The sequence below is a fragment of the Brachycentrus maculatus genome, unplaced genomic scaffold (genome assembly GCF_059751285.1).
Source record: "Brachycentrus maculatus isolate JH-2025_06_01 unplaced genomic scaffold, ASM5975128v1 h1tg000270l, whole genome shotgun sequence".
NCBI lineage: Eukaryota > Metazoa > Arthropoda > Insecta > Trichoptera > Brachycentridae > Brachycentrus > Brachycentrus maculatus.
In genome coordinates, this window is record NW_028281021.1 from 1,257,802 (window position 1) to 1,326,199 (window position 68,398).

The 68,398-nt window shown below is 33.0% G+C and overlaps 2 protein-coding genes across 4 annotated transcripts; one reads left to right on the forward strand and one right to left on the reverse strand.

The window, feature by feature from the left end:
- Positions 1–287: 287 nt before the first annotated feature.
- On the forward strand, positions 288–23,654 carry zfh1 (Zn finger homeodomain 1). Of its 3 annotated transcripts, none has more exons than XM_088266544.1 (4): positions 288–489; positions 16,486–16,724; positions 18,219–20,319; positions 20,432–23,654. In XM_088266544.1, exons 1-4 carry the CDS (start codon positions 396–398, stop codon positions 20,623–20,625), a joined length of 2,628 nt encoding a protein of 875 aa, XP_088122670.1. In that variant the 5' UTR covers positions 288–395; the 3' UTR covers positions 20,626–23,654. The 3 variants fall into 3 exon arrangements, with proteins under 3 accessions (XP_088122670.1, XP_088122671.1, XP_088122672.1); XM_088266545.1 differs by having other exon boundaries at positions 16,486–16,709; XM_088266546.1 differs by lacking the exon at positions 288–489 and adding an exon at positions 512–1,281.
- Positions 23,655–36,585: 12,931 nt separating this feature from the next.
- mamo (maternal gene required for meiosis) lies at positions 36,586–59,496 on the reverse strand. Its single transcript, XM_088266539.1, has 6 exons — positions 59,339–59,496; positions 57,113–57,304; positions 55,809–56,340; positions 54,948–55,096; positions 53,784–53,873; positions 36,586–41,070 (listed from the first exon to the last, which is right to left on the reverse strand). Exons 1-6 carry the CDS (start codon positions 59,477–59,479, stop codon positions 39,805–39,807), a joined length of 2,370 nt encoding a protein of 789 aa, XP_088122665.1. The 5' UTR covers positions 59,480–59,496; the 3' UTR covers positions 36,586–39,804.
- Positions 59,497–68,398: the final 8,902 nt, after the last annotated feature.

The following is a 68,398-nucleotide window of genomic DNA, read 5'->3' on the forward strand; positions in this document are numbered from 1 at the left end:
CTCCCGAAACAGTCGCGACATCCCATCGGCGCCACCGTACGGTATCCCTGTTCCTTTCTCCCTCTTCTGTCCGTCCTTTGCGCGCGCGCCGGGCGCCAGAGAAAGGAGATAAGTAATTGTAACGGAAGTTTTAGTTATGAAGGTATGAGAGGGACGTTTTGACGCCGTGGCTTCTAAAGGAGGTGGGTTGGAGTGAGCGGTGCAGAGGAGTCTCCGTCCCTCTCGCATCTACGGGATCTGGCAGTAGTGGGGATGCGCGGCGCGGACGCTCCCCGGAGTCGGCAGGAGCAGTCTAGTTAGTCGGTCGGCGGACGCCCGTCGAGTTTGCGAGCTTTTCCGATCGCAGGTCCACATTCGTTCTCTCGCCGCTACGGGGGACGCAGCGTCGGCTAGTGATGGTTGCACGCGGCGAAAGCATGTACGGGGGCTATGGTGACAGTTATTCGTATCGCCTGTGGAGTTTGGCCCGCGTTTGGAGCTCCTGCCAATGTGAGTAGTAGAAAGATTGCGAAAAAAATAGTGCTGTAAAATATTTGTGTTTTTAATTTTCATACTTTTTTTTTATAATTTACACTTTTCAAACTTTTACAAGTTTCGTAAAAAAATAATGTTTTCTTCACACTTAGAATATTTATTTTACGAAGTGTTATAATGCGACTATTGTGATGTGGCAAATTCCCATGCTTAACAAAACTTTCAAACTTTTATCAACTTCTGAATATTTAAAAAAAATTAATTAAAATAAAGATATGTATTTTTTTTAATCCAATAATTTAAGAAAATTATAAATTAAATATAAAATTTATTTCAATAAAAGCTCTGGGAGTAATTGATCAAACGGCACATCTGTAACGAATCAATTGAAACACTTGAAAGGTGAAGCGACACGATTGATCTCCGGTAGTAAAAAATCAAGAGTGTACAAAATACAGAATTGTTTGAAAAGTAAAGTCCAGTCATGTAAAAGCGCGACGCATCCATTCGATGCGACAGAGATGAGCTCGAGTGAATCACTGGAAGAGATTGCGGCTCCATACCTCGGCACGTAATAACCTAAAGTTGCAAACAATCTCATATCGCGCTAACAGCGGGTCCACTCCGCTACCCGTTACCTCATTAGTCGCCCGATCTCCGCTGGTGTGGTATGTCGCGAGCAACTGCTTCTCTTGCCTCTGTGAAATAAACTGACTTTTGTGACAATTCGATGTTGTACTATTAATTCGTGCAATATGAGGTGCAAACGAATGCCAACGTCCACGGCCGCTAAACTCGCTGCATTCCGTAAGCTTTTTATTTTATTTTTTTTTGGTTTTGAAATCCTCTCCTCTTACCTACGATCACTCTCCATTCATTCATTTAGTTTTTTACTTTCTTACATTGTGACCTTTTATAAATTAAATAATGATATTCCGCAAAATTCACCGAGCTGATAAACAATAAATATCTTCCTTTACTGATGAATTTAAAAGAAATCTTACGATTTTTACCGTGTGTCTTATTTGTCCAATTTCTGATATTTTATAGTGTAAATTATTTTCCCGATACCAGATTAGTTTTATTTTAATAGTACCTATTTCTACAGCAATTAAATAAATAACGCATTTCACGTTACCTTTTCGTTGTATTTAGTGACTGATCAGAATAAGAAAAAAATACTCGCGTCATTTTGCCAAAAGTCCAACACTAATGAAAATAAGCAATTGTTTAAATGCGTAAATTTTTACTATTCAGTTTATCCTTGAAGTTACTTGTTTTCAATTCAATAATTAATTCATCGTGTATTTTTTGGCAATAACTACGTACTTATATTCAATATCAGCCGATAATTATTACACATTTAACAATAACATAAAACTCTTACGAACTTAAACAAAAACCTTTGTTGTAGTAAATACTTAATACCATTTGTGTTTATTATATAAATAAACTAAATATATTGCCTTTGTAAGTACAATTCATTCGTAATTATGATTTTAAAAGCCGTAAACATAAATATTACCTGCTCGTCGGTCTAAATAGCTGTAATCCTGAATAACTATTCAATACAATCGTAATCCCCTGACTTCACGACGTCTCAATTACTATTTAACTACCTGTCACAACACCTTTGTATGTATTATACAAACACTTGTTAGAATTCTACCGCATACCCTACAAATTATATAGCGCACCTTTAAATCTGCCCCTAAAAGATTTGTAAAGAAAGAACCCTAAACACTCACATAAGATATTTGCCTCGTTGCTTTTATACCTGCTTGTATTATTTACCGTGGGCTCGGCTACCAGTTTGCTTTGTGTTCGCTGAGATGGTATTTAGTTTTCATTAATGGAGTCAAGTGTTCTTTAGAAGTATTCTTTGTGTTCATCCCCCCTCGTTTTCGAGTCGTGTGTCTACCTTCTAGCCTCGTTTTTTTGTCTCTCTTATAAAGTCTGACGTGTTGTTAGTTCTTAGACCGGTTCTGTGGCCCCCTTCCACCTTCGCGAGTAATCTATAAACTCTCAGGTAGGGATGGTAGAACCGCCTCTTTCTGATGCATTCCATCATGGCTTCTACCGACAGGATGCCCCGTGTTTACGGTTCGTTATATCGACCATTTTGATTGTTTTTTCAACACATACGGCAGGTGCGACCGACTGCTCGGCAAGACAAGGAACTTGCATTAAATAATGCTTCGGAAAGGGCACCGGAATGTTTCTAAAATTAACATTTTAAAAGTCCCTTTGTAACTGAAGGTATTAGTGGATAAATATAACTCGCACAATACGTGCTCGGATTAGTCTTTAGCCATCTAAATACAGGCACTTCACCCCCATTTTTAAGATAACGGTGTAATATGTACATTGTCATGATTGGATACTATAAAATGAACAATAATTTCACTATGCTACATTGCGCAATTTGTGCAAAAAACTTTATAAAAGTTTATAAAATCGTTTCTATTAACGTTAAAACGGAGATAAAAATAACTTCCATGAATCGTTAAATACTATTGAAGTTTTCAGAAGTACATATTTTAAATTTATGGAATCTATCTATTTTAAATCATAGATAGTCTTACGAGAAATGTATTTAACTTTTAAAAATTATTTGTAACCGTATCTATGATTTAGTCCCGCTTAAAAAAAACCTTTTTGTAGATCTTAAAAATATAATAAATATCAAACTTACTTTTAAGATATTCCTACAATTATCTTTTGTTTTTAATTAATGTTTTACTTATTACATACAATTTTCGTACTGATTGAATATGTAATTAACATGTAATATTTCGAGTAAAAATATTATTTGATCAGAAACGTATTTGCAAGCATTCTATGGATGTATTTGTATCCATGGTTGTGTGCTTTATTTATTAACGACTTATGTACACTTATTTATTTTATTATCTTTTTTATATAACACTCGAATATTGAAAAAATGGAATGATATTTCGCTCACTCCTTTCAAGAACGTCATAAATCAAAAATCGTCAATTTTCAGTTGTGCACGTTTTCGGAATGCCCAGAAAATGTACTATATCCCACAAAAGCGGCATATTTTTAACTTAATATTTACCTGCTACAGGGCAGAAAGTGTTGTTTTTGCATTTTGAAGAAAAGGTATTGATTAATTATTTTTTTAAACATACTGAATATCATTCAAATGGAGAAAAAACCTTCAGGTTTTACTTAAAAAGATCTGTTGCACAATAAAAAGTTCAATAAGTGGCTTGATATTTATTTTTAATATATTGTGTTATATTTTTAAACTTTAAAAACGTTCTCCCGAAAAATCAAGTTTTTTTATTTATGACGTTCTTGAAAGGAGTGAGCGATTTATGCAAAAATTTTAAAGTTAGTTGAAATTTTATTTAAAATTATTCATTAATTTCAAACTTAATATTAAAGTAAAATAAAAACCTTGAAAAAAAATTAAAGCATGGATAATTATTACCAGATTGAAATAAGATGATGCTTCTGCCATCTATCGACGAGTAGCAGAAACAGAATAGTTCTCGGTAAAGCCGCGACGGCACCACCTAACGGGTCTACTTCGTACCTGTTTTGTTTTTTGTTACAAATCTCAATGTTATGTCCTCATTTTGCCACAAATGTATTTTGCATTTTAATTGCATGTCACCTCCATGCCAAGAATTAAATAAAAGACAACTATTATACCGTGAATTGCGCAATATAATTAGTTAACAAACTTTTGACTCTTGTAACGTGTCTTGTACACGGATTTGTGCGCTCGTAAACATGTAAATGATAAAAAAAACTCATCGTCAAATTACTGAAGAAAAAAAATAATCCTATCCCCACCACAATGGTGCATAGAGTACCGCATCAAATCAACAAAGTGTTAACTTGATAATTTATTATAAAAAGGCAAGGCGATGATGATCATTCCCGCGCTCGACATTATTTTTATATATTAATGAATGAAAGGATGATGTTAGTGAAGGAGCTCTAGATTATAAGGACATAACTGCTATATGACCAAAGAAATGCAGTAAAAGGAAGCAGCATTGGTTAAGGCAAATTTTTGAGTTTTTTGGAACTAGCATAAATATTTTACCTACACATTATCAGTACTTTACGACGTTTATATTATAAATAATAAATGAGCCCTTGTTACTGTGCTGATGCGTAGGGCACTTCCTGCCTTAGTTCAAATAATCCAACTGGATAAACTAGTGTTATTCGTATTAAATTGACTTCGGTGAGAATATAACCGTACAACTCGGATCCCATAAAGAAACCGTTGATATTAAATAAATATATTATGTTTCTACAACAAATTATACTGACATGTAATAACCGTATATACATGTATATCGTGAGTGTACTGGCTAAAAACGTTAACTCGAAAATATGCTATTTTTACTTAATGATGCATATTATAAAGTTTTCAACGTTCTATAAACTGGAAAAATACGCTAAGTAGTTTAAAATATCATATTTATGTGGTTTTACAAGTAAATTTAACTTTAAGTTTAATAGCTTTGAATAACGGATTTTTCAAATAGGGATTATAGACAACGTTTTGAGTGTGTCCAAATACTTGTTCACTTGTTATTTGGACACACTCAAAACGTTGTAAATAAATTATCTGGTCAAATTATAAGCTTAATAATAAAAATGAAAATGGTATTTTCTGGCGTTTCTCATGTGTGTGATTATAATCCAGGATTCGGATCTCACATACTAATATAAGAGTTTCTGCTTAGTAAAAAGCTTCTTTACATCTCACCAATAGATGTCTCTAGTAAAGTTCTAATGATTCAAGAACAAGGTTTCTAAATTAATTCATATATATAGAACTTCCAAGAATTTGAGTAGTGTGGTTGTCAATAATGGGTAGAATTGGTGAATGTTACACGTGTGTAAAGTGATCACTTAAACCAGCCTATGACGGTCGTCAGCCCCGTAAATGCCCAGGCTTCCATATTCTTCTTCATCTTTGATGAGATGTTAAAAATAAGGGATTTTAGAGTTAACGTTTTTTGCCAGTATACTCGCGATATGTTCATTAAATATTTATTTTTATAATAGCTTAAATTAAAATTGAATTTTCGAGTGATTATTTCATTACGATCAGTATTTCGCGGAATTGTCATGATAAACGGATTGTTTATCTAAATTTGTATAAAAATCTTTGTTATTTTGATGTGACGTCACGACCTCGTATTTTTCGCTCAAAATATGAGCGTTTTGCTACGTTATGTTATGGAAATACCTATTGAATTTCAGATAAATAATCGTTTTTATAATTCTGATGATGGAAGTTGAGTTTCGACAAATAATTGTAGGTAGATATCGTACGTATATAATTCGCTCACTCCTTTCAAGAACGTCATAAATAAAAAAAACTTGATTTTTCGGGAGAACGTTTTTAAAGTTTAAAAATATAATACAATGTTTAAAAAAATAAATAAACAGCCAGTTATTGAACTTTTAACTACGCAACAAATCTTTCTAGGTAAAACCTGAAGGTTTTTTCTCCATTAGAAAAATATTTAGTATATTTAAAAAAATAATTAAACAATACTTTTTCTTCAAAATTCAAAAACAACACTTTCTGCCCTGTAGCGGGTAAATATTAAATTAAAAATATGCCTCTCTTACTGGGATATAGTACATTTTTTGGGCATTCCGAAAACATACACAACTGAGAATCGACGTTTTTTGATTTATGACGTTCTTGAAATGAGTGAGCGAATTGATTATTTTTTACGTAATATTTACTTGGTTAAATACGTAAATAGACAATATCAGATTGCATTGTTTAATATTATTTGCTGACGATTCTAACTAAAGTAGACATTAAGTTTCTGCACTCTATCGTGTGACGTCAAACAATCGTTAGGTAGATTACGGGTAAGTCCAGTGGTCCTCAAAGTGGGGTGCCCACATCCCAAAGGGACCACAGATTTTTTCAAAGGTACCTACGCCACATTCCTCTTCAAAATACTACAAGTATGTCCTATTTTTTAAGACATCTAAACATAGATGAAGAAGAATATGAAAGTCTGGGCATTTACGGGGCTTGTTTGAGTGATCACTTTACACACGTGTAACATTCGCCAATTCTACCCGTGATTGACAACCACACTGTTCAAATTCTTGGAACTTCTTGATATATAGATTAATCTACATACACAATTCTTGAACTCGATAGACTTCACGAGAGACAACTGTGGTGGGACTAGGCAAGCTTTGTTAAACCAGTCTATGACGGTCGTAAGGCCTGTAAATGCCCAGACTTCCATATTCTTCTTCATCTATGTTGAGATGTCAAAAATAATATGAAAAATAACTCCTAATTGGAGATAATCCGGATTTGAGAACAAGTATTTAGACACACTCAAAACTTTGTAAACTAACATATGTCCTCTCGCGCGCACAAAATTATAAAAGAAAAACAAAATGCAAAAATAGCGCCTGCTGCAAGAAGTGGATTTACGATTACTTCCGATTATATACGTTTTATATAGTGTTTCGTAATTATTAGGGGGTACAATTTGTGATACGATTATTTTCGTCATGAAGGTGTGCGGTAAAAAACTTTTGAACATCACTGGATTAGTGGACAAACAAAAATACCATTGGTATTTGCTAGTTTCTCTTCTGATAAGGGCGTTGCCTTTAAATGTTAGCGCGTTATTTTCCATTCGCAATATTAACAATAGAGATACAATCTTATACAGCATCACCGACGGACCAAATTTTTTTCAACATAATTATAAATATAATTTCCGTATTGCCTTACATATCCATATGATTATTCATATAAGCAGATAACTTATATGCTAGTAATCTTATATGATTATATTATTTTGTCCGCTTCCGTGGTGTAATAGTTAGCGTGTTTATCTATCGTGCTGGAGGTCCGCTTTGGGATTTGATTCCCTGGGAGAGTGAAAATAAATATCAGTGATTTTACACTCCAATATATATTTAATATTACCCTGCACTGATCCCTGAAGCGCAAGAGCGATCACCTTACCTTTGTGTAAGTAACGATCGAGATAACACTGCGTTGAAATGCGATGCAGTGCCCTATGCACTATCTGGTGCGGATAAGGGAAAAAAAGAAATACGATAAGATTTTTAACATTAAAATACTCTTATTTTAGTCGAAACGTCATACGTTGCTTCGTTCTTATGTTGAAACTTCACTTTCTAAGACGTTTCTAAGAACACTCAATAAAGATAAATAATTCGATGTAATTTTTTAAAATCGGCATATCGGTCTGTTGATTTCCTGTTTTCCGGATAAATCCGGAGTAATTTTTGCCTCTTTTTGTCTTTATTTGGTGAATCTGGCACTGAAATTGTATTTTAAATACATACAAGTGTTGGAGTAGTCGCCGATGATCATAGTTTGTTCTGCGTGAGCAACTAATCATGTATTTTGGGAGCAAATGCGCAATGTTGATAAAGAAATCTCCATTTTAAACGTTATGACGACACAAACGTGAAAACGCGATAATATGGCGCACTAGGTATTTGTGATACGATAAATGTGTTACAAAAAATAAAATAAGCGATAATAAATTAAAATAAAGCATTCCTATACTCATAATATCTCTTTGTAAAATAATTATGTACGTGTGTCGTTTTAAATTTTAAATGTTAAAATTACTGTAAATTGTTAAGCGCGCTTGGGTTATTTTTTCACGAAAACGGTACCATATAAATTGTCCCTTGCATTTGTTCCTATTACAATATTATTGCCGAGGGTCGTCTTTATTTTACAGGAAGAACAATCAATGTAAGTAATTAACGCTGATGACACCTTTTGCTGTTAAGGAAATCGATGAGTTTCAAGTTATAATCGTTTAAAGATTTTTAATTTCAGTTTCTCTTGGTAAATACCACTATTTCTTTAAATTCGTAAAGGCGCATTCAGACGTGAATTTCTAAGATCTTATAAGATCATGCCTTTAAAAAGAAAGCGAGTGTTTTTGCCTAGAATATTCACTCACGAATTATATGAAATTATTGTAACTTAAAACATAAAGAGTAAATCCACTCACAAGTAGGTATAGGCTATAAAACTTAAGCTTAAGCCTCAGTATTGCCAAGATTAGCGGCGTTGCATAAGCCGAAGCTAGATTTAAGAGTCACTTGGATGTTAGGTAATTCAAACAGTGAAATCTTTTTTTTACCACTTCAATTCTGAAGATTGAGTGTTCGTCAGTCCAGCATGGTAAAATCACAAAAATATGAACAGTAATATTTTTTCTCCTTGCCTTTCATCTCCCATTCGAAGGTGAATTGCAAACGTGCAGATGTCGGAACGCCATCGCCGGCCCAATTTCGGAGGAGATGATTTAATATGCAAATGCCCGACAGGCCTACTAGATACGGGGCGTCCGCTTTTTCGTCGGTTTCCTAATCAAAATTTCAAATTCGCCACATATCAAAGCTGACGATATTGGGGTCAGAGTCACCGTTTTACGCCGATTGTGCGGCCCTGATGCTAATGAACTGATAGCTAATTCGCGGGATAAATTAAAAACATGTTACATATCGACGTTCTTGAAAGGCAAGAACGTCATATGTAAATCAAAAATCGTCAATTTTCAGTTGTGCGTGTTTTCGGAATGTCCAGAAAATGTACTACATCCCAGCAAAAGTGGCATATTTTTAACTTAATATTTACCCGCTACAGGGCAGAAAGTGTTGTTTTTGCATTTCAAAGAAAAGGTACTGTTTAATTATTTTCTTACATATAGTAAATATTTTTCAAATGGAGAAAAAACCTTCAGGTTTTACCTTAAAAGATTTGTTGCACAGTAAAAAGTTCAATAAGTTGGCTTGATAATTATTTGTAATACATTGTATTATATTTTTAAACTTTAAAAACGTTCTCCTGAAAAATCAAGTTTTTATTTTATTTCTGACGTTGTTGAAAGGAGTGCGCGATTTATACAAATACTTATGTAGAGGATGCTTATCGCACTTCTGTATAACGTTTGCAAGATGCTGTGTGACGCGACATTTGCGTTGTAGTTTTAAACAAAATGGAGTCGACACGAAATCGACGTTTACACCGTGGACGTTGATCTTTTACGCATTAGAGCATAGTGTTATTATTATTATTTATCTATAAAATTATCATTCCACAAACGTCATATGGTGTCGCGGAAATGTGCCCACAAAGAAAATGGTCAAAGTTTTCTCTGTGTAGCGCAAGTCATCTTGTCGTCTTCGTTTTTACCTTATCCACACCCAATGGTTCAAACGGCATTAAATTGCATCGTATTTAAGCAATGTTATCTTGATCATCACTTAGATGTAGGCTAGGTGATCAATCTTACGATTCAGGTACCAATCCAAGGTAATAATATTAAATAAATACTAGAGTGAAAAATTACGTCGAAAATATTTTGATCTCCCCTGAGAATCGAACCTGGGGTTTCTAGCATGGTAGCTAAACGAAATAACCATTACACTTCAGAGTCAGATCTTTTTACTGTCGTATATGGTACAAATAAAACACGATTTAATATTTATTCTAATATTTATTCAATATTACCCTGGACTGGTACCTAAAGTGGAGGGCTGATCACCTTTCCTTCGTGTGTCAACGATTAACATAACACTGCGTTTATATGATGCAATGCCCTATGCACCATCGGGTGCGGATAAGGGTTTGAACGAAGTTGAATGAATGAAAAAACGATTCATATCGCAGTGATATGGTGTTGAATGAATGAAAAAACGATTTGTATCGCAGTGATATGATTTAATTGATCGTTCATTTTTTTCTTATTTTGTATCTAAATAAAAAATAGACTTGATACTAGCAGAAACATCCTTACACTGGGTGACTCCCAAAAAAAACGATAAAAAAAGTAAATGAAGAGTTAAGTATTAGAACTTAACCCAAACTTCTATATTATAATAATTATATGTAAATATAGAAGTTCGGTTAAAAGTATACAGAGTATACAACTTTTTCAATCTTTTTTCAATAACCTGTCCATCTAAATATCTGATGTGAAATGGAAGAGAGGCACAAGTCTCTAACATATCGCTCACTCCTTTTAACAACGTCATATATCAAAAATCGTCAATTCTCAGTTGTGCATGTTTTCGGAATGCCCAGAAAATGTACTATATCCCAGCAAAAGCGGCATATTTTTAACTTAATATTTACCCGCTACAGGGCAGAAAGTATTGTTTTTGCATTTTGAAGAAAAGCTATTGTTTTATTATTTTTTTAAATTTACTCAATATTTTTCAAATGGTAAAAAAAAAACATTCAGGTTTTACCTAAAAAGATCTGTTGCACAGTAAAAAGTTCAATAAGTGGCTTGATATTTATTTTTAATACATTTGATTATATTTTTAAACTTAAAAAACGATCTCCTGAAAAATTAAGTTTTTTGATTTATGACGTTGAAAGGAGTGAGCGATATACTATAGGACTTGTGCCCCTCTAATATATATACAGATGTTATAACTATTTTATGACTTGTCAATCTAAACAAATTGTGGATACATAATGACCACTTTGTTGCTGAAATGCAATAAGAGTTGAGAAATATCTCGGTACAAAGTCTTTGAGTACAATAGGTGCTATCGCAAATACAATACCTCACTGCTGCGAACCTATGGATAAATATACTTACATTTATTGAAAGTAAATAATATTGCAGTTATTAGTGTGAGTTATGACAACTAGGTAAAGATAAAAGATTCAATTAGAATGCCAATACATCTGCCTGGTATCTTAGTAAGTAAATATGTCAATAAGTCTATGCAAAGATAAGGGTTTTGTGGTTTGAGAAGTATGCTTGTGGGAGTAGGTACTAGAGCTGCTTGTATGTTGCCGTATACCGGTTAAAAATAATAAAAACATATTCTGTGACTGTCAATTTTATATTATTTGACATGGTAACAATCTTTAGTCAGTTTTAGGCTGTTTGAGCTGAGACAGCTGCCATTTTAACGTAAAAGAATTATAATTTATATTTTAAGCACTAAATTTATGATTTTCAATAATTAAAATGTCTCCTCCTCCCCTGACCCCTCCTCTCTTTCTTAAACTTGCTACCGAATTCTACCTATTTATCATTAGAATCCTAGAATACTTTTTTGTCTAATTGTTAATTAATTGTTTTTTAGTTTTTTGATAAAATCTATTACATCAGACAATAATATGTATTAACTTTTAAAAACGTCTGAGACATTACTATCTGTCATTAGAATCCTAACTGTCGATCAAACCTCCTCCCTCTACCTCCTTCCCTAAATTCCTTCTTCCTTTGCCCTCCTTATTATCGTCTTTTGTTAATTTATGTTTCTTTTTAAATGTCAATTTGTAATTTATGTTTTTTTTTAATTATTCAAGTACTATCTGCCCACTGATTGCAAACGGCTATATATGGTATCAAACGTTTTGATCAATATCACTAGTCCGTCTTTGGTCGGTTGGAAGATATTGCTTTTTAGCAATAAGCCCGCCAATGTACTTTTTATTTTCTGTACATGAAGTTTAAATAAATAAATAAATAAATAAATAAATAAATAAAATGTAACTTTGTTTTAAAATCACTATAAATAGTCAGTCTTGATAAAGAAACGGTTAGCTTCGAAACCGGTAGATATTTATAAAGTTATAATAAAATATTTATAGTGATTATAAAACAAAGTTACATTTTAATTGTAAAAGGATTGTGTCATTGATTGACACGACGCAAAAAATGGACACATCAAAAGTTGACTACAATTAATGATAACTTACTTTAACACTCTCCTTATTCATCGTTCACTTTGTGTAATACCACTTTAAATTTAAATTTAAAGTGGTATTACACAAAGTGAACGATGAATGATAAGGAGAGTGTTTTATTACCATACCACATAGTTAACAATGCTTTTAATATACCAAATAAATATTTCTTTAGTCAGTCGATAGATACAATTTTCTGGATACCTATATGAAAAGTATAGGTAAGTACCTATTTGATACTCACGTGGTTAGTTTCAAAAAGTATAGACTAATTAATAAAAAAAATTATCAAAAATAAATATTCGAAAAGATTTCTGTAAAATTTCAATGATTTTGAGGACGCGGCAAAATTATTTAATTACTCGGCTGTATGCTAGCTATTTCTTACGACATGCCAAAACGTTTTAAATAGCCACTCGTTTAACTGACGTTTCAATATTATCTCAAGATGCACCTGAGTCGATAAGGTGCCTACCTAATGACACGTGTTATCTTGCATCTTACCTGGCCACGTGGGCGGAAAAGTTATTTCCCGCCAACACACGTTAAATGGCGCCCGGAAGTTGTACATTAGCGCCAAGCGCCGTCAACGGTACAACCGACAGTTTCATTTTCAAATGCAGTGCGCTAATTCAACAAAAAGCGAAGCCGAATCGGGAACACAAAAATGTACGCAGATGACAGCTGCTCATAGATATTTCTTTCTCTCTCTAGCACAGGGATGGTGAACCCTTTTGACCCTGAGTGCCAAAAAAAAAACTTTTTTTTTTCAAAATAATATTATGTCGCGTGCCACGTGCTATGGAAATAAAAATGCGTCAAATGTTTCTGTAACTTCAGATTTTTATGTAAACAATGCATTAAAACGTCGAAGTGCTTATTAATAGCAAAATAAAAGAAAATAATAAAAAATACGCGTATTCAAAAAAATGTAGAATCCTTAAAACTTCATTATTTGTGAGATTTTTGCTTTGTTTTTCTTTGTAAATTTTCATATCGGATTCATAGCTGGTAGCTTTTTATAGAATACAAGCAGAAGTACTTTCGTTTGTAAATCTACTTCTTTTGTCTGATTTCATAAAGTTCATTGGAGAAAATAATCATTGATGAAACTATTGACGAACGAAGAAAATTCACGTGGCTATTCAATTTTTTTTTTAAATTTTTATAGCATTTCTAAACCTTTTTTTGAACATTTTTATAATCGCTCTTATTTTATCCCCTTCATTCGCGTGCCATAGATTCGCCATCCCTGCTCTAGCACATGTTTGCGAATTTTCGCTCCGTCCTGTTGGTAGTGCTGAGTGACCAACTTCACGTAAAATTTGCAATGTTCCCGCCACTGCACTCGGGTAGGTACCCACTAGAGTTAATGGTCGCACTTACACGATATTTATGAACATAAATAGCTGGATACAAAGTACAACGCGATATTATTCGTATATTTTTTTAATCATTGCCTATTCAGTATTTTTTTTCTATTTTTCAATTTTAAAGCATCTTAGATCGTAGATTGATACTTGAAAAACAACAAGAGTCTATTTCAATAAAGAATAATTGCGTTTGGATCTAAAATTTAATTTTAAGAAAATATTTTATAAAAAATACATTTTATGAATGTTGGAAAACTGTATGTGTAAAAAAAGAATATTGTAATGTAGTTTTTGTTTATTTCAACATACTATTAAGGGGATACAACACAGATTTCAATCACTGGCCGACCACCGGAGAGGTCACACTTCTCTTCACACCCGATTTTTAAACTAACTAACTTTTTAAATGTATATTTTTAGAATATACATATTTTCATATATATCGTAGAATTTTTGTTATGTATTTTTTTAACTCCTTTCCTTATTTCTTTTCAAAACGGTGTAATTATTTCGAAGAAAAACTTATTTTTTAATGCAAAAACGATGTTTAAGAAGAAAAAAAACGATTGCGTGAAAAGTTACCTGCATTAAGAGAAAACTTAGCTGCGACTTAACGAATACTGGGCCTTACACACTTGTATCCTTTTGGATTACTATAACATTATTCGGGTCTATTTCGACGTTTGATATTTATTTATTCTTAAAACTAGTGGTAGGCTGGAATTCAACTCCCCACCCAAAGTAAAATATATATATCATTCTATCTGATCGAAGTTCTAAAATTGCGGTAATAATTTCTAAAATGATAAAACTATGCATAAAATATAATTTGAAAACTAATTTTTATTGTTATTATTTTATTTGTAAATATGAATTAGACTTGAAACTAGCAAAAACAATATTTCGCTGGGTGACTACTAAAATAATAATAAAAAATACATAAAAACTATGGGAGTACGTATGGAAATATCGATTGTAGGGTACGTTTTTTGCTATGAAAATTACAAATAATCTAACCTCGAATTTCCAACACCTTAAAGTAAAATTCACTCACCAAGCTCGTACGGAAACTTGAACCAATTTCAGGATCCAATCCGGAATTCTGTAAACGAAAAAGAGAAATATTTGTGTTTTTATTATTTACAAAAATACTTCAATTTCACACTATATCTGTGAGCCTAAGCGGCTCATTATTAACAATCGGTATCAAATTGTTGTAGAGTGGGTTCGAACCTCGAAACTCTGAGTCCAGAGTCCGCAACACTAACCACGGGACCACAACCTGACACAATATTACGATCATCTTTCGTATTAATATTACTGTTGTTTCGTACATGATTATACTGCTATGAAATAACTTTACTAAATTAATGACACGCTTTTTTACCCTTACTTAGCCTCGTGACGTCGAAATTACACTATTTTATATGAATTTTGCACTCAACACTGAAACACTTAGTCAATTATTCACTCGCGAACTACATATTACGCAATGCCAAACGAATACAGCTAGGTTTACAAACAACAAACGACATATGAACTTCACGGCATACACTTAAAACAACAACTAAAATCGTTGCACAACGTTTTATTTGCATATAAGGTTGACAATAATCTTCTTTGTTACACATTAAAAGCGCACTTTCAATACTTCGCTCGACGAGGTGAGAATTTGCGAAAAATGTGACAATAACATTTTCATGTTAACGGATTACGCCATGATTGCGTAATTTCATTCCTATTTTTATTATTAAACACGTCGATTACATCGTATTGGCGCAATGTTATCTTGATCCTTACTTACATGAAGGCAAAGTGATCACTCCTGCGCTTCAGGGAACAGTCCAGGGTAATATTAAATAGATATTAGAGTGTAAAATCACTAATATTTATTGTTACTCCTCCCCCCACGGAATCGAACCCGGGACCTCCAGTACGGTAGCTTAACACGGTAATCACTACACCACGGAGGCAGACAAAATATACAAACGGACAAGACACACATTATATATAATATATGTAATTCACACGTCATTTCATGTGTGAGTTCTCGGCTGCATCCACGGTTGATTTAAGTAAACTTTTTATTTATTAGAGACCTTTATTCAAATGTATGCAAGATGTGTTTTATATATTTCATATATTGTTTATGCCTGAAAACATGATTTTATTTTACTCCCAAGTCCGCCTCCGTGGTGTAATGGTCAGCACGCTCGGTTACCGTACTTGAGGTCCCGGTTTCGATTCCCTGAAGGGGGGGTCAAAATAAATAAGTGATTTTTTCACTCTAATATTTATTTAATATACCCTGGACTAACTTGAAGCGCAGGGCTGATCACCTTTCCTCCATTATTAACGATCAAGATAACACTGCGTTTATATGAGTTCTATGCAGTATCTATCGTTGATTTGAGTAAGTTTTTTTTATTTATCAGAGACCCTGTAAACATAATCCTTCCTGAATAAAGAGTATTCCATATATTGAGAGATGTCTGACACGGTTACCTTTTTTTTATGAAGTTACTTACCATTTTACTGGTTATTTTATTCGTAGTCGGTTAGTTTTTTCCGATTTTGTAATCGACTTGTCTTTATTTTCTTGTTTAATTTTCTTAATTTAATGTCATTTTAATTAATTGTCTTATTATTCTTCTTCTTCTTCGAGAGCCCTCTGTCCTCCACTGCTGGATTTTTTCTGGCTCCACGGCCTCTTCCCTATATTACCGTTTCCTTCGGCGTCTTTCTAGGGTCTTCCAACGCCCATTTAGTTCTCCCAAGGTCTCCATCTTAAAAAAAGGTCAATCTTGTGGGGTCCTGTCTTGCAATGTGTCCTGCCCATTGCCACTTGAGTCTAGCTGATTTTTTCTTCTCTATTTGTTCCAGACCCGCCCCTAACCGGGCTGGAGGACAAGGTGTCGCCGCTGCCGCCCGACGAGGACGAGGACGCGGCCCCGGGCGGCCGGACGGCCCGCGGGGGGCGCGCGCCCCGCTCGCCGCCGCACCCGCTGGGGCCCGGGGGGCCGCACGTGTGCCGCCAGTGCGGGGGCGCCTACCCCTCGCGCGAGCTGCTCGACAAGCACGAGGAGCTGCACTCTCCCAACACGCAGGTGAGGGGGATCATTGTACGTGAATCTCTATACTCTCTATCTTTCTTAGCGCCCTGGTACCGGAAAAAAGCAATGCCTCCCATATTTTCAACTGGTCATTCACTTTTTGACAGTTTAAAGACGGGTTCTGATAATAATTAATTAAACCAAATCCGCTCCCTAGGTGGAGCATATGGTTGTCCACAAACTGTCTCCAGGCTTTTCTGTCGGCTGCCAGCTCCCTTGCATCCTCCCAAGTCAGATCCACGTCTCGAAGTTCTGACGAGAACTGCCGAAGAATTTTCAGCAGTGGTCGTCCTGGGCGGCGCGAACCTGATGCCTTGTAAAAGAGGCAAGCTTGATTAAGGCTCTCGGGAGGCATGCGGAGTACATGGCCAAGTCAACTGAATCGCTTTTTCTTGAAGACAGTTGTGACCAAGCTGCACATAATAACTAAAATAAAATCTGATAATAACTAAACGCACTTTTCTGTCTAAAATAGGACATGCCTTAATATTCGTCTCGGTCTTCCGACGGCCTCTCCATAGTATCTTTGTGATAGTTAGTTTTATAGTTTCTGCTTCGACAACATCTGAGAAGGTCTTCACCAAAACGTTACATTTTCGTTTTAAATTATCAGGAATTCTAGCTTGTAAAATTGTTACGTTTTGGCGCGATTTAATGATTTCATATTGGTTTAACATAGGATCGGTCACGTTTTGTCTCAACTTAAATTAAGATTTCGATAGAATACAGTAAACAGAACAGATTTACATTTAATGGATTTTTTGTGCATTATTGGAAATGTTACTTTTTGAGTACCTCCACATCGGTTTTCGTATGACCGCTTTGCAAAAGGCATCAACTGTGAAGATACAAAATCGATTAATTGTATGTCGCCTTGGTTCGTCGTGCTCAAAATAGCTGTCAAGTTTTCTCGCCGTCCGTCGTAAATATTTGTTTTGATTATAAATTCGTGAACCCGTGTAGTACCTCTTTGGTGGTAAAGCGATGACGCTGTCACCATCAGTATGTTAATGTTTTTAAATATCGGTCCACTTTTGAGTTCACTCGAGATAAGCAAGGGCCCGAGATCATGGCCACGAGAGAAAAATATTATCTTTTATGAATAAAGTATCTCTAGTGCGTAATTAAATAGGTATCGATGCAAACAGCGAACTACACACACACACTTGAAATATACTCTAATTAACGCAATTTATGTATTTATTTTTAAACTTATCATTTTTATAGGGGTACTTTGTACATAAATACGGCGATTTTAATTGATATGACGCCCTGAAACCTTAGGAACGTTATGTTTACATTTATATTTTCTTCGATTCTTTTCCGGTTTACTTTCACTTACTCCTATTTGATAACCCATGCCCTCTTCCTCTTGAAATGATGTTATTGATCCAATTTACTTGGAAATGGCGTCCTACACGTATTTGTTTAGTGCCAATGTTGAGTATCTTGTTTACTTTGTCTCCTTTGTATTTGTTTGACCAATTTTTTTGTTTGTTTCAGTCGTGCAAAATATGCAACAAAAGTTTTGCCAACGTGTATCGCCTGCAACGTCATATGATCAGCCACGATGAAAGCGCTCTGCTGAGAAAATTCAAATGCAACGATTGCGACAAGGCGTTTAAGTTCAAGCATCATCTCAAGGAACATCTCCGAATTCATAGTGGAGAGAAGCCCTTCGAGTGCGGAAACTGTGGGAAAAAGTTTTCGCACTCCGGGTCCTATTCGAGTCACATGACCTCGAAGAAATGCCTCGTTATGAACCTTAAAATGGGTCGCATTCGACCAAATAACCCAGCTTTAAATCCTGAGAGAAGTCCCTCCAGGAAGAGGACGACTTCGTCTATGTCGCAGATCAACAACAACTCTGCGCCAAATAACAACAATTCCTTTATGCCAATTTTACCAAAGTATAATGAAGCGGCAGCAGCTGCATTTTTAGCTTCGTTTACTCCGAGAGAGGGAGGTTTCCCTCCCTCCCCGGCCTCCTTGGGACCACCTGGACTCCCCCCGCTATACCTACCTCCCGGTATGGGAATGCACCATCCTGCAACCATGCCCCCGTATAGTCTGCCTCCATCTATAAGTCAACTCTTAGAGCAAATAGCTTCTTCTCAGTACTTACCGCGTAAAGTGGAGTCGGATATAAATGTCAAGGATTCCGCAAGTTGTCATTCCGATCCTGAAGATTTGATCGAAGAAGTGACGGAAGATGAAGATAAACGATCGTCTTTAGGAGATGAACGGGAACTGGTGATGGATATTGAAGACGATGAACCCGTTAGGGTCAAACAAGAAAATAACCACGAAGATGAAGGCGAACGTGTTAACCCGCTACCGCCTCTTTATGCTGAACGCACATCTCCATTGATGAATCATAACAACGCATTGGGAGGATTAAATATGATTCTGGAAACCGTCAACGCTTCAGTAACAAAGCACCTTCTTCAAGCTAACATGCATAAATTATCTCCTCGTCCTTCCGAAGTTGCTTCTCCGCCATCTTCGATAGTCTCAGTTAAGCCTGACCCTGATGAGACACTGCAGTGCTCTCAATGTTCCAAGGTGTTCAATCACAAAACTGAACTTCTCCAACATGAACAGGTTTTATGTGGTCAACTATTCCGTAAACACGAAGGATTAGCTGCGCAAATGGCCGAGACCGTCGCTCTGAACAGAATCGAATCAGAAATGCATACATCAGTGAATAGTGGCATGAGTGGAAGTGAAGATGAAGAATATTCAAAGGATATGGACGGCAAGCATTTAGAAAATGAACGAAAAGTTAGGGTCAGAACTGCGATAAGTGACGAACAACAAGCCATATTGAAAGAACACTATGCTCGAAACCAAAGACCGAATCGCGATGAGTTTAAACAAATCGCTCATCAACTTGGATTGGATAACCGCGTTGTTCAAGTGTGGTTCCAAAATAATCGTGCCCGCGTTCGTAGAATGACCCAGTCTCTTTCTTTTTCTGAACAACCGTTGGATTTATCAACAAAGAAGAGTATTTATTCTACCACTTCGAGTCCATCTGCTTCTCCATCGTGTAATGCTTCATTCGCTCATTCGGATTCTGGAGAAGAAGCCGTTAATTTGAGTCAGAAGTCGTCGCGAAGTCCGACACCGTATCGTCATCCTTACCAAACCAACTACCAACATTCCAATTGTTCATCGTCATCGATCGCCGATTTCAGGCATTCGCCATCACCAAATGACATAATTCACAACGGGATCCGAAGAATCCCTCAAAATCACTATAAAATGCAGGCCAGTCCGAATATTGGTCTCGTATCTGTCGATAAGCTGACGGCATACAGTCCCGATACGCTGGTATCGCACTCTCCTCTGATGAACAACCACTTGAACTCGGACATCGGCAGAACTTTCAGTTCCAGCAGTCCGGGTTCGGAGAAACGCTCGTGGACCGAGGAGTCTCGCGTGTCTCAGGACATCGACGGGGAAGATCCGTCTATGAAAAAGATTCGTCTAAAGAGCATGGGAGAACCGAAGGAGCCGGAGGGTCAGTTCATTTGCGACCAATGCGACAAGACCTTCGTCAAGCAGAGTTCACTGGCCAGACACAAATATGAACATTCTGGTGAGTACTTTTTAAAATTATTTTCTTAGGTTTTATTTTTGTGAAGTTACTGTGTTTGCCTTCGGGAGCTCGGAGTTTGCTGTTTCTGATTGATTGGTTTATTTTCCTTCAGGTCAGAGGCCGTATAAATGCGTGGAGTGCCCGAAGGCCTTCAAGCACAAGCACCACCTGACCGAGCACAAGAGATTGCACACTGGCGAGAAGCCCTTTCAGTGCTGTAAGTGCCTGAAGAAGTTCTCCCACTCTGGCTCCTACAGCCAGCACATGAACCACCGCTATTCCTACTGCAAGCCATACAGAGAATAGATTATACCTTCAGCGTTCTCAAACTTCGCTGCTTTACCATCTATACCAAACTTTTTTGAAAATACCAAACGTTGAACATATACAATATTTGAAGTCTGTTTCGATAAAATACTTTTTTAAATGTTGCTTGATCCCGTTTGTATATAAAAGCACATGTTTCGCTTCCAGTTTTAAAGCTGGCTTTTAAGTAAATTGAATAATGGTCGAAGTATATAAATAAAACAAACAAATATATTGCTTTACCAATTGAACGAATCGGTTAAAATGTATATGCTGCCTATTCTTGTCTCTTCTCCTATTACTAATTTTAAGATTTAATATTAATAAATGACATTCAATTTCTTAACTCCTAAGATATATTATACCAAATATGGAACAGCGATGAATATAACGATTCGTCGGTATTTATAAAATTTGACATACCTTACCTTAAGGTGTTAATGCCCAAACATTTTATTGTGATTGTAAAATATTTTTTAAGGATATTTTTGTTTCGTTTTTCGTCTTTGATAGATGATCGCGATCATCAAACGGTACCTGTACCAGAATACTCATTTGTTTAGTCATAACTGGTTCTTGTAAAGTGGATTCAATGTGCCAAAAATGTAAAGTGAATGCCAAAACCAAATTTTGTCCTAACAATTATATATTTATGTTTGACATAACTCGTGCCAAATACGCTGTGCAGCGCACTTCCTAATCACTGGATATTTTAACGGAAACCTAAGAAAATCCAAAAATGAACAATTAATCATTATTATAATTTACAATTTATATACATATACCTAAATATTATTATTACGCGTAAGATTTGTTCGTCCCCATTTAAAAAATATATATCTAATCCTTATATAAAAAATGTAAATATTGAAAATAATATATATAATGTTGGGACATTTGCCAAGTATAATATATTCCTAATAAAATGTCGTGTGATGTAAATATTTTGTCTCAAAGTTCTACTAATGTTTGCGGAGAACTTGAAGCCCATTCATCATCGACAATTTACACATAAATTACCTATATGTTTAGTGTCGTAAGCGAATTTCCTTAATTAATACCAAATAAATATTTCTATTTCACTTTAACCAGTTTAATAAAATTCCTGATATATTGTATCGAATAAGGCGTTGTTTAACAAATACTATTGCTAAATACAACATGTAGATTGTATTGATAGAAAAGCTAGACTTAAGAAAGTATTTATTTCGTGAATTGACGTGCCATTCAGTAACAAACAGCCTTAGGTGGTATTTAGGTAAAATGACAATATTCAAATTTGCTACAATAGGTTAATGTTTTATGTATAAAAAGATCTTTTTTAAACAATCAACCAAATTAAAATCATGATTATGTGTCTATTATATTTATATTTCCAATTTGCGATCCAGTTTCTTTTGACCCTTCGTTAAAATTCAATTAAATTCATTTTTAAATACCGCATTCACTAGGTCGATCGTAACTTTGAATTCATCTGTTACAATTCACCTACTAGATCGATTCTTGTAGATCTATTTCCTTCTCTGTTTACGATTTTTTCACTCAACAGTATTTTATTAAATCCCCGTTATTGGACGTTAGTTAATTAACATTAATACATCGAATACTAACTCATACAGTGTCATTCCAAAGTATTTAATCTGTGCGAAAATTAATAAAAGTTATGTTTCGAAAGTATATTGTATTAGTCGTAAGGAACTTGAATATATTATATATTATTAAAATATAATAAAACGCATTAAATGAATAGTTTATTATAAATTTAAAATTATATTTATATACACATACTTAATAAAAGTTAACGAAATAAAATTATATTCTGACAATAAATAGGGCAGTATTGCCGGCAAAAATATTTTATTTCTACGTTTTGTGGTGCAAGTAAATAATAATAAAATAAAAACTACAATTTTTCTTGCCTTCAGTATTTTTGGTATTATTATTTTAAATGCCTTCATTCGTTCGTTTTTATTTTATTATTACGTATGATAAATTTTTAAACATACATTTAAACCAGTAATTAATCTAAAAAAAATATATTCCTGATTAATAAAAATTATATTATGTAATATTTCGGAACCTTGAACATTCCTGTCGACCATTTAAGAAGCTCAAATATATGTAAAATTATATTGGATTTCATTCATGTATCAGTCATTTTAAACTCAATAACAATATCAGTGTTATAAAACGAAAAAAATGTTTTAAACTATTTTTTATATCTTGGTTATTTTTATTTCTTGTTACAGCCAAGAATTAAAAACCACGAAAAAGTGTTAACTTATAATTATGGTATACCAAAATATTAAAATACGTGTGTAATGTACCTACTCATTTGCTTTAAATGTTGTAAATAATTTGATTAATACTCATTTTTGCGGTTTCTTGTACAACGAACGGTATATAAAATTGCGAACATTTCGCAAAAAAAACTCGCATCGAAAATGCACCATTTTATTTCGTTTGAACTTCCACTTTTGGTTACTATGTAATATTTTTTTTAATGTTTTTATTTTAGTATTTTTTTATTATTTCTTTTAATATGGGCTAGTTAAACCAAAGAATACTTAAGATAACAACATTTGTTTGACTCACCCTGTATATTCGAAAATTGTGATGTCAAAAAATGTTTAGCATATTGTATATCTAACTTTTTGTTTTTAATGTATTACCCAAATATTATTTTTTACAAAATGTTATAGTTTAAGAATTTTGTAAGATATTTTATGTGCAGTTAGATGATATATTTTTTTTGTATTATTTTCCTTTTTTGTTCATTTCCATGTTTTATATTTTGTTAATTTGAATATATATAAAATTTAACGTGTACATGTGCTAGATATTTTATTTAATTTTGATACAGTCTGTCTCTGTATCTGAATACAATATTGAACTTAAGAATAACATGATTATTTTTTAACATATTCTAGAAGATATTATAAAATAAATATACATTATAGATATTATAATATAGTATTCAGCATGAATATTTTACTCACAGTGTATAGAAATACATACAATTATAAGGAGTTACTGTGTTATGATTTTTCAAACCACCTCCCTTAGTCGTAACTGAAATCCAAAAAAAATAGTGCAAAATACACCGCATCATTTCGTGTTAAAGAAATATAGAAAATTATTTATTTATAAAATATATTGGACATATTATAACAAATGAAACTGGCTGAAATTGACAAAATTGGACACCCTACAAATCTAATTGGACTCCTTACAAATCAAATTGAACCTTTTTATTATATTTTTAATAAATGCTTTACTTAGTAAATACCACTATTTCTTAAAATCTACCTTGACTACCGTACATCATTTTAAAACACCGTATGATGCGGAATACATCGAAATGTCACAGTTGATTTTAATAGTGGTATTTACTAAGTAAAACTTAAATTAAAAATGCATAGGATTTACCACAAAGTGACTGCCGAACGTAATAAACGTACTATTCCAAATGGAATTATTATGAATCATTCAATTTTATAAATCAAATTAGACGCTTGCTATTCAAATGGAATTTTTTCTAAACCAAATTGGAAGTACTACATATAAAAGTGGACGTTTTACAAACCAAAATATATTTTGTACAAAACCAAATTGGACGAAAACCGAACGTTTTATAAATCAAATAAAAATCCGTATAATTCAAATTGGACGTTTTACAAATCACATTGGATGTTTTACATACCAAATTGGACCCCTTACAAATCAAATGGGACAATTTAGAAAACAAATTGGATGTTTTACATCTCTTGCTGTTTTTAAACAGTAGATAGTAGGATTTATATATATATATATTTATATATATATATATATATATATATATATATATATATATATATCTACATATATATATATATATATATATATATATATATATATATATATATATATATATATATATATATATATTTGTTTTACATCTTACAGTAAATAAAATATTTATTTGTCCAAAACAAACACGTTCAAAAAATAAAATACCACAGGTACATAATATTTTATTTTACAAATCAGTCCAGCGCTTTAGGTCTGAGAAAGCAATAGAAATTCAGATGACATACGCGAAGGAGCGCAGGGTGAAGGTCATGATTGCTGGGATAGGAAAAGTACGATGTAAAATAGTGTACAACATAAATATGAGTACCATCCTTAAAATCGTTAAATGACGCTGTAAATATTCTAAGGATATACGTATAAATATATATACGTATAAATATATATATATATATATATATATATATATATATAAATATATATATATATATATATATATATATATATATATATATATATATATATATATATATATATATATATATATATATATATATATATATATATATATATATATATATATATATATATATATATATATATATATATATATATATATATATATATATATATATATATATATATATATATATATATATATATATATATATATATATATATATATATATATATATATATATATATATATATATATATATATATATATATATATATATATATATATATATATATATATATATATATATATATATATATATATATATATATATATATATATATATATATATATATATATATATATATATATATATATATATATATATATATATATATATATATATATATATATATATATATATATATATATATATATATATATATATATATATATATATATATGCATATGAATCATATTTTTTATATTATCCCTCATTTCTTATTAAATTTCATTAAGATTAGCGAATACCACAAATGAGTGATAAATGTACCCTCATTCATATGAATTTCATTTGAATATGTAATTGCATATGTGGTTAATTTAAATCTTTTACAAAATCATGCGTACATTGACATCTGTAGGAAATGACGTAAAACAATATTCATATATTGGTGTGAACTATTACTTAAATTAGAGAGACATCTATTGAACTATTTTTAAAACTTGATACAATAACATCTTCTCGTACAGAAAGCTTTAAATGTCTGGGATAATATAAATTATTTTCATTTATCTTGCTGTATTTGAACAGTAGGTGGAATGAAACAAATTAGTTTTTTTAGAATTGATAAAATTTTTTTACTGTATTTAGTCCCGATTTCTATTTCAGAAAATATATATTTTTTTAAATAAGACATCTATCGAAAATTTTAAAAAGCTTATTTGCTCTATTAAAATAACTTATCCCCCAATACAATAGTTTCACATAAAATTTCATAGATGTCTCTGCATAATACTTATTATAATCCACATACCGGTTTTTATTATTTTGTACTAATAAGTCTTTATTTACAAGTATAAAATGAAGTACATAATGAACTTTTTATCAATGGATTTATTTATAAAATACAAATGGGGTGGACTTTTGACCCCCTGATTAGTGCATTACGCTGTTTGCAATATTTGAAACACAAAGTGACCAATATCCAATATAATTTTTTTTTTCTAAATATGAATTATTTATTATAATTCTACATCTAATTTTCGTATACCTTTGTGATTTTCACCGTGATTCTAATGTGATTTTTACTTTTTACACTTTATTCCATTAGTTTTATTAAAATATCTTCTTATCGTTATTCTTATTCTTATATAAGATCTGAAGATCTGTTTTTTTTTCAACAAAGTGACTCCTCCTGTGGTGTTGATGCCCAGCTATCCTTTCATCTGTTTGATGGTCTTCCGGGAAGGCAACAACCCGGTGGTGTCTCATTAGCTGCAATGTATGGGATCCTTGAGTCATCGAACTTTTAGGTATGGTCTCTCCAAAGTCTTCTTCTTTCTCTACTCTATCATACAACATCTTCGGTATCACAAGTCCGCCTAATATTTTTGTTTTGAATTCTGTCTATGTGCGTCTTTCCTGTGATAGCCCTTAAGACCTATTGTAAATATATAATTAAGAAAAAATCTTATTTTGGGACATTTTAATATTATCTGTAATTGATATTTTCTTTTCAAGTTTTATCAGCAATAGTTTAAATGTTTTAGTTCAATAAGTCCGCCTCCGTGGTGTGATGGTCAGCGTGTTTACCTACCGTGCTGGAGGTCCCAGGCTCGATTCCCAGGGGAGGTGAGAATAAATATTAGCAAATTTACTTTCTAATATTAATTTAATATTACTCTGGACTGGTCCCTGAAGCGCAGGAGTGATGTAATTAAGGATCAAGATAACATTGCGGCAATACGATGCAATGCCCTATGCACAATTTTTTCAATTATTTGGGTGCGGATAAGGGTTAGAGAGAAAGAGAAAAGAGATTTCAATAAAATCATTTAACAAATTACATAGCCAAGAAGAAAATGCTATCATTTAACGGACCATTTAGGGTTATATTCTAAATATCCTTTTGGATTTTTGCTAAAAAGAATTTCTCTCTACTCTTCTATTGGTCCTGTGTTCTTCTTCAAAAATTTCAAGGCCTTTTTAAAAAATTGTCATCATTATTTTATCATTATTTAAAATCAATCCATTTCAAATATGAAAAGAAGTTACATCTCCTTTATTTCTAGGGCTGACAGATTTAAAATAGTTCCTTCGGGCAGCTTTTCTCTGTTGCCAACAAGCACTATTTATATGTATGTGGGCACCGCTAAACACATATTAGTCCTGTGTGAAGGGCAACGCCATGATAATGGCTGTTGTAAGGGTAGCTGAAACGTCGGTAAACAAGCGACATAACATCTAGCTAATAAATTTTAACAATTGGGTTCCCGGAGAGCAATAAGGCATGACCCCTCATGTTTAGTATTTGTAAGCATCCCCATATTTACAAATACTAAACGGTAACAAAACATTAATTAATTAATTAAACAGGTAATTTAACAAAACGCTAATCAAACTTTAAACCAACCCATTGTATTCTCCTCAAGCCTTCTTTTTCGCAGATTACAATGTTGGGGATGAAAGGTTTGCTTTTTTCATGGTAAGTCTCCACCCGTCACTATCCTCTGTGAGAAATATTTGCTCCATGTAGGTTAAGCGGGTCGGCCTCCGTAGTTCGTACCATAAGAAGCAGGTCAGGGTGTCTTATATTATGACCTTTCCATTTGGCTTGCTGTTGTGTGTAATTCATTTAGTAAGCATCTAAACTCCCCAGCCCTTCTTAAAACCTGGTTATTCTCTACACGTTCCGACCAATGAATCCCCTCAAGCCTATCCCAGATAATATCAAGTAAAATAAATACGACAGTTATTATTTTTCTACTATACAGGCGCCATGGCGTAGTTGGGAAAATTCTTGACTCTGAAACTGGCATCGCAAGTTCGATTCCCGCTGGTTGCAAAATGAATGAATGATGTATTTTCCACATTTACCTTAGCTATCCTTACTATCTTATCTGAAGACAAGCCTCTAAAAGCGAAGGCTTTGCAGTTTATTCCTTTAAAAAATTAAAATAATAATAAGGAAACAGTAATTGCATGGGAAAGGGGCAGCGGGAACTCAGAAATAAATAGTCACAATTATTTAATAAAACAAATATATTTCAATATGAAATTAAAATCCCAACAAATATACATCTTTAACGGTTTTGTGAAATATAAATTGTTCCTATTTCAAAATAAATTAAATATAATTTTGCCAGAAATACGCACCCAAGAATGTCTACAATATTTTCTTATCAAAACACCAATTAATTACATCTAAGTATATTAATATTGTAAAAATTTTGTTTAGTAAAATTTCGCTTAAAAAATTGTGATGGGCGTTATTTCTGGCAGATATTTAAAAAGTGATTTACTACGACACACATTTATTGCACATTTAGAAGTTTATATTTTATAATGTAGATTAGGAAATATGGAACATTAAAATCTTACGCCTGAACAATTATTTTAAAAAGTTTTACATAATATTAAATTCAATATCGTTCGGTTTTCAATTTTTTTACAATCGCTTTCATCCAGCACAATTTCAAATTATAAATAAAAAACCAAGTCCGATTTGTGGACAGTTTTTAAAAAATAAATAATATGCGTCCCATGAGATCCTAACTTAACCGTCTATCCTCTATCCACACCTACCTTTTGGCTAAAACCTTGTATAATATTATAAGTGAACGCTTATACCATTAATAAGGCAACGAAAAACTATCGATAAAATATTTTATGTAATAAATTATTATTGCTTTAGCTTTGGAATGAAAATGAGCTTGCACAGATAAGGTATCGAATTGAGGCCAACGTTTAAAGCTCAGTTTCTTCAACGCAGCCTCAATTTTACATCTTAAATTCTGCATGGAAGATCCAGTGTACATCTATTACAGTACTATTCTAATGAAAGAGAGTTCATTTTGACGAGTGAAATACATAATATCGCTACTTTACTCTATCAAAAAAAAAATTGTAAGACCCTAAATCATTTTCATATTTTTTTCCTTATTACATCTGATGATCTGCTATATATATTATTTCGAGAAATTAAAAGACCTTGTGTTTTGATCCACTCAAATAAATAAAATAAATAAAAAATAAAAAATAATAATAATGTGAGTGGATCAAAATACAAAGTCTTTTTATTTCTCGAAATAATATATCAATATGATCCACAAAGTAAATGCTTTCAATATTCAAAACATCTGTATAATTTATATTCAAATCCATAGGCAATATTTATTTAAAAATTCATGAAATTAGATGATTTCAAAAGGTCTTTTTAAAATTTTTGTCAAATTAAGGTGTCTATATAAACATTAGCACAGTATACTTACCATGATATGTTTATACATTTAAAAAATATATATTTATTGGAAAAAAAATCCCCTTTAAATTCAGGAATACAGTATTAACAGGTATCAGAATGTTATTATAACATATGACGTGATTCTAAGTAAGTAATTATTCTTTATTTTTTTATCATTGACTCAATTCTGTTAATTTTTAAAATTTCAATACAATATGTCAAGATAAAAAAATCACGGAACCTCTTTCATAGATTTATATTATTCCATGTCAATAAATATGATTATATATTTTTTTAATTAATGGTTATAATGTATTGAATTTCTGATGTTTTCAACCTTTATATTTTGACTTTAAAGAATACAAGTACATATTTATACATCATATGGCCATATCTATAAAATAATAGCTCAATATCCATGCATAATATGTTCATATCTGTAATGTAATAAATATGCTTTCATAACTAAAAAGTAGAATTTCTGAATTTTTATAATTTAACATGCGTTAAATTTGTTGCAATAGAAATACAAAAAGGTTTGCCATATCAATAATTAAACACGTTAGAATGAAAAATAGAGACATCAGTATTTTTAGAGCCACTCTTTTAAAAGCAATAAATATGAAAATATCTGAAAAAACGTTTTAGTTATTTTGGTGTAGTTAGGTAGGTCAGCATGCTCGGCTAGCGTTCTGGAGGTCCCGGGTTCGATTCCCAGGAGGGGTCAAATAAATGTAAGTGATTTTTTCACTGTAATATTTATTCAATATTACCCCGGACTGGTACCTGAAGCGGAGGGCTGTTCACCTTTCCTTCATGGGTTAACTATCAAGATAACACTGCGTTTATATGATGCAGTGTCCTGTGCACCATTGGGGTGCGGATAAGGGTTTGAATTTGAAGTTAATGTGAGATTTACTTACTTACTTATAATCCTTATCCACACCCAATGGTGCATAGGGCACTGCATCGAATTGACGCAGTGTTATCTTGATCATTACTTACACGAAGACAAGGTGATCACTCTTGCGCTTCAGGAACCAGTCAAGGGTAATATTAAATAAATATTTCAGTGTAAAATCACTAATATTTATTTTCACCCCCCTGGGAATCGAACCCGGGACCTCCAGCACGGTAGCTATACACGCTGACCATTACACCACGGAGTCGGACGATGTGATGTAATTGCCATGGAATAATATAAAAATCGTACTGTAAAGATTTTAAAAACCTATCTAAAGCCAATCCCGGAAACTAAGTCCTTAAATACATATAAATTATGGGCTATTTTAAAATCCGTTAATCCTAAAACTGCTGTATCACATATCATTTCGTTAGCACCATGAGCCGATCCGATTCCATACAAAGTATATAAATATAATGTACATATATTATTTTGTGCTGTAAAACACATACAAAAATTAGATATAAAATTAAAATTGTTATATCGCTCATATTGTACAAAAATGACGTTATTACACATTTTTTTCAAACAAGCTAAATATGTTAAAATGAGAGGAAAAACTATTTACATCGGGAAAAAAAATCGTGAGAATTGATTTTGGGGTGACATGCTGCGAGATGGCGCGAGTGTCATTGCAGAATTGAGTAAAATGGCGCCATTTACGTCTGAATGGCATCACATGTAATATTTCTAAAAGTGCAATTACGTCATTGTTGCACCGAATGTGCCATATTATCAATCTGTATCTAGCACGAATTGTTTTACGCAATTCGTTTGGAATTAAATAATTATCGAATATTACCTGCAAACCTGTAAAATTAAAATAAAATTATGGAAAAGTTTATTTTCTAGTAGTGACTAAGATTTATTGCGAAATTTTGTGGTAAACTTATGGTTTCATTTTGTGGTAAAATCCATACATTTTTAATTTTATTTTGAGTTTAAGTATTTCTTTCTAATCTGTCGTGACGAAGCGGAAGGCGGAAGGGAATATTAATCAATTGTTAAAATATTACAAAAAAATCTATATCTCTTAATGAGACTCAAAAAAAGTAATGAATTTTGATTAATTTAAAAAAAAGCACTAGGTCTTTTTTTTTCAAAAAGTAAAGTTCAGAAAAACGACAAAGCTTGCAGGCTTTGTCGTTTTTCTATACCGTAGTCATACAGGAGAAAGTGACCAAGTGGATTTTTTTCCAAAAACGTGGTCATTGACTATTTGATATCTTACTAGCTTAATATTGCCCGGAAAAAAATCGCAAAGGATTTTAAACTTGAAAGTATAATATATTGACTTGTTAAAAATGACTAACTGCATTGATGTTTATTTTCTTGCCAAGCAAAAGTGATTTAAATGGCCCTACTGAACATTTTACGTTATGTTAGTTGGTCACTTTCTCCTGTACGACTACGATATTTGTAAGCTAAGACGTTATTATATTAAAAGTGTAAACAAAACATGAAACACTCAGTCAGGATTGCAAGGAATAAAAAATCTAAACACTCCTCAAAGTCGATAGGGCAGGAAAATTTAAATATCTATCTTTACCACCGTTCTTCAATCTTAGTCTCAAAACAAACTCAGTCTAACTCAACGCAATGGGTCAATCGTCAAAACATTACTAGGGCAAGGAACATAATTTAATTTGGAAAAAAATAATCACTCAAAAACCTTTTTGTAATATAAAAAAGACATATTTTATAAAATCGCTTAGATACACGTAGCATACTGACTGTTACTGGAATATAATAATTATTTTCATACCTAAAAAAACATTTAAATACACAATTATTATAAAAATAAGCCAAGGATGTCAACAACTCAAACCAAGGATTCAAATTATTTAAATATTTTCAATACTTTGAATTAAATTAATGTGAGTATTTTTATTGAATAACAGTACATTTGTACATGCAGTGGCGTGCATAGAGAATTAATTAGGATAGGCAGTAGAGGTAGGTAGAAAGATAAGCTGGGTATTACTTACTAGGGTAGGCAGTAATGGTAGGTAGGAAGGTACGTTGGTACCACTCAGTAAGGTAGGGTAGGTACTGGTTGCATTTTTATATCGCTCACTCCTTTCAACAACGTCATGTATCAAAAATCGTCATTTTTCAGTTGTGCATATTTTCGGAATGCCTAGAAAATGTACTATATCCTAGCAAAAGTGGCATATTTTAAACTTAATATTTACCCGCTACAGGGCACAAAGTGTTGTTTTAGCATTTTGAAGAAAAAAGTATTGTTTAATTATTTTTTTTAAATATACTAAATATTTTACAAATGGAGAAAAAACATTCAGGTTCTACCTAAAAAGATCTGCACAGTAAAATGTTTAAAAAGAGGCTTGATAGTTATTTTTATTACATTTTATAATATAATATTTTTAAACTTTAAAAACGATCTCCTAAAAAATCAAGTTTTTTGATGTGTGACGTTTTGTTGAAAGGAGTGAGCGATATGTGACGCGGCTAAGTTAGGATAGGCACTGCTTTTCTGCCTATATGTAAGGCACGCCCCTGCACACATGTACATAACATACACTGTAAACAACGAAACAAACTAAACGGTCTGCATTGTTTGTAATCAAACATTTGTATGTACAGAATTATACGCCAAAAACGAATATTGATTTCAAATTAATTTTAAGCTGGCAAACTATTGTACATTTTATTGTGATAAATACTAAATACATAAAAATAATGTTTTGATATGAAGAAAACTAAAAACGGTATTATTTTTACATAATTGTTGACAGTTTTACGTGAAATATTCAGAAATGTAGAATGTTTATTTTACAACTCATAACCTCAAGTATTAAAGGAAAAATACATAATTTAATGGTTTAGTTTGTGGCACCCTTGTTTTAGAATCAGTAAATTTCAATAGAATATTTAAAACTTCACTCCTGTATGGAATTTTTCTCTCTCTTTAACCCTCAATAGTTCTAATATTTCAAGCTGTTTTCCTCATACAAAAATATTTCTCTTCGTCCCATATTACTACACGAAACCCATTGCTTAATATCACAAACATTTTCAATCACTTCATTAGTTTCATAGAAAGATTACAATCTGAATATCGGTACACCTAACAATATTGAATCATATAAAATACACAATTTACCAAGATAATAATCAATATATTTTACACATCACAATATATCCAAATCAAAATATTTACATGTCACTGCCATATTTATTGACTTATTTAAAAAAATCCAATTAACGAAAATTGTTTGATCCGTCTTTCGCATTGAATGTTATTTCGCTCGTTCCTTGAATGGACAATTTAGGAAAATTCTCGAATGACCAACCAAAAGCGTTTTCACTATTTTAAACCGAAAATATTTACTCATAAATCTCTTAAAATAACATTATTTTTTTACATCTCATCAAAGATGAAGAAGAATATGGAAGTCTGAGGCATTTACGGGGCTGACGACCGTCATAGGCTGGTTTAAATGATCACTTTACACACGTGTAACATTCCCCCATTTATACCCATTATTGACAACCACACTACTCAAATTCTTGGAAGTTCTACATAAATGAAACAATTTAGAATTATTATTGTTAAATCACTAGAACTTCACTAGAGACATATTGGTGAGATGAAAAGTAGCTTTTTATTGAGCAGAAACTCTTTTATTAGTATGTGAGGTCCGAATCCTGGATTGTATCCACACCCATGAGAAACGCCAGAAAATATAATTTACATTTTTATTATTTAAGCTTATAATTTGACCAGATAATTTATTTACATCATTTGCCCAGGCTTCCATATTCTTCTTTATCTTTGATCAGATGTCAAATAATAATATGAAAGTAATTCCTGTAATTGGAGATAATCCAGATTTTGTGAACAAGTATTTGGACACGCTCAAAATGTTGCTCATAAAATTAGTTTATTCGTTTTAATGTAATAGTAAATTCATAATATTTTTAGTGTGTCCGAATTTGAGTGTGTCCCAAATCTTGGATTTCTGTGAGGACATTTTTTTGACATGTCAACATAGATGAAGAAGATTTGGATGTTTGTCCTGTCATAAACTGGTTAAGTGATCACGGTGCACACGTGCGACATTTACCACTCTACCCATGATTAACAGCCACAAATTTTTGGAACTCCTAGATATATGATCAATCTCATGACACAGTGCATATGAATTCACAAAAACCATCTATGGTGGATTGAGAAAGCTTTTATTTAGCAGACCCGTTGGATAAAAATAAATGGTCAAATAGTAGGCTGCATACACAAATCGAAAATCATGTTAGCAGACGTTTCTCGGTATGTAAAAATAATTCGCCGTTCAGATATTGCAAACATCCAAATAACCCATGTATGTCACGAGATTGATCATATTTAAGAGTTCCAAATTTTTTATTAGTGTGGTTGTCAATCATGGGTAGAATGGTGAATGTTGGACGTGTGAAAATTGATCTCTAAACCAGCCTTTTAAAAGTAATAAGTCTGTAAATTCCCAGACTTTCATATTATTCATTATATATGTTGAGATGTCAACAAAAAAGTATTGTAAGTTATTAAGGTTGATAGATACTTGGTTTTAGAGATTCAGAAAATGCCAGCGCTGTCTGACTTGGCATGTACCACACTAAAGTTGCCTTGAAATCATCTACGAATAATCTTGAAATCATCATTCGTATCGCCAATCTTGCGCACAAGCAAATATATAATATTAAGGTTTAAAATAGGTTTAAAGTAGTGAAAATCCTTAAGAACAAAATGGTTGAAAACGCATTTTGAAGAAATTCGTGATCATACGACATAAGTGTTAAACTGAAAACGAATATTAAATTATTATAATCACCTTCTAGCTTACGTGTTGTTTAAATCGTGTACCTTTTTCTTTGGGATCATTCTCGTTTTCATTAAAACGATAATGCTAGTAAACTGTTGGTTCTGTAGTTCGATTTCGGTAATAACTGTTCTAGGAGGTAATTATCACAATAATAATTCATAAATGATTTCAGACAATGCACGAAGAGTACAATATTCATACATTTAGGAAATCAAATGAAGACTGGCTGTTTGGAGATTAAGGCAACGTTTAACCGATATTTTAATAACCAATTTGTGAATAGAGATGTAAGTGCATAAAAAATATTTAGTAACTATGCCCTACTCCAGTCAGATATCAGTTTTGTTAAGAATTAAGTCGTTATTGTTTGCTGTAATTATGACAAACCGGTTAAAATCTTTATTGTTTTTAAGACAATGGAGATTTAACATATTTAAAATCATTTGTTTTAACAATTAAAATAGTAGTGTAAAACAAAATTCAACGTTTTTCTAATTGTATCAAGAATCACAGTGGTCATGGTTGATTTGTATTTTTTCCTATGGCATGAATTTTATGACAGTACAATTACAATAAAATCAAATGGATATACTGTGGTGATTTTTTTTACAAAATTTTATAAATATTTTACGAAATTATTTGAAGACAAGACGCTTTACACAGTGGTACCAAATTCCAATATTATAAATAGACACTGAGATATTACAAATTTATATAAATAGTTTAAAACTTTGTTTCCTACGATTATGTACACAAATGAAAATGGACATAAGCATTGTAACTACTCAAACAATGCTTATGACGATAGTTATTAAAATTTTACTATATTTTTCCTTACCCCTAATTTGTGCTGCTTTTTATAACTATACTTTTCTCGAGATCAACTCGGAACGGATTGTGGTAAAAAAATAAATAAAAATATGTATTAAGTTATTAACCATTGTTAAAACCATTCTTGTAAATCAGATTATATGAAATGAATAAGTGTAAACAAAAAATCATTTAACAAATTAAAGGAAAATAGTAGTTACTTTAAATCAAAACATCATTTACGTATCACGAGAGCAAATTTAAAATAAGTTAATTAAATTGTAGTTCATATGAAAAAATATATATATATATATATTTATTTCATAGTACATATTAAAAGAAACAAAGTATGTACTTTAAATCAAAACCTCATATATTATGTAGTACGGGATCAAAATTTAAATAAGTTAATTAAATTAGAGTTTAAATGTAAAGATGGAGGCATTTTTTCTAGTGTTATTTTCATTTTTACTTTAAAAATCGAGGTACAAGAATATAAATATATATATAAAAAAAAAAACAAATAATAAGAATTCATCAGCAATAAAAAGCTTGGTATTTTTTCGACCATATCAAGAAGCTTGTATACTTCCTTAAAAAGGTTTAAAAAATCAAGCTTTAAGGAAAAGCCTTCGTTTGAGATTTTTTTTTTTAAATGTTATATTCTCAATGCGAACTTTCATTTAAAATTCACACGGTAATTAAACTATTTTGGTACTGGCAGCATCTTATCTTCCGATCAAATTTGACTAATCTACGTTTTACACCACAACACCGAGTAACAACTACAATATATATTTATATATCAACAGTCAACATCGATCAAATATACAGGTATAACCAATTGATTATATTCATTTCGTTAAAATTCGATGATCAAAATTAGTTTTTTTTGTAAATCTAGGTGCTTCTAGCCATCACAAAGTGTCAAATCAAAACATCGGTAACAGTTAAGGGCTATTTTACAAATTTTATTTGCTTTACGACACTCAATAATTTTAGAAAAATTGTTATAGAAAAATGCTAGCTGTTTTACTTAGTCACCTATATCTAAAAACATCAGAGATCATCCCAAATATTCAATTGAGATTACAAAATAATCAAATTTAAAATCTGAGAGTAAAAATTAATTGAGCGTTTATCCCCATTATAAGTGAAAACTTTTTACAATTTTTTAACAACAAAACAAATAAATAAAATCATATACAATAAAACATGTATTAGCAAATAATAGTACACACAATTACTTGAGCCTGGCGGTATGAATAATTTAATTTAAATAGTAATTTGAGAATATTGTATAATATTTAAATCGTTCCCGACCAAGAGAGCAAAATTGCTATGGTTTATTATATGCTCACAGTACAGCACCAAATATTATATTATTGCTTGAAGTTTGAACATATTTATTTTATAAATTAATTTAGCAATCTAGAAGTTTCAACCTTTAAATATGATTTCTTTAGTGGTATTTTACTAAACGGGGAAAAGAAAGGTTCAAGTAAATTTTTTTGTAACTTTTAAAATATCAAAAATAACAACTGTTTTTTTAGTTTTTTTCCACTTTATTTTACTTCAACAGTGACCGGGTTTCGTCGAAACGAGGAAACCCGGTCACTGGACAAATTAAATAAAAGTGGAAAAACTTTTTAGTTGTTGTTTTATGTAAAATGCAATTCCAACAAGAGTCAGTTCAACACATAAATTTTAAAATCTTATAAAAACATTATGTGTTCTTGAATAAATTAGGTTAGTGAGTACAAAATCATACAATTCATCTAGATCACAGAATATTCAATTTCACATTATTTTGTTGGTGTATTGTAAGTAAAATATTGTTAATTGACGCAATTAACAGAATTAAAATCCAAAAATAATTGTTATTTAGCTTTTGATTTATGGATAGTGCTGTACAGTCTTAAGATATTTGTGAAAAGGTTGTTTATGCGATGTCTCGATGTTTTTTTCCTCCGTACTTTAATTAAAATGTATTTTTCAATCTATCTAATTGTGTTCACTCATATATTTGCCTATAACTAGATAGGAACCGTTGAAATACATTTCAAAAATTTCATTTGCTAACACTCCAATCGGTCATAATTGGTTTCTTACGTTTACACATGAATTTTAGATCAATTTAAGGCTAATATTCCAAAAATACAACATCAGTCATCGTTATAATAATTTTACGAATATAAAATATGTTCTGGGGGAAAGATTAATCAGTTTCCGGGAAATAAGGAAGGATTCGTTTGTGCAAATTGCGGGGCGAAGGAGTCCGACGGTAGTGCGGTGCGCTTCGTCGGCTAAATGATCTCTTACACGATTAAACGAACGCTTATATAGTCGCAAATGAGCAGGCATTCTGTTTACTAAATATATCTATACGGAACTGTTTGTATTATTACGAGGTAAAAATAAATATCACAATGTCGACAGTTTGATTGTCTCACGGTAAGAAAAAGGACTTCTGTATGCTTGTGGCAATTGTGAAACGCAGGACTGCGAACCGAATCCTTCGCCCTTAGTTCTCGACCGGTAGATATTTCCTATTTTACTTTAATACATTTATAAAAAATTAAAATGTCACTGTGCATACACGATTATTATAATATTTGTAACAGTTTACTTTGAATTAATTAACAAGATAACATTAATTTGGAAATCACACTTACTAGAGCTAGATAAACATATTACACCAATATACGTTATGAGGTACATGAATTTGGCACAGAGAGATTATCTTATACTAATATATAAACATATTTGTAGGTATATATAAATAATAAACTTTAATTTTACTATTTATTACTTCGATGTTCTAAATCATCTTCCGCACGTTTCGTTTCGTTATTCTTCTCGTCTATAAAAATCACAGCACTTGGACGCTGTCGCGCCATTTCTTTCAATGTACAAGTAGGAGGTATGCGTGTACGTGTAAATATTATATAAGACAAAAGTTACGACAAAACACTTAGGATAAAACACCAATATGAAATTACGATCTACGCCAATTAATTTGGTACTTGAAAGATTATTTATATCGATTTTGAATTTGCCAAAACATTTTTGAATTTTGAAGCATCTAAACTAGGTATTTAGTAAGAATTTTGAGACACCAATACGTAATACATATATTATATAACAGACACCAAATATATTCTAATAGGCGATCTTCGAACTAAAACTACGGCTATCAATACTCAACTCTCTTTATAAAATTGTTTTAGCTAATTCTCTTGTATCACCCGTTAATATTGCATTTATGTCACTAATCCAAAGGTCATATCGCGACGGAAACCCTTCTCGAGTCTCTAGCTAAGGGTTGTCCTCCCTTCCTCGATGTATTGTTTCGATCTGAGAATCTCTACTTACGGAACGACTCTCGGAATAAAGTATACCTCCGAAGTAATCAGATTCGGGTACATATTTCTCGTAATCATCTATTTTCGTGTAAATCTCGAACTAATTGAGTAAAATATATTATTTTATGATTAGGCTATTGTAACAACCGACGGTGAGAAGATAAGGCAACTTAAAATCGATTTATGTATCTTTGTTTGTAAATATGGAACAAATTCTCAGTTTGACACATAGCTATGGCTCTAAGTCAAAGGTATAGTAAAAAATATTTCGTAATGATATAATATTAATAAATATCGACGAAACGCTCGTCGCGCCAAGCACCATATAAAACGTACCTATCTATTAGTATATTTACTCGCCTTTCAGATTTTTCGGAGCGTTTCGTCGCCTGTAAAATTATCTCGTTTGTATAAAAAAAATCCTCGAGTGAGCAAGTTTCGTTTTCAATAATTCAATTGACATTTTAAGTAAATTCGTCTATGCGCCCGGCTGCGGCTGCCATCAGCGGGGGTTGTGGATGTGCGTGGTGAGGTGCTTGGAGAGGTAGTCCGCCCGCGCGAAGCACTTGCCGCACGCCTCGCAGTGGTAGGGCCGCTCGCCGGTGTGGATGCGCAGGTGGCGCGTGAGGTCGCTCTTGCCGCCGAAGGCCCGCCCGCAGAACAGGCACACGAAGGGCCGCTCGCCCGTGTGCTTGCGCACGTGCAGCTTCAGGTTCTCCTTGGAGCGGACGCACTTGCCGCAGAAGGGGCACGCGAACCGCCGCTCCCGCTGCCGGTCCGCCGAGTCCGCGCGCAAGTAGCTCAGCAGGGAGGCCTCGGCCGGGCCGCCCAGCGCGTCCCGGCTCGGGAACTCGCGCCGCTCGGCGTTCTCCGCTCTCAAGCCGCTGCCGCCGGCGCTCGCGTCTCCCACGGAGCTGTCGGCCATCGAACTCACGTTGGCGAACGACGTCTCGGACGCCTTCGCGACGCGCTCCGGTACGGGGGATTCCGCTTCGGGGTCGACCGTCTCCGCTTCGCCCTTCTCGCAATCGCTTTCCGCCGCCGCTGTATCCGACGCGGTCGTCGGGACCGCCGAGTCTACGGTGTCGTCCTGATCTATCCCGTCGATGTCCCTCGAGCGAGGAGCTCTGCGGAACTCCGTGTCCGAGTCCTCGGGGTCCGTGACGGAAGGCTCCCGACGGTATCTGGAGACCGAGAGGTCCATTTCTCCCGAGCGGCCGAGGTGGGCGTCGTTAGTGCTGGACACGTGGTCGCTCGAGTCGCGGCAGCGGGCCTCCCCGCCCTTGCCGTGCAGGCGCTCCAGAGCGTGGTTCAGCCGGTGCTTCTTGAAGGACTTGAGGTAGCGGAACTGCATGCCGCACACGTCGCACGTGAAGAGCTTGTCGGCCGGCAGCCTGGCGCGGTGGTTCTGCTCGCGGTGCTTGACGTAGGCCGAGCGGTAGCGGTAGCTCTGGCCGCACTGCTCGCACACGAAGGGCTTCTCGTCCGGGCCCGGCGGGTGCTGCAGCGCGGCGTGGCGCTCCAGCAGCCAGGCGGAGGGGAAGGTCGCGAAGCAGGCGGGGCAGCGGTGCGCGTCCTCCAAGTAGGGCGGCGGCGGCGGCAGCGGCGGCAGCAGCTGGTGCAGGGCGCGGCGCTGCAGCAGCGCCAGCAGCGCGCCGGGCCAGCCGAGCGCCGGCCCCCCCAGCACGCCGGCCCCCAGGGGGGGCCCCAGGGGAACCCCCAGCGGAGTGTCGCTGCGACTCGAACCGGGAGAACTCTCCAGTGTTAACTAGATAAAAACGAACGTGATTAATATTGCGAATTTGATACTGACAAAATACGACATAAACGATATTTTAAAATAAAAAATTACCTTTGCATTTCTTAAGGGCAAAAATTATGTTTTTTTGTTGACACGTTAATTCAATAAAAAGACAGTATTTAGTGGTTTGTATAGCATTTATTTGTCAAAATTGTATTTTTACAGCTATGATATGCATGTTTTTGTTTCGAAGGTGTGTGTATCAAACAAATAAAATAATTTTAATCCGGTAAAACTTATAACGGTATACAATTCTTCAAATTTAGTTTTAAAACATTTAATATTTTAGTGTTTTGAAACTGATACAAATCAAAAACAACAATCTTCTTCGATACTTCAACATGATATAAGATTGATAATATCCGACACTTCCGAAATAAAAATATATGTACAACAAAAACACTCATAGTAATAATTAATCGCTACTTGATTTAATAAATAGTAGACATAATTAGCAATGTTTCACATTAAAGTTAATAAAATAGTCAATAATAATATTTAATTATTATATTTCTCACAAAGTAATATATTAAAACATACAAAAATGTATTAAAAAATCATTGCGAAATGATTCATCCGGATTACGAAAATGTATTTGGCATTTAAGGTGAAATTTGAATATGGTTTGAAATGATATTTTTTTTAAAATCGAGAATCCTTCTTCGAGAAATATTTTTGTTTGTTATATACTACAAACTTTAATTTTTAAAAGTTTCTCGGAATATGTAGGGTAAAAAATTCTAATTGTTATTGCCATGTTTTTTTTTGTTACTTATGTATTTAAAGTAATTACAGTATATATTTAAAAACATGATTTATCTTGAATAAAATTATGTATAAACTATAAAATTGAATTTGTGCACCTTTTATTATCAACAACACTACTTTAAATAAATAATTATTGTAGCTAGAGGAACATAAAACGCCATTACTGACGTTGAACTTATTTCAATTAATTATAAAATTGGTGCTCTTACTTTGAAAGTATTTACAAATGAGACTTAAAAAGAAACAACCATTTCAATTCATTAAATAATACACCATCTTTACAATAAAAATGCTAAAAATAAACAAACAAAACTGTCGCCAATTTTTACCTATTTAGGTAATATTAACAGCAACGATAACGTTTTCAACTGTTATTCAAAGGATACATATGAAACCGAATCAATGAAATTTCGTTTAAAATTACCCGGAATTGTTTTAAGTTATTTTAATTTGTGATACTATGTGTTTTGAATGAGTAACCAATCAAAAAAGTACAGCCAATTCCACTTTGATATAAATTTAAATAAATATTATTGAAAATAAAAAACAAGTTTTTTTTTAACTCATTTTGTTATTTAATTGAATAAAAAGATTATTAATCGTTATTTGATTTTATAAAGCACTTCGTGGTTGATAACAGCAAAAAGCGTTTAATATTATGTTAGAATATATGGAACACGATTATTTTTCTGATATTTTTTTTAATATACTATCACAACCTCTATTAAACATCGTCTAAATAACCTATGAAATCTGAGCCACGAGCATAAAAATGTATCATAAATGTATTTTATAAACAGTATTTTTAAATAATAATTGTGACTGAGAAAATTGTTGCATTTAATATTTTAACATGCAAGATTTTTTTTATATAAACGGATAATCAGTTTGTAGTCTTTCGATTGGTTATTCTTTCAAAGATAACGAAGAAATCATATTTTGTTTTACACTGAACGGTGAGTATTATCATTAACAAAATTGGTGCATGCAGTTCTATATAGTTTAATTTCAATTAATTACAGTTAATCGCCTGGTGCACAAAAAAAATAACCTTAATTTTCGATATAATTTCAATTCAACTTATTAGAAAGTTTACTATCTAGATATTTTAATACATTTATTTCGCAAGGTACCTTTTATATTGCTTTAGTGTACATTGTAGAAGTCTATATGAAATAAAAAGTTGAATGCAAAAACAACCAACCTAAAACCATTAAAAATCAAACTTTTAAGAATGAAAATAAAATAACTCAGTTATACGAGAATTAATATAAGCCAGAAAGGGATGATGCAAAAAAGGCTTAATATCAGGTTGGTTTGTTTTTGCTTAATTTAAATAATTTATAACACTTTTGCAAATCATAACGACCAAAATCCACAGTAACTGATTGAAGTAAAATATGTTTAGTTTTTTTTTCAATTAATAAGGTTTGTTTATATTACTTATTTGAAGGAAAAATTAATCAATCAAAATATTGAAACAGCACGTATTTGAATAGGATTATATATTTTAAACATATATAAAAAAAAAAAGATTAGAGAGGTAACTACTTTAAAAAAATTCAATAATATATATAGAAGAGATACTATTTAAATATAACAGTTTTATTCAGTGGTCAATCAGCTAATTAAAATATAAAAAAGTGAAAAATAATGCAAAAATAAAATAATAATACACATCAAATCCTACTTATATTTTCAATATAAGTATATTTTCACATTATTTATATTAAAAATGTAACGAAACAAATATTGATTAACGTATGTAATAAATCAATATTAAAAATCTTAGATTTATTTTGATATGGATTAAATTGTAGTTAAATGTGAAATGATAAAACAAAATTTAAAAAAAATACACCGGCATGAAAACCGGAAGTAAAAGCGATATATATTTTGAAAATTATTTTCAGATTTTTAAATTGAAACTAAGACTGAAATCGTATGTGAATTCAACACCCGGAGAACGAACAACTGATTCTCGTATGTTAAATTACTGTTACATTGAATATATAAACTATATTTGTCAACTACTTATTCTGATTTTGGTGTTTACTCATGCCGGTGTATAATCTGATTACATGTAACGTAAGCAAAATGCCATATCATATCTCATAACCTTACAATTTACAACATTATCTGCCTTATGTATTGATTGGTGATTAAATTTCGCTACTTAATAAATACTTAACCGTGTTTCGCAGCCTTCGAGTAAGTCTTTTTAGGCAAGAGGCACTCTAATTTACATTATGTGGTCGCAAATATCTTCAGAATGTTGCACTAAAGTCATCCTGGGGGTATACAAACTTCGCAAGTGCTACGCAGAACCGGGCATTAGAGAAAGACGTTTCTCGCTCATGGCCATACAGTTCATGTGACTGGACATTTAGTTCATAATATTGGACTTTCACGATTGTGGCCATACAGTTCATGAGACTGGACTTTAATGTTCATGGCGATACAGTTAATCAGACTGGACTTTTATGTTCATGGCCATACAGTTCATGAGACTGGACTTTCATGATCGTGGCCATACAGTGCATGATACTGGACTTTCACGTTCGTGGCCATACAGTGCATGAGACTGGACTTTCATGTTCATGGTCATACACTTCATGACACTGGATACACAAGTCGTAAGACTGGGTTTTCATGTTCGCGGCCATACAGTTCCTGAGACTGATCCGATTGTGTGATTATCTCATGAGAACAAGGCACAAGAGACGTTCGAAACTATTTATACATTTCACTATTATTGTACATGCTGCCGTGTATACACACAAAAATTAGGTCTTAAACATCCGATTCTTTGAACATTTTATTTTAAAAAAATCGACTTTAAAGGCTCACAGATAAACTGAAAGAGGTATATCGCGTCAAATGCTAAGGTTTTTTCACTAATGTACTGAAATTTAATGAATATATTATTTTATATTTCATCACTATGATTTTTTTAAAGATCTTTTTAAATTAAAACAAAAGAATATGCAAGCACTTGGTAAAGTTGGTACCACTTTTTTATTTTGTTTTTATGTTCTTGAATAAAAAGTCTGTCATTAAAAACAGACTACCATAAACTGCTAGTCTATTTTTTAGTGTGTTACCCATTTTCTATATATTAGTTCCCTTGTGAGTTTACCCATGAGCCATTATTTCTGTAAAAGGATTGTAAATTGATACGTTAATTCACTTGTATAGATATTTGTAAAATATTTGAAAAAATTAGTGCAAAATAATTTGGGATTAATTCACACGACTTAAATTTTTTTTTCCAAATATATCAGTTGCAGTGGCGGATTATCAAATAAGCATAAGAGGCTAAACTTGTAGATGGAAATGGATTCAAAATTTAGTTTTCACACGAAATAAAAAAAAATATAGAGAATTTTAAAAAAATGTTCTGTTTTATCATGAAACAGCATCTTTTCTTTAAAATGGTTTTTAAGTTTTTTCGATAATTTCAATAGAAAATGTGAGCATTTAAAGAGACGTTCGTTTTCTGCTTTAATTTTACTTAAATAAAACTGAATTTGAAAGAAGTAACTTGGGGTAGTCTTTAAATGAAACTTTCACCACTTTCCACTTTCAGCGAAAAGAAGGGTAAATTCCAAACAAAAAATTAAATGTCATAGAGATATGTAGAAAAACATATAATTCAAATTTTCGATGAAAAAACTTTTTGATGGACATGACCGTTTTGTCGATTGCAAATATAGAAATGATGAAAACTTTTTGTGTGAGGTCTTAAATACTGAATTACGTCTGGGGGCTCCAAATGATAAATCCCCCACTGGTAGAAATTACAAAACATTAATCATCGTAATAAAAATACAGAAGTGAATTAAAGTATTAATTTATCCCTTCTTTCGCATAAAATTCATTTTATACGTCATTTTTTGTGCATAAGATTTCATACGTTGTGTTTCTCGAATCCTCCAACATTGGTCGATTCCGAAATGAACTAATTAATCATCAAGCGCACATATGAAACTCTCTAATTTTGTGTAATGTATATTCGAGTGAATCATTTTTATTAACGTGATAGTAGAAAAATATACATGAAAAACAGTTTTTGTTGGATCGTTGAAGATAAATTCCTATAAATTTGAGTTTCGTAAAAACGTTCTATGAAGAAGCTTTTAATATTTTTTTTTACAAAACTAATTTTCTACTTTGTAATTCTATGTCCAAAAGTGATTTTACTAGTCAGCCTATCCGAATGCTTAAGTTCAAACAATATGTATAACATTTTCCTAAGAATATCGAATGGTTGGTAATTAAGTACGTACCCAGGACTGCTAGTGGTATACATAGTCGGCAATATTGCTGCACTTTGCGCAGGAATAGGGGTTCGGGTAGGGGTTGGCGGTGTTGTATAGCACTACTTACGGTGCCGAAGAGTGAACAAATGTTAAAATTTGAATAACTGCACTTAAGGGTCGATATTGTAGATTCACTGTCGGAAATAATACGTTAAGTAAACCCCTAAACGTATCTATCTATATACAAGTTACAATACATATAAATATATCTATTTCATCCACTAATCGTAAATAGTATCTCTGAAAGTTAGGAAACAAAATAGCATTTTTAAACTGTGTGTAATCTATTTATAAAACTATCTGTTATAAAAAACTCGTACAAATCTTGATAATTTGTTTATTTATATTAATGTACTTTTATTTATTAAGTTATTGCTATGTTTTCTTGTAAATATTTAATATCTTTGTATCTTAAAACAAGGAGAGGAACATCAATAAAGGTGTCTGTATTGCTCTAGAGTCGGTTGGTAACAAGTCACTTCAGAAAATTATTTAAAAAAAAAACTATAAAAGCAGAGTGCAGCCCTTCAAATAGCAACATTGTGTGGTGCTGAAGAGTCCGTAGTGACTGAAATATTTCATTTTCAGTGGGTTCACATTACGATAACATCCTTGGTAGTAATATCGCATGCGCACAAATGTAAAACCAAGCACTAGTAAGAAAGTTGAGTGCATTTTTAATAAGTGTCCTACAAACTCGACAGCCTCTATTGATACTATTCATACAGAAGTTTCGACTAAATAAGGGCTGTTTTTATTATTATTATATTTAACAGATCCAAGTTTGGTCCTGACATTACAATGTTTTACTCATAAAAGTTCATTAAAAAAATGAGAATAAAATATTATTAGCATGCATATAAGGTAGGTTAATAAATCATTCTCGGTTTGCTAAGTCTCCTTAATCACAAAGTAAATTCTTATAAAACACTGAGGGGTTGCGGGTCTTTTGAAGGGAAGTGATGAAAAAATGGAATGTTAGTGAAATCGGGTTGGAAAATGCGATATTTTGTCGATAGATAAAATAAGCAAAACGTATTTTGAAAAAAATCACCTTTACGACTGATATTTGCCTAAATCTCCTCACTACCATTACACACGCTTGTGATACTATGTATGTTATTTTAATGATAGATAATTATATTGTCTAATTTTGGATAACAAACAATATTTAAATGTCGCATTATTGTAAAATCTCCATGATTAAGAACGTTAATTAAAAATAATAAAATATCGAAAACATTTCTTTATAATTTTTTATGTAAATTTATCACTTCTTTCTATTCATATATTACGCACTCGTAAAAATAAAACACATCAAAATTTTGTAAAAGCTAAGTATACATGGCTTTTGATGAGATCAACCATAAGAGATCCAATACAAAAAACTACTCAATCTTTCTTCTTCCACGTTCCTTAATACGCCCCGCAAAATCTAATCCCTTATGATTTTAGAGAAATGTAATCATGATGCAACTACGTCGAATTCCTTGAGAATTCCAGTTTACTTTTAAATTCAATAAAAATATCACAGCTTTTTACTCTTTCCCTTCTTATTGACATACGTATTTTCTAAAATTCTAAATCTAAACTCGATACATTTTTTTCTTATGAAGAGATATACAAAAAAAAATATTTGTAGGCATTGTATTCAAAACCCACCTAATATTTTTTTCGTATAATGGTTCTAAAGGCGAACAAATATTTTAAATAAACATGTAATTTAATAAAGCAAAATGAATACGTTTTTATACATTAAACTTTGTAATATAGAATAAAAGTTCATGGAGATTTTACAATATCGCTAATTTACGAACACATTCGAACCTTTTTAAGGTATGTATGATTGCAAACGCATTTCATTATAATATTCCAAAACATTCAAAATCCGATAAGGGTCGTAATTTTTTAAATAATTGAATCATTCTACCCTACGATATTCAGCCAAAGGTGAAAAATTATTATTATCAAGAATCATTTCTAAAATATCAACTCTCTCGTGTACCTAATTTTGTAATTTAACATTATTATCGATAAGAAATTTTGCTACTCACGAATTAACACCACATTATGTACAGAATTTTCGACGATAAGTGAACCTCGGAATAACAAGGTACAGCGAATAGATTACAGTTTTTTTTAAATTAATTAAATCCCGATAGAACATTGTTATTCCGAGGTCGAAGTTTTCAGGCAGTCATACCAAAGGGCTTTTACTCATTTGAAGCCTTCTAACATAGCAATGAAAATTATCTGAAAACAATTTAATTATAATAGTAACACATTATACTAGTAATACAAATTATATTTTTTTATAAAGAAGACAATAACTCTTTAAATTTTAGATCTAGTTTATACATTTTCTACATTCGTAGACTCACACAGACGAGGAACAAATTGAATCAAACCATTAAATTATGTATTTAAAGATGATATACATGCCACAAAGATAAATACGGAATCACAGAACAATGTATTTACAGTAAAGATAAATCGTAATGAAAAGATAAAACAAAAACGTCCATCAACAATCAAATAACTCAATACCTAAAATAAATCAAATTACATCACCTGATATTTCACGGATATATCGTTTATAAGTACGCGGATATATCGTTTCTAATTTTCAAAGAGGATGAAAAATAGTGACGGAAATAAAGGAGTCAAATCACTTTTTTACAATCTCTTAATTTATTTACAACATTTTGAGTAGTGTGTCCAAATACTTGTTCACAAAATCTGGATTATCTCCAATTACAGGAGCTATTTTCATATTATTTTTTGACATCTCATCAAAGATGAAGAAGAATATGGAAGTCTGGGCATTTACGGGGCTGACGACCGTCATAGGCTGGTTTAAGTGATCACTTTACACACGTGTAACATTCACCAATTCTACCCATTATTGACAACCACACTACTCAAATTCTCTTAATTTATATTGAGTATTTAGCAACATAAGGTTATATTTATGAAGGTTATTGTTATAAATTAAAAAATCATTGAACTTCCAAATTTAAAAGATTATTGTTTAAAAATTCAATATTATTTAAACGCTGTGAATTATGATTGAATATTATTGTTCTCCTCTATAGTTCAGTATTCTCGTTTGGCTACCGTGATGAGGTCCCGGGTTCGATTCCCAGGGGAGTCAAAATAAATAAAGTTGATTTTTCACTCAAATATTAATGTATTTTAATATACCTGAAGCGGAAAGCTGTTCGCCTTACTTCGTGTATTTAGCGTCAAGATAACACTGTTTATATATGATGCAGTGCCCTACACATCATTAGGTGCGGATAAGGTTTATAAGAACAATTATCAAAACAGTTTACATCAAAACAATTAATTTTAAATTTCTTGTTGCAAAACTTATACCATACAATACTCAACATACTTGTACACTAAGAAAAACCTTATATTCCCCTATTTTTAAACGATTTTTCCGAAAATTCCTATAATAGACAACTGGGAATATATTTTTGTTTTATATGGGATTTTAGCATTTTTTTTAGCAAAAATGCAACATATGTTTTATGTTTTATACTCGTCCATTAAATAGTTTATGATTTGATCGACTTCCGATGGATTGAAATATGTTTTATAATTGTTGCTTTTGTACTGTGAGTTCGTATTTATTTTTGTGATAAACTAAATTAAATAATGGGATATGATATGACTTTTTTGGCCTTTCAGACCTTAAGGAACCAAGCAAAATTCATAAAGCTGAACTGACATGAGATGAATACATAAAAAAAACAATATTAATATTATTACTTTTCGACAGTTCTTTGATTAGCCTGTGCACAAAATGATTAACGATCGAATTAATGTCTCATGTATTTCCTCCTTTACATTTGATATTGTATGTAATTTCAACTAAGCATTCTTTTGAAGGTTGCTGCAATTTTAAATAAACCCTTTATACATTACATTACTGAAAATATCTATAAAAAATAACGGGTGGAAAAATTAAATACGTAAATATTTATAGGTTTCAACAACTAGATATTAGTATAATATAGAATGAAGGTAATAATAAAATGTAGACGATTTTTTTTCAACAATTCAACAGTTGCCTTCTAGACTAGAGACCGGTTTCGTGCGTCTCATGATATGAGATCTTGCAACATACTTATATCAATATATCACACTTTCGGGAGTATTTAATACATTCCCACAATCTTACCTCAATCAAAAGCACCATTTTATTAATCAAGAAGGAAAATGACACTGCAACTAATATTCAAAAGTTCAAATGAATCCATTTTTTTTATTAGTTTTTTTTTAATTGCACGATGCGGTTTGACTGCGTCGCCAGCTTATCGGAATCAAATTGATAAATACAGTTTCTTGAATGTTTATGCAAGATACTTTGTAGCACATTTTATATACTTTATAAAATATAACTAGAACACTGTTTCCTCCATCTGATTTCCAAAAGAACATTGTCATCATCAATGAAAAACACGTACTTAATCTAAAACTTCAAAATGAACTTCAACTGAAATATTCATAGTTAAATACCCATTCCTTAATATAGTCTACTCTCCTAACTATGATTATTTCACAGTTTTAGATAAAGTACATGTTTATCCTTGATGATGACAAGGTTCTTGTCGAAACCAGTTGAAGAAATGTACCAATAAAAAGTGGTTAAAAACAATGTTCTGGTTTTATTTTATTTAGTTGATAAATATAGATTTCTTTGACCTAGGATGGGAAACTTTTTTCCACAAAAATGATGTAAATTATATAATTAAAAAAAAAGTGTGTTAACATTATGAATTTGATGAGATTAAGTTTTATTGTTTAACGTTTCCTTCTTGATTACATCTTAACCTGAAAACTAGCAACTCAAGATACCGACATTCTCTTAATTTATCAAAAACAATCCTAACGTACGCATAGAAACACTCATATCAATATTACATGTGTCAGCAATTAATCTGAAGGGACAAAGCGACGGGATTTCTAAACTAATATTAAAATGTTAAAATAACTGAAGAGTGTAAATGAATGTAATGGAGAAAACATTGTAATCGCTTGAGAACGAACTAAATAATTACTATGAATACGTATAAAGTAGAGAAGACGAGAGTTTAGCTTTTCTTGGCGTGTCTCTATGAGCATAGCATCTTTCCGTTTAAATATATCACAATCGAGATGAAGATTTAAAAAAAAGTAAAAATATATATTGAAAACGCTTTCGACCTCTTCAAAAGATAATATTGTAATTACGTTCCGAATCGTAACGGCAACAAGACATGTAACAGAACATCCACACTATAACATACTGACACTGAGAACCAGTAAGGAATCTTCTGACATTCTTAAATGTAATATAACGTTCCGAGTCGTAACGGTAACAAGACATGTAACAGAACATCCACACTATAACATACTGACACTGAGAACCAGTAAGAAAGCTTCTGACATTCTTACATGTAATATAACGTTCCGAGTCGTAACGGTAACAAGACATGTAACAGAACATGCACACCATAACATACTGATACTGAGAACCAGTAAGGAAACTTCTGAAATTCTGACATGTAATATAACGTTCCGAATCGTAACGGTAACAGAACATACACACCATAATATACTGATACTGAAAACCAGTAAGGAAACTTCTGACATTCTGACATGTAATATAACGTTCCGAATCGTAACGGCAACAGAACATGCACACCATAACATACTGACACTGAGAATCAGTAAGGAAACTTTTGAATTTTTATACGTTACGTATTCAATCGAATCGCTGAGAAATTTTAACAACATTTTACGTATCCTTAATATGTCTTAAATCAATTATTAATCAGTTCGTTTCAGATCACAGTTGTGGCTTTTTTAATAAATCACATTCCGGGTCGTCACCCCCTTCCGGATTCCTTTCCCGACCGTTTGATCGTCTTTCGACATATTATAAAGAACTTTTAAGAGATCTGCAGCGCTGAGGAAATTTCACAGAAATTTCTCGAGTAATTGTCGGAAACGTCAGTAGGGACTCCCGAGTAGCGCCATACGGGGTGGGCGGAAGCCACTCCCGGCACTAGTGGGGACTCTCCTCTTCGGTGTCCAGCGGACTCGGAGACAGGAACTTCCTCACGTACTTGGGATAGTGCGTCTTCTCGTGCGCCTTCAGTATGGTGGATCGGGAGAACGTCTTCCCGCACAGCGCGCATCTGAACGGCCTTTCCCCTACAAGCAGACAAGAGGGTAAAGCGGCCGTGACGTTTGGATATGTATGGAATGGAGGTAGTGGAGCAATGGCGTACCCGTGTGCACGCGACAGTGGTCCTTCATGTGGTGGCGCAGCTTGAAGGCCTTGCCGCAGAACTCGCACTTGAAGGGGCGGTCGCCCGTGTGCACGGGCAGGTGCGCGATGAGTGAGGCCACGTCGGGGAAGCTCTTGCCGCAGAACTTGCAGAGCACCACGTTGCCGGGCTCGGCCAGCTCGGCGTCCAGCGGCTCGTCGGGCGGCGGCAGGAAGGGCTCGCCGAGCGCCAGCGGCGGCAGCGCCCGGCCCAGCACGGCCTCGCGGTACTTGAGCGTCTCCAGCGAGTGCGACAGGATGTGGCGCGTCAGCTTGCTCTGGTGCGGGAACCCGACCCCGCAGTACATGCAGGGGAACACCCGCCCGTCCCCCTCCCGCGCGCCCCCGTCAAAAGACTCCTGCAACCACAAAAAAGAACATCAACTTCTTTTCCGTACTCCCGTTGGCGGCAACGGTCGGATCTCGCGAAGTGTACTACTCTACGTCTAAGGTGTCTCTCGCGGATTGGACGGTTCGATTGCTTTCGGATGAAATTGAGAAGTTGACGCTCATTTTTGTTTGGCAGAGAGTGCGGGGCGGCGTTCCCGAATACGACAAGAACCGGAGGTCGCGCGGTAAGCGCTCGCGTCGCGGCGCGCCGAGTCGCCCGGGTCGCGCGAGTGCCGAGTCGTCCGAGCCAGCTACTCTGTTAACGCGAAAAACGAGCTTTCGAAACGTTCGATAAATGCAATAGAAACCAAATATATATGTATAAATATATATGATAAAAACAATCATGGCCAAAAAAAACGAAGGTCAACTTCTTGACAGCAAGGCATAGAAAGGGAACGTATGTTTAGTAGCATAGCACATTGATTTAGCATGCAATAAATAATAAAAACATTGAACATAAAACATATGATACTTCAAAAGTAAAAAATGAATTCAAACATCTTCTTTTGAAAAAATTAAATTTAATATTCTTAAAATATTGTCACTATCCACAACTTTACCCTACTAAACAATCCAATGTCATTGACAGTTTTGAGCAAACAAATTATGCAAAGTATGACTTCCATTGTATTTGGACTCCTCATATTAAAATCCATGCAATCAATACTGACAGGAGCACTACACATCAAGCAATTAAAAAATAACTTAATTAAAATCGATAAACTCGATAAATAATCAAAAGCCAAAAAGCTGGTAGCATATAACATATATTGCTATGTTTCTAATGGAATATTTATCAAGTTTATCGGTAGTTATAGCAAAAAAAATTAAATCGAAATACGTACGAGAGAAAAAAAGTTTTTAAAAGTACTCACCGATTCGTGAAGTGGGTGACGATACTCGGAGGAACTCTCGCCACCACTTTTGTCATCTAATCGATTCCAATCTACTTCTTTCTTCAACGACTTAAAAAAAATACAATGAAATGAGACGAGGATGTTTGCTTTATTCAGAAGTGCTTTTCTTTAACCCTTTCCACTCTGACCATTTTTTCTCATAACTGATCAGCTACTCTGATAAAAAAAATGCGACGTTTTTCTACGATTAAAATAAATATTTTGGTTCCCTTATTTTGGGACACTCTGTCTGGCAATTCGTATGACCATGTAATTAAGATTAACTGTATTTATCTGAAATATAATTTGATAGAATATACTTGGGTGATAGAGAAATCAGTGATTAAAGTAATACCTGCGCCGGGCCTGACATTGTGGCCCACGGAGCTGCCTACTAGAATCATACGGGCCAGAATGTCTGGCTTACAGAGTGGTAAGAGTTAAAGCTTTCATTTGAAAACTTTTAAAAATAATATAAACACAAAAAGAACTACCAGCATTAATATGAAATGATTATATCAAAGAAAAAATCCATCCGCTTTTGTACCGATTGATCTAAGCATTGTGTTACTTCAGTCGAAACATTCAACCATCTTTATTTAATAAGCTTAGTTCACTTGGTATAACAGAAAATGTAACATCCAAGATTCGAATCGCTTTATTTTTTATGAAATAAAATCAAATATAATGTGAAGAAAAAAATTGAAAAATAAAAAACATATTTATTCATGGATAATGTAGGCAAGCCATCAAAGTATACGTTATTGGCTCAAGGATTCAAATTAATCTTAGTTGCAGGCAGCATCAGTTGATGTCTTATTTTTTTTCAGTTTATCATTGTTCCTACAAAGAAGCAAATGTATTCACGAATACATTTGGCGTAGAATCAATTTTCTCTGCTTGGAATCCTAAAAATACTGAGTGGTTCGCCATATGCATTCAAGACATTCATTCACAGTGTGTTGGAAAACTTCATGCCCAACGAAGTTTTTGCTGTAGTGGTCAAAAACAGGATCCGTGGATGCAAGAAGAACAGACGAACATACAAGAGATGGAGTGCCATAACCATCTCGGTTCTTTTTATTTTAAGTGTTATTATTATATAATATAATTATTGAGTAATGTTGTTGATCTTCAGCTTACCAGTGGTACTTGTTGAACAGGGGGTAGTCCAGAGGGTCCTGCTATAGGTTCTCCCGTAATACTCCTCCCTAATCCGTGTCTCAGTTCCAGTGGATTGGATGACATTAACGAAGAATTATTATTATTCGTATTTATACTCATATTTAAACCTAAAAAATGAATGTAACAAAATGAATATTACACAAATGAAAAAATTGGCAGTAGGAAACATGCGACAGGAGATGGAAAAAACAACGGAAGGGCCACATAAATCAGCGAATAAATGCGGGCTGAGGAAGGAAAGAGAAGGTTAATCACGCACGTTAATTTCAGGATAACTATTTTTAAGTATTTATTTGTGATAATTTTTTGAAGGACTTCACTTTTGTACGCATGTTAATACAAGACTTTAAGATAATTCACAGTTTATTTTTTAGGATGTTAAAATTAATACATAACACTTTTGTTTTGAATATTGAAAGAATGAACTTTGTGGATCATATTGATATATTATTATTTCGATAAATAAAAATACTTTGTGTTTTGATCCACTCACATTTTTATTAACCAACTAGTTTCGGCAACAACCTGTTGCCCTCTTCAGGGTGTAATTTATGACTAAATATATATTTACTAGGTTAAAAATAAAATTGAAAAATCTAGATATCTTTTGCAAGCTAAAATTTTTAGCATGATATTGTACAGAGTAATAACCTTATTGAAATTCCTTGCAATGTTTATTTTTATGCTGGTTAAAAGTGTTATAAGTATGTCGAAGGGAGACTTAATCTGAGTGCTCAGTGTATAATGTTCAGTTAAAAATATAAATAAAATATACTGAAATGGCTGATTGATGTTTATTTTATGGTTGTATTACTGTACCTATATTATCACTATGTCCACAGTTCGAATGTATGGAAGAAAGGTCTTCTTCCGGAGAGCTGGTCCACATTGGTTCATCCGGCGGTTCTTCCTTCCCGCCCGGATCTCTTGCGGGGGGTTCATGGTGCGGTTCCTGTTTCATCTCTTGTCTTATTTCATGTTTGATTTCGTGTCTGATGTCAAGCCCCCCCGGTTCGTGTTCTTGCTCTAGCCTCGCTTCATGTCTGGACTCAAGTCTCGCCTCGTGTCTCCCTTCGTGTCTTGAATCGTGTCTTGAGTCATGTCTCATCTCTGCTCTGTGCTCGTGCCTGGGTTCATACCTGTTTTCGTGCCTGTGCCTTCTAACGTGCATTAAAGGAGAGGCCCTGGGGGGACTAGATTCTTCTCTCACGAGCCTTTCTGGTGCATGTTGTTCAATAGCTGTTCTTGTCGGAGTCAGATCTTGCGGCTGGTGTGAGTCGGCCTCACCACCGCCTACTTCGGTGTTTCCCGCTCCTGAATTGAGGTTTGTCATCTCGGCCAGGCCTTTTACCTACAAAATTAAGGAATTCAAATTATTTACGAAAACTGTGACCAAGTTTTTCACATTTTTAAAAATCTCCAACGACGAGGTACTACGATTGATCAAGGAAAGGTACTACGATTGATCACGGGCTGCTCGACGTATGAGGAGCTGTAGAGAACTTCCGAAAATAGGCGAGAATGGCGAAAGAGATGTCACATGTTGCTACCGACAAATCCGCAGGATTGAGACTAGAGAGAGAGAAAAAAATTATCCTGGACTGGAACGTGAGGCTCAGGACTTATCACCGTGCCTTCATATAATTAACTATCTAATAAACATTCTGTCTAGCTAATATATTGCTTTATGCACCATTGGGTGCTGACAAATACAAATTCTTCTTCTGTTTGTGTCATTTCAGATCTCCCTGACGTCTACTATCACTTTAGAGTAAGGGCGTTTGTCCACTACACCGTCCGGCAGTCCGGTTTTGAAAAATGAAAACGACTACGACTGTAAAGCGTGATCCAATTTACGCGCAACGTGTTCCGATGTACCGATGGCACATACATGTTGACCTCTGTGAAGGCCTAAATATCTTTTATACGGTCGTTATTTTAACAATTTTTTGTAAAATTTTGCAAATGAGCCAAGATAACTTTATATTCATAACCCCCGCCTATTATGAATCAAAAAGCTTACTAATTAAAAACTATTCAGAAACATTTAGAAATACGTATTTTTTCAATGGAAAAGAAAAACAATCACACAAAACAAAATGGCAGAAAGGCGTTCAAGCTACCTTCAGGCTCTCAGCAGTCTTGAGAAGTGCGGACAGTTGACAGTATTGCACGTTGACCTCTCCTTTGTACATGAACTCGACGAGAGTCCGCAGCTCCGCGAACTGCACGTCCTTCAGGATGACTATCGGGTGGCGAGACGGGTGGTCCAGGAACAAGGACTGGAAGTATGATGAGCACGCTGATAGAACCACCTGGAAATTGAATCGTTACAATTTTACAATTTGGCAGTTTAGTGTGGAAATGCGATGACTGACCATTTTCTGTAAATGTCTTTGCACTGTTCTGTGTCTGTCTGCTGTGCTGGTCGGGGTTGTGGGCGTCTGTGTACTGGCCAACGTCGAGTCGGAATCGGATCTAGTTGACTAGTTGAACTAAACACTAATCCCTTTCACTGCCTACACTGGGGTACTTCTAGAAAATTTGGTGATGGACTTACAATCTTGTATTTATTTAGATTGGCAGTGGCAGGTATATTGAAAGCCTTTAAATGTAAATACACAGTAAAATCGGGATACAATTCTATATTGTTTAACATTTTCCATAAATTTCGGAACTTAGTTCAAAAAAAAAAATTGCTTAGCAAGAGCAGATGGTAGAAGGCCCATGTTTTGTCAAAATAAGAAGCAAGAAACCGCAGTGTGAAAATAAAGAGCTAACATAACTTTTTAAAGGAATTACTGAACAAATTAAAATAACAAAAACATATTGTAAGTATGTTTAAAGGTTCTGGAAATGTAAAAAAAACATTTTACTCCACTTCGTATAAACTAAGGATACTGTATCTACACATCTTATGAACACACTACGAGTATCTTAGAAAAAAACACTCACTATATAAAACCACAATCTATACTGATTTTAAAATTGTGTACTTAAATATTATATTTATTTTTTTGTCAGTTTCGCAACGCACTCAAAAGACAAATATAAATTCAGTGAATTTTCGTAATGTGTTATGATTTATATTATCAAAATACTAGACTGACTTCGTGAATTTGGCTGGCTTAAGTGATCAACTAAGCAAGTAAAACACCAGGTTGTAAGTTTAAAAACCCATCATATTGATACGACACCTATAATATTGATCATCTGTGCGGTGAAAAATCCAGTATCTGATAAACAATAATTAATTATACATATTAGACTTCTCGGTCCACCTAAGTAGTCCATAGAATACTGCATCAGAGCAATGTGGTTTTAACTGGATTGAATATTTTATTTATTTAATTTCTTTTGTTCGGGAATAGTACAGCTTTACATTTAAAGTTTCACTAACAATACTAAACATTACATAACATTAACAAAAATAGTTACATTCATAAAAATAAAGCCAATTAAACAATTCCACATTTATGTAATAATAGCAAAATGATCTATTCTGCGCTCTTGATCTTTGAGAAGATTAGGATATATTTAAAGGTATACAGATGTCGTGCGTGAAAGAGCTCAGAGAGGACATTATTGTTGCACGAGAAAGGAAATAGAGGAGTAGAAAAGAATATTAATTAAGACGAGGAAAATGAGTGCAGCGATGACTATCCTTGGCTCTACTCAACTGAGTTTCTCCAGGGTATGCTTGGCTACAATAGTTTAGTGACTAGAAGGAATGTGTATTTGATTACGTATTTTTATCCATTGTTGCGCGGTATGATCGATAATCCTGAAATTATCCAGAGTATTGGTCTGTATGTTCCCGATAGTTACTTAAGACAGCGTCGGCATAGATTGTTTCACATTCCTATATACAGGACCAACCTGCCAATGGTTATGCCTGTAAGAAGAGCTACCGCTATGTTGAACATTATGACATTGGATATTGATCTGTTCCTTGTGTCTGAAGGAGTTTTCCGAAACGGGATTCTTCTAAGCCTTTAGCAATAATTCTTGCATATTTTCGATTTGAATGTATACGCTTTAATTTTTTTAGTTTGTACTGTATACGTTAATTGAAAATAAATAAATTGAATTGAATTGAATTGAATCTATATCACCCTGGACTGTTACCTGAAACGCAGGGCTTTATCACCTTGCCTTTGTGCAATAAACGATCAAGTTAACACTGCGTCGATATGATGCTGTCCCCTATGCAATATTGGGTGTGTATAAGGGTTAGAAGAAGAAAAAGGTATTTTTGTATAATTAATAATAAATTGTCAATTAGAATAAAACTGGGGTTTCGTTTGGTATGATGTAGAAGGTTGGTCTATGAGAGATGGCGGGCCTACCTTGTGCGCCCGGATGGAAGCACCCTCGGAACAGGCGAGCGTGACGTCCACGAGGCTCTCGTCCTGCAGCAGTTGGCTGAACACTCCCAGCAGGTTGCTCTGATGATTGTTCCACCTCAGGCAGTAGTGCTCACTTCCCATGTCTGAGCTAGCTCCCGCCGCTGCAACAAAACCAAACGAGAGGTCATCGAAATGCTCCATTTTTTTTTAATTTACTGGCATAGCACCCAAAATTGGGCGATACATGCCATACCAGTGATACTAGATTTTACTTAAAAAAAATTTTTTCAATGAATTTAATTGGGGTTACACGTTTTTGCCATACTTTTTTATATGTTTAATGACCGCACTATTAATATTTTTGGAGTTAATTGATAAAAGGTGTTCAGGGTGTAAAGGGTATCATAGCCAAAACGCCTTGGACATCTCAATCTGTTCCTGCAACCTGGCAAGCTTATCCTCTAGGAATCTATTGAGTGACCCTTTCTCCAGTGATTATTTCCCTATCATTATCAAAATGCTCCAATTGCTCCAACATCCAAACTACGAGTATTCAAAATAAACTCCTATCTGCAATATGCAAATAAAATCATAAGGGGATATTCGCAAACCCAGAATTCATTCATTAGCCGACCACCGAAGAGGTAACACGTCTCTCCATGCCCGATTTTTTAAAGAATGTAAATACATGCTTAAGTATATTGTTTTTTTGTTTTTGTTTTTTAGAATACTAATTGAAAAAATATTTTTATATATTTTTTATAACTCTTAATAACTTTTTTAAATAACCTTTTTTAAATAACCTTTAAACAATCATTTTTTAAAAAACCGGACATTTATTTCGAAGAAAAACTTATTCTTACAATACAAAAACAGTTAAAAAACAATTACATCAAATTTTACCTGGGTTTAAAGAAAATTTAGTTGCTATTCAATGAATACTAGGCTTTAAGGTCCAAAATACGATAAATCGCATTTCTTTCAACTTAGATAACATTTGATTTTTTTCTTGAAATACCGATTTTGTATTTAAAAAAAATGTTTTTCTTCGAATTAAATGTGTACAAGGTTTGTAAACAGAGGAGTTATGCAAAGGAAAGGATTTAAAAAAATAGTTCTTAAAATATATTCTTAAAAAACAAATTCCAATATAAATTCTGAAGAATATTACTGAGTTGGTTTGCGTCTCCGCTTAATATTGTGCATTTTGCAGTTGTTTACTTTTACACATAGATGGCAGAAAATGGCGGATTATTTTTGTTTATTAAACCTTGTTATCCGTAAATATGTACATAAGTACTTAAGTATATACAAAAATCTTTATGTAAATGTTCGTTTGTTCAAAATCTAAAATCTCATTAAGTTATTTACAGACAGCTTTTAAATTTTGACGTAATATTTTATGTAAAAATGTGCGTATTTTAATTTATTATAAAAGTAAAAATTTAACACATACTTATGCTATATATTTTTTTATTTATTTGACAGCAATTTTCACTCAATGGCAACGCCATCTTTTAAAGGTAACAGCAACACACAACATATTAAACGTTGCTCATGGAAGACAGCTTGGTTTTTGACAGCTTGCATTATTGTTTTATAGATTATTAATATTTATTTATATATTTGTGCCGAAGGCACACTTAAAAGGTCAAAGAGCCGCATACGGCTCCTGAGCCACACTTTGCCGACTTATGCACTAACAGGTGTGACTATGCAAATAAAACGCACGTTTGTATCAAATGCCATTTTCTTTTAGAACGTACCTACCAGCCAATGCTTATAAGAAAAAGGTATATTATATTATATCGCTCACTCCTTTCAACAACGTCATATATCAAAAATCGTCAATTTTCAGTTGTGCTTATTTTCAGAATGTACTATATCCCAGCAAAAGCGGCATATTTTTAACTTAATATTTACCCGTTACAGGGCAGAAAATGTTGTTTTTGCATTTTGAAGAAAAGGTATTGCATACTTATTTTTTTGAATGTACTAAATATTTTTTAAATGGAGAAAAAACTTTCAGGTTTTACCTAAAAAGATTTGTTGTACAGTAAAAAGTTCAATAAGTGGCTTGATATTTATTTTTATTACATTGTGTTATATTTTTAAACTTTAAAAACGTTCTCCTGAAAAATCAAGTTTTTTGATTTATGACGTTCTTGAAAAAAAAGTTAGTATGTGAGGTCCAAATCCTGGATTATAATCACACACGTGAGAAACGCCAGAAAATACTAATTTAAGAGTTTCTGCTTAATAAAAAGCTTCTTTACACCTCACCAATAGATGTCTCTAGTGAAATTCTAGTGATTCAAGAACAAGGTTTCTAAATTGGTTCATATATACAGAACTTCCAAGAATTTGAGTAGTGTGGTTGTCAATGATGGGTAGAGTTGGTGAATGTTACACGTGTGTAAAGTGATCACTTAAACCAGCCTATGACGGTCGTCAGCCCCGTAAATGCCCAGACTTCCATATTCTTCTTCATCTTTGATGAGATGTCACAAAATAATATAAAAATAACTCCTGTAATTGGAAATAATCCAGATTTTGTGAACAAGTATTTGGACACACACAAAATGTTGTATACAAAAATAAGTTTAGTACTTTTTAGGCAGTTTTATTTAGCAAACATCTATATTCGTTAATCAACGTCTTAATTTATTTTGAATTTAGTACTTGGATTAGGACCTTTGACATTTTAACTATTGGTATATACATATATGGTAGATAAAATAATAATAGTATGGGTGAGCTTCAGGAACAAATTGGGGTTTCGAGTTGTGATCCATAGACGAAATCTTTCCGTTAGCCTAGTACTACTCTTAGTAATTCTTTTAAGCCATTTGACTCTAGTTATCAACCATACGCGCTTAGCGCGCATTCCACACCGTAAAAATGTTGGGTATACTCGTTAGGCACGTATGCTGTATCCAATCCATAAACAAGCTACAAAAAAGACAGACATTGCGTGAAAAATCCCGATCCAAATGTCGCATGTGGGTGGGCAGAGTCGACTCCTAAGATAAGTAGGCCAGATAGCAGGTAGAGGGTGAACTTCATTGAAAGAGGATCAAATTTATGAATGAGGCGGTGTTCCAGTCGGATTCCTGATTAAGAGAACCGATTCCTAGAATCACAGGGCACAAAGAAGAGCGACTCGAAAATACTATGTCTCATTTTTGTCTCGGCAAAAGCGGACAGCCTTGGGAATAACCTTATTGTCGTTTTTGCAAAGGGTATCGAATATGTGATCTAACAGGCTCCATATTATTCATGGAAACAAAATACGTAATTCGGCCATTGTTTGTTTTTCATCTGTTTTCAAACGTATCAATTCTGGTCAGATGGGTTGCAGTACCATTAAGGTTTTGCGTATTTAGAATTAAGGTGTTTTAGTATACTTATTTTACCTACTACTAAATATTCATTTTCGTCGTAATTTAAACTAGTTTTAAAATGGCAATCACGTGATGCGGAGTTGGAATCGGGCCCTAGGCTCCTCTCAGCCAAAAATGTTAGAGAAAATAATTAATATAAAATAATAAATTACATATAAATAATATTCAAATTGATTTTTTTATCGTAATTGTATTTTAATTAAAACAAAATGTGCATTGTAATAAAACCAAACATTTATTTTTAACATTCGACAATCTGTAAAAAAGCGTAAAATAAAGCATTTTCTTACTAGGTTTTTTTTTTTAAATTTGGTGATCATTGATCAATTCGTTAGTGGTAAATATTCCGAAACTAGACAGTTTATTTTATCACGAAATAAATCGTTTTCTGTATGTTAACGTGTCTTTTATTTTTCTGTTGCCATAGTTTTTCATTTAAATATATTTTTTTTTAATTGACGTACTTGAATTGAAGCTTCAACAAAGATGACAAAGAATATAAAAGCCTGAGTATTCACAGGACTTATGATATATAATAGGCTGTTTTAAGTGATCACTTTATATCCGTGTAACATTCACTTAACAAACTTACTCAACTCAACCTTACTCATAAATAGTAAATGAACAAATATACCTACAAGTTCCGAAATCTGAGTAGTAAGGTTGTCAATCATGGGTAGAATACTGCACGTATGTAAGGTGATCACTTAAACCAGCATATGACAGGTTGTAAGCCCTTTGAGTACCTAGAACTCCATATTCTTCTTTATATATGTTGAGATAAATAGCTCTCAAGCGAACAAACTCAGATTTGTGAACAAAGATTTGGACGCATTCGAAATATTGTGAACGAATTTGAAGGCAAGATTAACAATACAAGCATAATAATAATAATAATAAAACCCTTATCCGCACCCCAATGGTGCATAGGGCACTGTGTCATATAAACGCAGTGTTATCTTGATCGTTGATACATGAAGGAAAGGTGATCAGCCCTTCGCTTCAGGTACCAGTCCATGGTAATTTTGAATAAATATTACAGTGAAAAAATCACTTATATTTACTTTACCCCGGGAATCGAACCCGGGACCTCCAGAACGGTAGCCGAGCGTGCTGACCATTACACTACGGAGGCGGAGAGTACAAGCATACCTGAATAAATATGTGTACAACAAATTAATATCTGGTTCATATTTTGATACAAATTCTCGCATAATTGAGGTGAAAATGTCCGGTAGATATTTTTGAATTTCAAACGGTCGAGTTTAGCGTTTGGAAACGTATCCCATTTGAAAGCTCTGCCAAAGATTTGCGATAAATCTTGATATGCGTTTCTGCTCGCAAACCTTGAAATGTCATTATTCACTACTTTGAATACTAGAGCACAGGAAACAGTGCAATAATGAAAATTCAAGTAGAGCAATGTGTTACATGATAGTCCTGAAATTAAATTTTACGTCTCCACGTATATAAAAGTACATATTGTTACCTATTTTTACTTTTTATAATTAAAATGTAACTCTGTTTTAAAATCAGTACCTATATATATTTTATCTTGGCTTAATTATAATGTCTACCGGTTTCAAAGCTAACCGCTTCTTTATCAAGACTGATTAATACTTATTTTTATTTCACTATTTTGATAAATACAATTTTTATAGTATTAAAATAAACGGTGAGTGGTTATATACAAATATTACTAACATTTTTGTAAAAAATGTTAATATTGTAAGTAAAAATGACTAACCACAAAGTAAATACTTTAAATATTAATAATAGAATATACTGATTTTTAGTTCAAATGCCAAAAAAACATTAAGACGGGAATTAATAATAATAATAATAATAAAACCCTTATCCGCACCCCAATGGTGCATAGGGCACTGCTTCATACATATGAACACAGTGTTATCTTGATCGTTTACACACGAAGGAAAGGTGATCAGCTCTCCGCTTCAGGATACCAGTCCAGGGTAATATTGAATAATTATTACAGAGAAAAAATCACTTATATTTATTTGACCCCCCTGGGAATCGAACCCGGGACCTCCAGAACTGTGGCCGAGCGTGCTGACCATTACACTACAGAAGCGGACAAGACGGGAATTAATCTATGCAAATTAAAGAATGAAAGCAAATTATTGATTTTTTTGTCAATTTGATCATACTAAATAATGACCAAATAATCACAAGCAGAATATACTTGGTCACAATAAAGAATACAAACGTACTACGCAATATACGAGTCATTAAAGAGGTACACGTTTGAAAATCACCAATTATGTCATTTATTTTATTTTTCTATTAGCAAGTTTCAGTGCATGTATTTAACATTGCACTGCATTCCTCGAAGCTATTTTTTTCATACATAACTCCGTCGTTTTATTACGAAATTATTATTAGTCATAGACAAGTTGTTTCAATCAGTATCTTATGATATAAATTAGCCATTTTTGGATATAAAAATAATACGAGAAAACCATTTTAAATACGTAAAAAAAGTCTCTGGAGAAAAATGAATCAGTAGTAAGAAAAATTAGCCGAGAATGAAATAATGGTATATTATTTAATAACTTTGTTGAATGACCATGTGCATGATTTAATGGAACACTTGTTTAAGACAACTTTTTGGGTTTATTGATGTAAACAGACTTATTTTAAGAACATTTGTAGTTCTCAAAACTAGTCGTGTTTACATTAAAACAAAGTGATAAATTTCTAATGAAATTCAAATTCATTTTGTAAGAAAAATGTATATAAAATCATGGTTTTCAACCCCTGCCTTGTTGTGTTTATAACACAGAATTTAGCCCTCCCACCAGTCTGATGATGTCGGTAACAACGAAATCTGGTCACTGGTCAAATAAAATATATGTGGAAAAAACATAATTGAATTATGTTGTTATCTTATTAAATAAAATGCAGTTCCATCAAGAAATGCCAGTACAAAACACAATTCTTTTTTTACACTCTCCTTATCATTCATCGTTCACTCAGTGTAATAACACTTTAAAGTGGTATTACACAATGTGAACGATGAATGATAACGAGATTGTTATATTACCATACAACAATGTTGATAATGCTTCCAATACATAAAACAAAATATAAATTATTTCTCGTTTATCTATGGCTAGAAGCTAGATAAGAGGATATTCAGTCAGGTTATGCAAAATACAGATAAAATCTTGCATAAATAAGAAGAGTAGCCGGGTGATTATTGAAAATCCAGCCTAGGTCTAGAGTGGTAATGAACTACATATTTGCATAATAATGTTCCTACATAACCCCAAATGTTTTGGGCCTGCGCCAAAAACTTTGGTCCGCCATTATAAATTGCACTGCAATAGCTGTTTCTTAATCCGCAAATTCCCCTTGTCCATAGCGAATAGGCCATTCGGATTGACGTTTGGCAGAAATGTATATTTATTCCACCGTCGGCCATGAGACCTTTACGTCTGTGCAGCGAGATGCGGTGCGTGCGTTTGCTTATTACGCTTTGCACACTAGAGGGAAGCCAACAACGCAACCCGCGCACTAAAAATTTAAATTTATTTATTAATTTATTATCATCATATACCGACCGAGAAATGAAATGTGTTGAGATGGTTTGGATATGTGGAGCGTATGAGTGAAGAAAGAACGGTTAAACAAATTTATGAGGCGATTGTAGTTGGAAAAAGAAGCAGAGGACGACCGAGGAAAACTTGGCACGATCAGGTATGCCAAATACTTGAAAGTGGTCAGGTTAGGAGTCGAAACAATCGTATGTATGAGAAGATGCATGAACGTGGAAGAGGCGAAGAATGTTTCCGAACACAGAGTGGTGTGGCGTTCTATTCTCTCTGCCTACCCCTGCGGAGAAGCGGCGTGATGGTTAGTTAGTTAGTTATCATCATATATATAATTACAAATTTCAGATCACGGTAATGTACGTACCCTCAATGAGTTTTCTCGTGTCGAGGGCACATTTTACTATGTATATTATTTTTTACCATGTGAATTTTATTTACAACATTTAAAAAAAGAGTTTCTGCTCAATAAAAACCACATTTTCATCTCACCAACAGATGTCTCTAGTGAAGTTCTAATGATTCAAGAACAACGTTTCGAAATTGGTTCATATATATAGATCTTCTAAGAATTTGAATAGTGTGGTTGTCAATAATGGGTAGAATTGGTGAATGTTACACGTGTGTAAAGTGATCACTTAAACCAGCCTATGACGGTCATCATCCCCGTAAATTCCCAGACTTCCATATTCTTCTTTATCTATGTTGACATGTCAACAAATAATAATAATTTTATTTGACCAGCCACCGGGCTTCGTCGTAACCGACATCATTAGACTGGTGATGTTGTCGGTTGCGACGAAACTCGATTGCTGCTGAACTACATAGTTCTTATTTTATTCTAAAAAATGCAGTTCCACCAAGAAATGTCAGTACAAAACTTAAATATTACAAATAAATATTATTATATCATTTCATATCACTTAGCTAATAATGAGAAAAATATTTTTTTTTCCTTATAATGATCGGGCTTTCAAAACATTTATTAGTCTAAAAACTAACAAAATTACTAACCATTACGCCACTTCTCCGCAGGGGTAGGTAGAGAGAATAGAACGCCACACAAAATTGTCTTTTTTTAAGAAAAGAAATATGTTTGTTTTATCATTTACAAAAACACTTCAATTTCATACATTTTTGTGAGCCTAAGAGCCTCATTAATAGAAATAGGTATCAAATTGTGGTAGAGTGGGTTCGAACCAAAAAACTGACTCAAGGGTCCGCGACACTAATCACGGGAACACAACCCAACACAATTTGTAGACAATCTTAGTCTCTTCCAAATTCACGCATCTCTTCATAGATCTCCACCGATTATTCCTGACCAGACCATTTTCAAGTATTTGAGATCATGCCGAATTTTCGTCGTCTTAAAGTAACGTAGTAGTCTTGTCGCATTTATTTTATCTTATAAACTTTATATTCACACACATTGTGTGTGAATGCACAGTTCAGAACTAGGAATAACATCTCTGAATCATTGAATGATTGTCCTTGGTAGAGAGCCAAAAATCAACAGGTAAAAATTACAAATTGCGAATAAAAAAATTATCTTAAAAAAACTTCGCACATTTCTCACGCCAGGTCTGAAAGGTTGAATCATAATCGAAAGAAATTTTACAAAAATAGATGAAAAGCCAGAAAAAAAATCTAGCGTAAAAATCTTGTTTAGTCTGCAATAAAAATATACCCAGTTAAAAAACACAGTTTTTTTAAAGTTGGTAAACTTTTTTATAAGAGCATTAATTAAGATTGAAATTTTTTATTTTATTCGCCAATTTTTCCCAACTTAATTTTTTACCGAGCGATTGGAATTTGTTAATCAGTGTAGACATTAGTAGACTTAGTTAAAAACGATAATAATTTACACACACACATGAATATATATATATATGTATGTATATATATATATATATATATATATATATATATATATATATATATATATATATATATATATATATAATATATATATATATATATATATATATATATATATATATATATATATATATATATATATATATATATATATATATATATATATATATATATATATATATATATATATATATATATATATA

Coding starts and splice junctions, on each gene's coding strand:
- zfh1 (XM_088266544.1), top strand. CDS start 396: ATGGTTGCACGCGGCGAAAGCATGTACGGGGGCTATGGTGACAGTTAT. Junction 490..16,485: donor CGTTTGGAGCTCCTGCCAAT/GTGAGTAGTAGA, acceptor TATTTGTTCCAG/ACCCGCCCCTAACCGGGCTG. Junction 16,725..18,218: donor CGCAGGTGAGGGGGATCATT/GTACGTGAATCT, acceptor TGTTTGTTTCAG/TCGTGCAAAATATGCAACAA.
- mamo (XM_088266539.1), bottom strand. CDS start 59,479: ATGGGAAGTGAGCACTACTGCCTGAGGTGGAACAATCATCAGAGCAAC. Junction 57,305..59,338: donor CTTCCATCCGGGCGCACAAG/GTAGGCCCGCCA, acceptor TTCAATTTCCAG/GTGGTTCTATCAGCGTGCTC. Junction 53,874..54,947: donor CTGTTCAACAAGTACCACTG/GTAAGCTGAAGA, acceptor ATTTTTTTTAAG/TCGTTGAAGAAAGAAGTAGA.